This window comes from Pimephales promelas, chromosome 6 (genome assembly GCF_988280905.1).
Source record: "Pimephales promelas chromosome 6, fPimPro1.hap1.1, whole genome shotgun sequence".
NCBI classification, from domain to species: domain Eukaryota; kingdom Metazoa; phylum Chordata; class Actinopteri; order Cypriniformes; family Leuciscidae; genus Pimephales; species Pimephales promelas.
In genome coordinates this window covers 5,473,113-5,525,000 of record NC_142774.1, presented here as the reverse complement: position 1 = coordinate 5,525,000, position 51,888 = coordinate 5,473,113, and the positions used below count along the sequence as shown (strand labels likewise).

The 51,888-nt window shown below is 37.4% G+C and overlaps 3 protein-coding genes across 4 annotated transcripts in view; 2 read left to right on the top strand and 1 right to left on the bottom strand.

Moving 5' to 3' along the window:
- spred2a (sprouty related EVH1 domain containing 2a) overlaps window positions 1-7,454 on the bottom strand; it is a 13,203-nt gene extending 5,749 nt beyond the window's left edge. The window contains exon 1 of the mRNA XM_039686600.2: window positions 7,100-7,454. Coding sequence (XP_039542534.2) covers window positions 7,100-7,125 — 26 coding nt within the window. The 5' untranslated portion in view covers window positions 7,126-7,454. The remainder of the gene's footprint in view (window positions 1-7,099) is intronic.
- A 2,532-nt stretch (window positions 7,455-9,986) lies between these two features.
- Window positions 9,987-35,292, top strand: meis1a (Meis homeobox 1 a). Of its 2 annotated transcripts, none has more exons than XM_039686622.2 (13): window positions 9,987-10,374; window positions 11,562-11,767; window positions 12,237-12,375; window positions 12,544-12,594; window positions 12,719-12,769; window positions 13,230-13,376; window positions 15,734-15,839; window positions 17,460-17,605; window positions 24,374-24,450; window positions 30,546-30,604; window positions 31,413-31,499; window positions 33,807-33,907; window positions 34,540-35,292. In XM_039686622.2, the coding sequence occupies exons 1-12, from the start codon at window positions 10,363-10,365 to the stop codon at window positions 33,866-33,868; spliced, it is 1,143 nt and encodes a 380-aa protein (XP_039542556.1). In that variant the 5' UTR covers window positions 9,987-10,362; the 3' UTR covers window positions 33,869-33,907; window positions 34,540-35,292. The 2 variants fall into 2 exon arrangements, with proteins under 2 accessions (XP_039542556.1, XP_039542548.1); XM_039686614.2 differs by having other exon boundaries at window positions 9,988-10,374; window positions 31,410-31,499.
- Window positions 35,293-41,348: 6,056 nt separating this feature from the next.
- On the top strand, window positions 41,349-47,644 carry etaa1a (ETAA1 activator of ATR kinase a). The gene is made up of 6 exons (XM_039686587.2): window positions 41,349-41,674; window positions 42,054-42,188; window positions 42,258-42,331; window positions 42,426-42,535; window positions 45,195-46,660; window positions 46,924-47,644. The coding sequence occupies exons 1-6, from the start codon at window positions 41,536-41,538 to the stop codon at window positions 47,043-47,045; spliced, it is 2,046 nt and encodes a 681-aa protein (XP_039542521.2). The 5' UTR covers window positions 41,349-41,535; the 3' UTR covers window positions 47,046-47,644.
- The last annotated feature ends 4,244 nt before the right edge of the window (window positions 47,645-51,888 follow it).

The following is a 51,888-nucleotide window of genomic DNA, read 5'->3' as shown; positions in this document are numbered from 1 at the left end:
TTTCAAACTTTTAGCATACATCATTGAAGTGGACAATGATATTTTTCCTATTTAAAATTTGACTCTTCTGTACTTACATCGTGTACTAAGACTGAGGGAAAATGTTGCGATTTTCTAGGCCGATATGGCTATACTCTCATTCCTGCGTAATAATCAAGAAACTTTACTGTCGCACCATGAGCGCAGCAGGCGTAATATGACGCAGCGCACAATGTAACTACAGAAGAGTCAAGTTTTATGACCCGACCGATATGGATTTTTGGGGGCCGATGCCGATACTGATATAAAAAAAAAAACCAGATACCGATATATCAGCCGATATTATTTATGTGTACATTAATAAAGGGTAGGCGTGTGAACTGCAACTCGTCTCATAAATGAACCGAAACTCAGTGTATAGACCTGAGAAATACTGTATATCTTTATTAAAATGTCTACTTTTAAACAGAACAATTCAAAACGAAAGACAGACTGCTGTAATCCGTATGAAATGCGCATTTCTCTCTAGCGTGTTCAACTTTGCAGCGACACTGACTGAAAACACTTGTTTATTAATAAACAAATCAAATGTCTCCTTGCTATTTTGGATGATATTTGATGTATTCACAATCATTACTTTTGCCAGTTCTTTATGACAGCTTTTATGTGCTTTATTGGCATCGCCACCCTTACATGAATCACCGCACCCACATTTTTCTGTTTTAAATATTCATTTATTGGCCATTAAATGCAGATTAGGAAAATGCCTTATATTGGCCGATAATATCGGCCCGCCGATATATCGGTCATACTCTAATTTGATTATTCAGTTTCTGTTGTTATATGTAACTACAGAAGAGTCAAGTTTAAAATAGGAAAAATATCGAAACACTTTGGTAATTTTTTTTCTTGTCCACTTCAATGATGTATGCTAAGCTATGCTAAAAGTGGTACCGCCAGAACCAGAGATCGGCTGAATGGATCCAAAAACGGTAAAACTCACTCAACACTTTAACTCTGGGGGAGTTGTAAAATGAGCCTATTTCCCAAAAAAAAAGTGGAGTGTCCCTTTAACACACAGAAATGCACTCTCTGTATTCATGTTGGTTTGGTTACACACGTTTTCATTTCCAATAAAAATTTTGATGGTGTAACAAACAAGAAATAAAAACATTTTCCTTACATCTTTAAAGTGTAATTATTATACATTTGAACTTTCTTAACATGAGAAAAATGGTAAAGAAAAAAATTAATCATGAACAAATTTGTTTTTTGGTGTTTTTGCATTTGAAACCATTTGACTTGACTTGTCCAAAAGATACTACATACTTAAAATAATCTTGTAAATATTTTAAATATTTACTAACATGCTGAGTTTTGGAGCTTATTGAGCTTATGGTAAAATATCTGCATCTAACCTAAGCAGCCTGATTGGGCCCAGACTTGACTCATAGTGATGACATCATAATCCGTTCGGGAAGATGCAAATGACAGCTCTGCATGGCAAATGAGGTGTACAGAAATCTTGAAGAGGATGATGTTCGTTATGCTAATGAGATTTTCGGTCGTTGTTTAAAGACAGTGATACGCCTTATGCAGAGATATGATAGTAGCATCCGAAATTCTGAACCACAAAAATGACAGACGGTTTAACAAATGCAAAACTTGGGATCAGGATTTCTCAGAATGTAATTTACATACTGACTGCGGTAGAGCATGGGAACTTCGATTACAGCCTCATCTTTACCTCGTATTAATGGTGGGATTAACCCGCCAGAACAGCTGATATATACAACCTCAACTTTCATTCACAGCTCATGTCTAAAGGTTAATTTTAACGGTGGAGCCATTGAACATTTGATGAGAAATCAATGTAAACGGCAAGAACATGAGTTCATTTCCTCCTTACCCGAGCCGGAGGTTTTTCTGGAGTCTGTAAAATTACTTTCAGACTTATCAGGGATTTATTATTAACAATCTGATCTTTAGGTTTGTGTCCACATAAACAGAATTGAATTCTTAAAATATTGCAATATATCAACTTTCACAATTAGGACTGCACAATATATGGAAATATCGTAAATGTATAGAGGCTATATCGCGATATGCATATCGCAACGGCTCATGAACAAAAAGACAAAGAGAAAATCACTCACTTCTCTTGGCTGAATAACTTTTGTGGCTTTGATAAGAATCAGTCATTCGAACAGTAAAAACATACCGATAAAAAAAGCCAGATACCGATATATCGGCCGATATTATTTAAGTGTATATATTATAATACAGTAGCAATATTATGTATGTGTATTATAGTACAGTACCAGTCAAAAGTTTGGACGCACATTCCTATTGGTGTGTACAAACTTTTGAGGGGTAGGCACGTGAACTGCAACTCGTCTCATAAATGAACCGAAACTCAGCGGATAGACCTGAGAAATATATCTATATTGAAATGTCTATTTTTAGACTTCTTTCTGCTGTAATCCGTATGAAATGTGCATTTCCCTCTGGCATTTTCAACTTTGCAGCGACACTGACTGAAAACACTTGTTTATTAATAAACAAATCGAATGTCTCCTTGCTATATTTGATGTATTCACAATCATTACTTTTGCCAGTTCTTTGTGACGGCTTTTATGTGTTTTATTGGCATCGCCACCCTTACATGAATCACCACACCCACATTTTTCTGTTTTAAATATTCATTTATCGGCCATTATAAATGCTGATACCGATAGTTAGGAAAATGGCTAATATCGGAGCCGATATATCGGTCGGGCTCTAATTTGATTATTCAGTTTCTGTTGGCCTTCCTGAAACCCTAAACCCTGTGATTTACACTGATGTTAAAATAACACTTCTTATGCTACAGTAAAACACTGGTGTTCACTTTCAGAAGTTGTAGGGATGTTTTCATGTCGCAAAAAGAACATGAAACACGTATGTAGGTTATATCATTTATTTTACACACATTAAGCATTATTGTATTGGATATCGAATATCGCATTAATTAACGAGTTATCGCATTTTTCTTCAATATCATGCAGCCCTAATAATATATATCATTTTGTAACCGCAGTATCGTATCGGCAACAATAAACAACAATACAATGACACATGCAGCTGCCAAAGCAACCATTGTCTCCCACACACTGAACAACATACAAAGGAAAAATGTTTCATTCCGATCTTCTCTTTAAAACTCAATTCCCGTCGCTTCTTTCTGTATTTCACCACCCTAACACTTCCTGGCTTGCAAATCAATCCTTATCCTTACCATAAATCCCTCAGGACAGTTCAGCAGGACTGACTTTACCTCAAAGTCACTCTCTCTTCCCCTCTCAGATACTATTGACCCATAATGGTGCTGCATATAGGTCATGCTGGGTTGATCAATATAGATTGCATTCCTCCCCTCCCAAACGGCCCAGAGGCTGGAGAGGGCATCCGGGTCTGAGGTCTGGGCGCCAGCCAGTTCACGTGAGAACGTACACACACCTTCAGGCTACAGTCATTACCAATGGGGAGCCACTGGTTTGCTCAACACGTTTTTGAGGAACTCGCATTCCACTCCAAAAAAAAAAGACAAACAAACACCAGCATTCCAGAGTTTTTTAGAAAACTCTAAAGTGTTTAACATTCTAACGGAATACTTCCACCAAAACAGAAATCTTACCATCATTTCCTCACCCTCATGTCATTCTAAAGTAGGAATAATGTAATGACATGAGTAAATGATGATAAAATTCTCATTTTTTAAGTCCTTTTCAGCTCCCTATGATATTTATACATTTTCGGTCACAGTGAACCTGAATTATACAGTTAATTTTGAAAAATGGAGCTTGTGTGACAGCGAGAGCAGACATGCAGATATTGTGGTGACACAAGGCCTAATGGCTAAGAGGTCATTTGCAATAACACACAGGAAGTAGTGAGAACAGCACTACAGTACTAAGGACAGTGACCTATTTAGTCAATATCAGTCAGGCAAACTCAAAATACATAAAGCAGGCAAAGGTCATCAATGGTTTCGAGTAAAAATGATGCACAATGTAGATTTTTTTATAATAAAACTGCTTATAAAATTAAAATGTTAAATAAATTGGCATACAATTTTACACCAAATATTTGGTATGTTGTAGGGCTGTCAAACGATTAATCGCGATTAATCGCATCCAAAATAAAAGTTTGTGTTTACATAATATTTGTGGGTACACTGTGTATATAATTATATATATATATATATATATAAAAATACACACACATGCATGTATATTTAAGAAAAAATACTATTTATATATAATATAAATTATATATAAATCTATATACATGAAAATATTTCTTAAATATATACAAGCATGTGTGTGTATTTATATATATAAAATAACTATACACAGTGCACCCATATATTATGTAAACACAAACTTTTATTTTGGATGCGATTAATTGTTTGACAGCCCTAGTATGTTGAAACGGTGGCTCCGGAAAAGACCCGATCAATACAAATACAAATCACACTGTACAACATGGAACTAATAAACTTGGGTACAACATGCATTGTGTTTTTATGTGACGAGGAAGCGAAAGGAGAATATGGACACAGTCATGGCTTGGGAAAAGAGGCCGATTTGGCATGCCAATTTTGCAAATGGAGCTTGAGGTATAGTAGTTTTAAGTTTTAGTGTTTATTGGCTAGTCAGTAGACATTAGTCATAGTAGCACACACACTGTGAGATGATTATCATGCTAAATATCTGACACTGTCAGAAAATTATCACAGGCTATATTTGGTTGCAAGACCGCCGTCTTTGAATCTCTTTGAACCACAACCACAGAAATCGCCACAGTTAGTCATCTTTCGTCTGGGACAGGCCCAAAATCATACAATGTGTACCAGGCATAAGTCACAAATAAACAATGCATGAGATAACAATATATCAAAACAACCAAGAAAAGAAAGATACACTTTTCACATTTAACAAAAAAAAAATTTGATACATAAAAAGCACTGGACACATTGTGGGGTCAGTCAAGTCAGCGAAGTGAGCTCCGTTTTTTTGTTTAAGTGCCCATGTAGACTATATAACCTCGCAAGACATGAAACTCCAATCTGTGATACCTGGTGCCATAACGGTTTAGACTAGGCTACACAAAAAGAGAGATATGCCTATTAGGTAAAGCAGAAAGATTTCCTTGCAGTTAAATGAATTGTGCAGAGTAATCCATTCATTATTGGCACGTCATTGAGAATCAAACAATTGAGGGGCGTGACAGCAAAGTTACGCTTCACCGCTTCACTTCCGCCGGATCTTTCTTTAATCCTCTCACCATTGTTTCCCTTCACAATCATTCCGGGAGCGCCTTCTCAGAAACCTCCTCCCATTTTGGAGTAGCCATAGCCCTCCCCTCCGCCGATAAAAGTCAACATTTCACAACCCCGGGCTATTATATGGGCCTTTACATCCCAGTGTGACACACGTATTTACTCAAACGGGTGTGAGTGTGCCATAAATTAAAATAAGAGAAATTCCCCACCAGCTTCGGGGTTACGCTCTTGCGTGATCTCCAGGAGAGGAAATACAACTAGAGTTTAAGCAATTAAAGTGATAAATGTAACTTTTATCCTAACCAATTCCTACTTGGGATGGTCATAAATTGATGTTTTTAGCGATGTTTTAGCGCTAGATCGCGAACAAAAATCGCCTTATAAAAAAGGTAACCATAAGATAGCTACTAAACACACACACAAAATAAATAAATAAATTTGGAGTTACTTTTAAAAGGTCTTTAAATATTTGACGGTTAACTGTGTGACCTGGGGCAAAGAAAAGAGTAAATGTTTTTAACCTATTTAAACATTCACACGTAGCTTAGCTACGTCAATTTGATTATCAAAATGAATTCAAGAACAAAATGTTACGTCCATGTTTTCAAATTGGAGTTACAACGCCAGGAGTAGGAAAATTATAACAAAAGCACTCTTTGACATTAATAGTCACAGGTTAAGGAAAAGTAATAGATGTAGGCCTACTTTAAATTCAAGGAATATTAAATTCTGAGTTGAATACAGACGTTGAAACAATGTTATACACCGACCTCAGTCTCCTAAATAGGGAGTTATTTAAACTACGACTCTCATTACACAAGACTGAACGATAAACGTTCACATAGTCGTTAAATAAAATAAACATCGCCTAGTAGTTAATACAGATTTAGTGTACGTTACAGAAGTTTTTAAGCCCCTAAAGAGCTCACGGAGTTAACGAGCCATTTAACACGGCCCTAATGCTATTAACAAGACTTTGATCGTCCGAGTCAAACTACCGTGAAGGAAAGATACGAGTGTTTATATGTTGTGCAGAAGAATGTGGCAAAAGAAATCCCAAACTAACTAAAATATAGCCTCTCCTTGCTAAACAGTCAATGCGCGACATTCACGACGTGCTTATTCGCGTTTGTTTGTTTCTTGCGAATGGAAAACACGGCCTGATTAAATTCAACATTTAAAAAGCACATATAGGCCTATATATGCCATATAGGGCCTGTTTTAACATCAGGACAGCTCTGAGGCAGCGCTCTCTGTTGCGCGCGCCCCCGCCTGTATTTTTATGAATGAAGGACAGTATGCAAATGAGAGCGATTCACGAAAAAGAAATGGCGGATATAGCATGTCAGACCACCACAAAGAAAGACACCAAGAACGGCCGCTCTGAGCGCTTATACGCGCTCATTGCTCTAGCATGGTGTGTTTATAAAACTTCTCAGGCGTCAGTTTGTTTCCTCGGAGCGGAAATTCGCATTTAGAGTCGAGGTGATATAAGGAATTCAGTAAAGGATCCCTCCACAAAATGTTTCCGCTCGAGCTCCTCCTCCTCCACCCCCCCTGTTCTCGGTTTGAGACCAGAGCCCTGCAGCAGGGGCCCAGCACTCAAAATCTCTTTGACACAGCATTGTTTCTTAGTAATAACATCTCCAACGTCCCTCTCAGAAGCGCATGCACGAGTTCCCTGCATTTGACTGACCCCTCGTTCAGCTCGGGAACGCATTCTTGGACACAGGATAAGATTTCCATTCGTGTCCACATGCGTCGTTTTCTTAAAAAAGTGAATAGGCTACTCACTCGTCTGGGTGCGATTCCTCAGTCATTTTCCCCCTCGTTTCACCTACAATAATAATAATATCCCGCCGCGGGCGCGCAGCGTTCGGGCTTCATGTTGTCTCGATTTTCCACCTCGCCTCTTTTTTTTTTAAAGTCCAGTGCATCAACGAGTTTCCCCCAAATCCGCTTCAGCGTTCCTTATTTTCGTTCTTCCTCCGCGCAATGCACTCTCTATCCGTCAAGGTTTGCAATGCATCTGCTAAAAGATCCAGGAATCCTCGCGTTATGCAACATCCCGATGGCTGTATCGATGATTGTTCGCCTCGCGTCGCGTTCTGCCGTGGCTGAAGCCTGCGCGCTTGTCTCGAAGAGGAGCCCCCATCTCTCACTACTCCATGTTGGATTGTGTAGTCAGCAGCAGCAGGCGAGCGCCGCCGACACTGGGGGGGTGGGGGGGTGGGGGCTTGCGGAAGCAATGACGTCACACAGGAACGACTGCAGCCCGTTTTGGACTGAGGGATCTCCAGTGTGACGGGCTCTGCCAACGTCCCGCCACCTAGTGCATCCTCTCACCTTAATCTGTCTGCTCGGGGACGGGGTTATTATTAAAGTTCACGAGAACACAAATTTTTTTTTTGTGTTGTGTCACTGTTGAAGTCCAGTTTAAGCACGGCAGCTGGTTTCTAACACTTAAAAATAAAGGTTAGAAAAGGCAGCGGAAGAAGTGCCATTTTTGGTTCCCCAAAACTCCCGTAGACTTTCGGTAACGCTTTATTTGACGGTATCGTTGTTACACACGATACGTTACTAACGTTACAACCAACCCCTTTTCCTAACTCTAACCCTATAAGTAAGTAGCCTAGATAGTTATTATTTACTCAGTAGGCCTACCTAAATTTATAGTTCCACTGTGTCACAGACATCTTAAATAATGGGTTACACTTTATTTTAAGGTTGTATTACATTGTAATTATACATTTAAGTGGGCCTATATTAAGTAACTACATGTACATGGGTTAGGGCTGGGGTTAGTTGCACGTAATTATGAATAATTGATAGTTTTTATTAGTAACTGCATGTAACATATGTAACACGGACACTGTAATTTAAAGTGTTACCAAATTAAGTGTAACCAAACTAAATAATTTGTGTTTTCCTAGTGTGAAGAACATATTATTGAATAAAGAAACCTTTTCCATTGTAAAGAACTGTTGAAATGGTTCTTTATGGAACAATGTCAATAATATTGCATTACTTGACATTGTTGATCTAGGCATCTCTTGAGAAATTGTATTGGCTATAGCCTATATAATTTAAATTGGACCTAGTCTCAATAACAAACTGGTTGTTGAACTTGAATCCAGTTTTTCAGTTGCCTATATGCTTTCTGAAACTTCTCCATACAAGTATGCAAAATTCCTTGTGCTTTCTTCAAGTCTTTAACAATCTACTTATGTCTTAGAGTGTTCGATACAAACCCATAGAAATCTCTAGAAATGTAAATTACACTATGGTCGGAATAGTGAGGCTGTTTTTTAATTGAATTGTGTGCCAAATTCTGTCCATTCGCCACGCGTTGCGTCTAATCCGATTATGTGCTGCCACCTCGAGGTAAAAGAAGGCGGTTGCTTTCATAACTTTTTTTTGCTGATGGAACTAAACTCACAGATATGCAAAAAAAAAAAGAAAAGAAAAAAAGAATGTGCATCAGCATTTTTAGAAACGAGAAAAAAAAACACTGTAAAAAAAGTTGCTGCCTTAAACTTTTGAGGACTTTTAACTTGGATGTTTAAGTCATTTCAACTTAAATTGCATTAAGTTGACTTTAATAAAAAGTTGAACCTTGTATAACTTATAAAAAAGTTATAAAATTGCTTAACGACGTATGTTGATGGGTTAAAGCAATGTAAAAACACATGATCTTTTTTTAGATCCAGTCTTAAGATGATAAAACATCTTACATAGATAAACTGCAGTAATTGCCCGTTAAAGATTAAACAATAAAGTGCAAGAGTTAAAGTGAAAGTTATTTAGTCTTCAACTAAGTCCCTGTGACGTGGGAATCCTTTCAACATGAATAATGCCAGTAGAGGGCGCCAAGAGCACAGTTAAAACACAGTCCATTTCCGTCTTTTCCTCCCCTCACTTAAGATTTATTTAGTAAATAAACAGTGTTAAATCCATTGTGTACGCCAGTAAAATGTTACTCAGATTACACGAAATAATAAATTTGAATTTGTGGCATATTTGCCCGGTTTCCCACGGGGCTTGTTTTAAAGGGATAGTTCACCCCAAAAAAATATGTTTTTTCTTTTTCATCATTTACTCACCCTCGTGTTGTTAGAAACCTGTATACGTTTCTTTCGTCTGCCGAACACAAAATATGATGCATTGAAGAATGTTGGTAACCAGTTAATGGCACTCATAACATGGTGAGCACCTTGAGAAAACAATGTCACTGCCATATTTTAAGATAAGTCACCTTCAGTTAAAACAGCTCAAACATGCATTTTAGTCTGGGGTTAGCTTAAGCCTGGTCTGTGAAACCGTGTTATTATATTGTAGGCCTACATTTCCGTTTCTTTCTAAATAAAACCACTTAGAACTGTCCGTTATGGGTGACTTACTCATTGTAGTATTTGGACACAAACTGTTTTTTAGCTGGTCACTGGCAAATCTAATCTGGACATCCGCTAATTTGCTGGTCTAATATGGTCCTCTAATTATTATTTTAATTAATATGCGACTAGTTGTCAGCTTTCTTGAAAACTTCATTGGTTTCTAAAAGGCATTTTCCCAGTGTCCAGCTGCTCCGTGTAGAGTTGTGCGCACTTTACGCACGGGTTCGCTTTGGTCCCCCTTTTTACGTCTCCTTTAAGAAGTCCAAATGCCCTCTTCTACTCCTCCTCCTCCTCCCTCTCCGCGCTCCTCACATCTCATAGAGCTGTTATTGCATTAGGAATAAACCAGCCAAACGATCAAAGCACCGAATGGAGTTTGCTTTTTCACCTTTTGGCTACAAATCTTCGACTGGAAATAGAAAAACAAGGCAGACGTCAGACGCGCGCTTCGGCTGTTTCGGAGCGTCGAGAACTGGAATTCTAACTTACTGATATCCAGCTTTGCGTTTGTTGCTTTCCAGCTGAGTGTTTGGGGTGGATTACAATGTTATTGTTCAGCACGGGAACTTCGGGAGAGTTGTGAGTGCGGTGAGGGGCTCCCCGGGCTCGCGGCACTGAGGTCTGGACGTGTTGAGAACAGGGAGTCGGTGACGCGCAGTCCTCATGGCGCAACGGGTGCGTAAAAACCCTCAAACGTGGCCGTCAAGACTAATTCTGCTCAGACGCTGATAAAACATAGGACATGATTACAGTCAGATGTCCTTTAATTCCTTCAATGAATCGTGTGTGTGTGTGCGTTTTTACGCATAGGTTGTTTTGGAATACGAAGCAACAAGTGAAACCACCAAAAAAAAAAAAAAAAAAAGACAAAAAAAGAAAAAGAAATGACCTTTTATTTATTTTCTTTTTTGTGCCATGATATTTTTCATGCAGCCATACTTTTAAAAATCATTCTTTATTTTATTCTTGATTAAATTCAAATATATATATTTTTTTATTTTGTATAGTAGCTATTATCCTAAAATTCCATATTTAGCTGACAGCCGAAAGAGTAACTTGATGCTTACAGCCGATTCATAACTCATATTGCTGTCGATGGGTACGACGTGTACGAGACCGATTTGATGCTACAAAACATCGATATTAATTTCATTAATTATTTTTATACGCAGTTAAATCATTGCTACATTTCTGTTACACTATAGCCTACTTTTTGTGCATTTTGAAATTCAGCAATCGTAAACAAGAAAACTGAGTTGAAATAGCCTGTAGCCTAAATAATAATAACAATAAATAAAAAAAATATTTTGACACGATAATTTAAGATAACATGTTTAAATTTTACATCACACGTGAATTAAAACGTTTCGCGTGTTTAAAATGTAAAAACAGCTCCAAAAATGTTTTCAAGCAGTAATGACAATGATTTATATTTTCCGCTGTACGATCTTTAAGTCACAAAGGGCCTGAAAATGAAAACTAATGCCTGGTTAATTTATTTGTTTTAAGTATGAAACTACTGACGTGTAATTTGTTTTAATTGGGGTTTGATGCTCAATTAAAACAAATAAGTGCCTGCTGTTAAAATCAAGGTTAGCCTATTTATTGGTGTCGATTTAGTTCAATAAAGAACCTTTAAAATCCATGGAACCTTTATTAGGTTCTTTATAGTGGAAAAGCCATGGTTCTTTAGATTAATAAAACATTTTCCACAACTCTGTAGCTACTTTTGGAAATCCCATCTAATTCTAGGCTACTATCGCTGCGAAACCTAATTTTAAGAGTGTAGCCATGTGTAAAGGTGTGTGTGTGCAACAAAATCTCAATCTAAGTTTTAACTTCCACATTGTGAATTTCCTCAGTACGAGGATCTGGTGCATTACGGCATGGATGCGGTCGGGATCCCGTCTCCGATGTACGGGGATCCTCACGCGGCCAGAGCGATGCAGGCGGTTCACGTGAGTCACGGCCCGCCGCTTCACCAGTACCCGCACGCGCACCCCGGGGCTCCCGGGGGCCCGGCGCCCGTTAACGACGCCCTAAAACGGGACAAAGACGCCATTTACGGGTAGGCTATGTGTGATTAATACCCCATGTTGCCTATTTTATTAAGTCGATGAGTTCAGCTGTTGGGCAGAATGTCTTGCCTAACTAAAATATTTTTCGATGTAGTCGCTTGTTATTTTGTGCTAAACATTTTTTTACGATGTAGGTTATTCTGAAATTAATTTTGGAAATATGTACGTGTCTGACAGTGTTTTTCCCCCTTAAATTGAAGACTACAAATTCATTTTTATATAGGCTACGTGTGTTTTCAATGATATTGAATTTATGCTGTTGGCCTGCTGTCACAACCATAATTTTTGTGTAAATTTTGAAATAAAAAGTAGCTACAGTTCACATAAAAATCACGTCATTTCTCCATTATTTGAAAAGGTGTGGAGAGGGTGGGAAAAGAGACAGGGCCTTGAAGCCGAATGTCTTGAGGCAGAACAGATAGTCTATATAAACTCCAGTGAATGTGTTTTGTTTTCCAGGCACCCCCTCTTCCCTCTGCTTGCACTAGTTTTCGAGAAATGTGAATTAGCGACGTGCACGCCGCGCGAGAGCGGGGTGACCGGCGACGTCTGCTCGTCAGAGTCATTTGACGAAGATATTACAGTATTTTCAAAACAGGTCAGGCCCTCGTTTGTCTTCTCAACCGGTTATTACAACATAAAAAAAAAAAACCTTTAATAACAACCAACAACATAGCCCAGTTTAATTTTGTGTGACAATTGTGGGCTATATCGATATTCCGATACGATCGCCATTGTTTGTTTTGTTTTGTGTTCTTAATTTCAGATAAGAGCGGAAAAACCTTTCTTCTCGTCGAATCCAGATTTGGATAATTTGGTAGGTCGACCTGTAGTTTGAGGCAAATTGCCAAAAATGTTTTACTTTGCACCAATTTAATTCCTTTAGAACTGTATAAAATCACAAAGCCATTTTGTGACATGATATGTCGTTTCATTTTTAGATGATTCAAGCCATACAAGTGTTACGATTTCATCTGCTCGAATTAGAGAAGGTTTGGCTTTCAATTATTATTTTAATTTATATATTTTATGGTAACAACTTACAATAAGGTTTCTAGTTAACATGAATAGCCTAACGAACTAGCATAGCCTACTTGCATTTATTAATCTTAGTTACGTTAATTTTATTTTCAACATTTAGTCCTACTAGGCTACATTACTAAAATCAAATGTTGTATAACTTAGCCGTTTTGTTAACGTTATAGTTAATTCACTTTGATGAACAAACAATGAGCAGTAGGATTTTTATTAGGCTAACTAACATTAACAAAGATTAATAAGTAGTCTGTAACAAATTAATTGCTCGTTCGTTGTTAGGTAATGCATTATGTTAATAAATGAGACCTTATGGTTAAGTGTTACTATAATTTCGTTATGACGTGCGTCAACACGTAAATAACACATAGGCCTATTATTAATGTGAATATTGTCCTTTCTCATTTCTCATCGTAGGTGCATGAGCTGTGTGACAACTTCTGTCACCGCTACATCAGCTGTCTGAAGGGCAAGATGCCCATCGATCTGGTGGTGGATGATAAAGAGGGGGGATCCAGGTCTGACGGAGAGGAATTTACACGCACCCCGGGAGGGACAGACCAGGCAAGCCTTCAGATAAACTCCTTCTGCATTGGGGTGCTTTAAAACGGGCAGTGCTGAATAGTTTTGCTTTGAACAAGTGACCAGTTGACTTAACTTTAAAAAAAAATTAATAATTAAAAAATAAAGCCTTGCCTAAAAATTATTACACAACTTGTCAAATTTCTCTGCTGGGCCATGTGGTGAGAAAACATTTAGCATTTTTCATCATGTATAATGCATTATATATTTCATAAATAAGTTAAAATGCATTATAATATTTGCATATTCCTTGTTGCATGTGAACTTGGTGATTTGTAATGCTCTTAATGCACTTTAGATACGTATTATGATTTATTATAACTGTGGTATTCACGAGATGCATTACAATGCATTAAAAATACTTTTAAAAATGCATCATACATAAAGGCTTTAAGTAAAGTGTTACCCTTTTTTCAGCAAATGCACGGTTGACATGAAACCTGTTTATATATTTTTGTAATTCTTCAATATATTTATTATGCATGCATCTTTTATGACCATGCAATAATTGAGACATTAAAAAAAAAACACAATAAAACCACAAACTTAAAAGCACCCAAACTATATCCTTTCCATAATGTTGAATAGATTGGTCACCTGCTCAAATACAGTAGCGAAGGGAACTTGAAACACTAGCCTGGAGAGATTGTTTTTGTGGGGAGGCCAGAAACTCCTGTTTCATGAGATACAATACGGCCGCAGACTATCCGTCCCCGTCGTCTATATTAAATAACGGCAGAGAATCACTCTTCTGTCATATTACAATGAGTCAGTTTTGCTCTTTTGAGGTTAAATGAAAACCGAGTCTTCACATTATAGTGTACATGTGCATAATTAACTATACACAACGTCCCACGAAATTATTACAGATCACATGATAATACAAATTACATGTATGTTGTCCATTCCTACACTGACCAATCAAAAATAAAAAAATATGTTGTTATTTCAGAATATATCTATATACACACACACACACACAGCAAACTTGGCATTGTTAATTATTTAGTGTGTAAACAATCCATCAGAGTTCATTAGTGCTGTGTATGTCTTGAATACCTATCACTGAAGCATTGTGGACTGTCTTTACTGTTTACTGCATTATGTGCATGGATGCTTGTGAGTTTTGTGTCATGTGATGATGACTGTGTATTTCCCTTAATGATGTGGGTTTTTAGAGAGTCATCGTCATTGCATTCGGAATGTTAAGGATTATGTTTGCTTGGTTGAAAATCTTGATTTATTATATGTTTCGCAAGACACCGTCGAGATGCTCACTTTAAAACAGCTCCTTATTTGTACAAGGAAAAAGACCAAACTGCGTTACTATTGTGTGCACAATCACAAAGAGTCTCAAAACTGTGTAAAATCCGTAGTCTGGTATGTAGATATTAGATACTTTAACAAATCTAAAATAACTATTTGCATAGGGGAGACCGGGGCAAATTGTCACATTGGGAAATGTGAGGTAAATATAATTACAAAATCCTCTTAAAATAGGCTCATTTTTTTGTATATCATCCAAGCTACAATTTCAATTTCATGTTTTTTAAGTGCATTTGTGTAAAAAGTGAACACAATAAACCATACTATTGTTTGAAGAATTTTGAGGAGATTATTTTTCCTAAATTTTTATATATGAACACACACACACACACAGAACTTGTATATACTATAAGGATATAGTCACTAATATAATATACAGGTTTGATATATCAATTAAATCTATGCAGTCACAAATAAATCCACTATATATATATAAAACTAACTGGGGCTAGTTGTCACATTGATTATTTACTCCATATATTTATTTACACATTTACGTCATATATGTGTGTGTGTATGTAAATAGCCCCGGTCTCTCCTAATGTAATCCTTCTTACTCTAAATGGTTTCTGAGACATTTCTCTATATGTTTAGTGTCAGTTAATTGCAACACACTGATCGGATTGCATCTTTAAAACATAAAAAATTGAAGTCACTGACATGTAAACGTTCTCAGTTGGGCGCTGTGCAGTGATATACACACTGACCAGATGAACAGGTGTTTCACGTCATAGCTGTTATTATATTATGTATTTTAGCACAGTTCGACCGCTCAGTCGACCAATCAGCATCCAGAACCGTATCCGTCCGATCAAGATGGATCCCGTGCGTCTATGTTTGTTTGTCTTGTAATTGACGTGCAGATGTTTGTGCGTGTGTTTATACGCAGCGTTTTGCTCTTGCAGCATGTGTTCTGCATTACTCCTTACAGCACGCCTCTGGTATGCGCCGCTATACTGTACTCAACCAATAATATATTACGCTTATTACTCTGTCTACCTGTCTCTCTCTAGGTGTTCTGGAGAGAGGACGACGCGGCATCTGTTCATTCCTCTGAAGCTCCGGCGGCCTGCAGCAGACGCGCCGGCTCACACAATGGAGACAACAGCAGCGAGCACGGTAACACACTTGCACGCTATGCCACAGATACACACGCAAGAGCTCGCTGTGTGCCAAGTGAAACAGATCTGCTGCAGGTTTGTCATCTCTAGCATACATTTACACTTTAGCACCACCACGGGGGTCTCCGACTGCACGCACACACACTCACGCACACGCAAGTACACACATCGGTAGACTGCTCCTAAATAACTGCAGCCTCTCGGTGTGTGTGTGTGTGTTTGTGTGTGGATGTGTGTTGGACAGGAAATGGTGCATGATGGATATAAAGACTCTTCTCTGGGCTCCTCTGCTCTGAGCACCAACCATGGCCAATAAAAACCAGAGTACATACTTCCCCGAGCACCGCATCTGTGTGTGTGTGTGTGTGTGTGTGTGTGTGTTTTGTTCGCTCTGCCTCAGCGCAGCAGCTGTGAGTCTGGCTCGGACAGAATATCTCACTACCTGAAAAAGAGAAACAACAGACAGACAAACACACGGATCACAATGAGTCTGTCCTAGAGCATTATTTATACTGTAAACATTTGTTTCAGCTTTTAGGTCTGTTTTTATTTTTTTATGTGAAGTTTGTTGACATTTTTTGACTTTTTTTTTCTTTGCATGTGAAATTAGAGAAAAATGATAACCTAAAAATAGTAAATCCAAAATGAACTGGTTCTTTTCAAGTCAAAAAATATTGTTTATTGTTACATACCAGCAAAACTAATTGTATGGGTTTATTAAGCAGGTAGAATCAGCTCTTTTCAGCTGCTATTTATAACATATGCAGGTCCCGGCAGGTTTTATTCTTTATAGATGGTTATTTTTTCAATGAAGAAGGACTTTTTTAGCTTTGAAAGTTGCAGTTTTTACAGTACAGATGTTGGCTCCTAATGAGTAGGGGTGTAGCAATATAATAATTTTGTGTTATTTGATCTCATTTCTGTTATTAAAAATAAAAAAGAAGCAAATTACAAACAATAGGACAAATAAAAAATATGATTTAAACAAATTAGGGGTGGGTTTTTCAGTACAGAAATGTTATAATCAAATGTGAAAATGAAATATGTATAAAATAAAGCTAAAAAAAGTGATGCAGTCAAGACCAGAAAGTTATTTTCTCTTTAGTTTGATTCACATTAATGACACTTTTATCATCGCGCACGTCCCAAATTAGCGAACTTTGGCAGTGTGCCAGTCAACACACGCTCATTTTCAAGATAGATTGCACTTATAACTCTTTTAAACATCAAGCACGTCCACTCTATCTTCTCATTCATGCTTTTCATCCCTCTGAATATATTTACACACCACGATATAATAAAACCTCTAACGATATGCGATATATATATCGTCATACCACCAAGCCTACAAATGAGCCATGATATTACCCCTTTAAAAAAGGATAACCGCTAAATTAAAACATACTGAACAGAGGGTTAAATAATTAGTTGGAATGATGAATTTTGAGTATAATGTGTTTGAAATGATTTTAAGTACTATCGGTGTACATTAACGGTGGAAATACATCACACTAAATGTGGATTTGCATTGAAAATCTTTTAAAATGTATGAAAAATGTATGCAAATACAACAAAAAAAAAAAACTTTAGTTCACTGTGACTGGTTTCTTTTTCTCAGGTGACTTTCTGGATCAGAGTGTCGCCTCTCCAAGCACAGGAGAGGAGGAAGACCCCGACAGAGAGAGGAAGAACAACAAGAAAAGAGGCATTTTTCCCAAAGTGGCAACCAACATCATGAGGGCATGGCTGTTCCAGCACCTCACGGTAAAACATGTCTCTGCTTTCCCAATAATATTCCAAATCACCCTCTTACGATCATAATTATGTGTTATTTTGTAATGAGTAAAACCAAACCAGCACGTGCTGAACAAAAGTTATTCAATGCAATTCCATATAAATGACATAATTGTGGCTTTCAGAAACGATAATGCTCAACTAACAGCCCAAGATAAATGCATGTTATGTGATTATAAGGATCATTATAAGGTGCTCAGTAGTTATCATGAAACCAAAAGTTGTGCCTCTACATTTTGAAAGTTCATCAAAACACATATAGGCATATAAAACAGCTTACAGATGCACAGAACATGATAAGAAGCTCGTGCCGGCGTGTCTGTACCTGCGCGCCTGCATTATTTCAAGCTCAGTGACGCTCCCACATTGCCTAGAGGCTTATTGGACACACACACACACACACACACACACACACACACACACACACACACACACACTAATGACTGGTGTAACAATATATTGGGATGAAACACAGGCAGGGTTTCCTTACTGTTGTCATGTGTACGGTGTGATAACGGTTTCCATGGTAAAGTGGGCGGGCACAGCTCATAGCCCCTCCCCCTCGCTCTGTCTTTGAATATATAATACATTAAGCCTTTGTTTCTGCATCCTTATTTTCCTCCTCTCTCATTCGGAAACTTGTTGAATCTCTTTCCAAACAAATAGGCGCTCACACTACCTCATAAACACTAGCTCATATGCATCCCACATAAAGGCTGTGATTTGGACCGGGTAATTAGTGGGTAGTTTGTTCCCTTCTTGACAGCAGATGTGAAGCAGCCGAACACACGGCTGCCCGAGCAATCAACGTTATGGAAGGATTTTTTTATGATTTACATAAGAGTCACAAGAGGACAGGAAAAAGCCGAACATGTGCTAACCAGTCACTGCGGCTATGCATAATATTCGAGATTTTTAATTGAAAGCTACAAATAACGGCGTTAGCAAATTAGCTCAAACACAATGGCTGCGATTCAAAGCAACATTTTCAGATACGCTAAGCATCAAATCATCATATTAGAATGATTTCTGAAGGATCAGTGATTTCAGCGTGAAGTAAATATTGTAGAGATATGAGCACATAAACAACTGAACATCCATCAGTGTGATTCGGAGGTAAACATGCGGATTCTAGACGCGAGGGCTTTCCTTCAGGCGCCGATTAAGGTGGTGTGCATGCAGATAGATGACATTACAACATTCCCTGAGATCATTAGGGGGGTCAAAGGTCGTGTGTGTGAAAGAACGCACCCCCTTACCTTTATTCCAGTACAGTTTCCCTGATCCGTTCAGCTCCGGCAAGCACACAAACACCTCAGACATTACTGCATCCTTCTGTTTGAAGTTTAGAAATATGAGAAGTGCATGCGAAGCATAATTCATATGATTTCCACCCCGCCTGTTCCCAGGCTCTGATCAATGTAAATCACCATATTGATGTTTGTCAGTTGTAAATGTGATTTCGCAGACCTCCGCTCGCTGATTACCCCTAATTCAGCTGCAGAGCAGACCAAAGGCATCGTGTTTAAAGATTTAGCTCATTATTTTTTCACTCTTATTGTTCAAAACCATATGCTGTTATTTTTCATGATGCGTGAGTCATTTTGTCTACTTTAATGGTGGGTTGTTGTTTTTTTGAGCTTGATAGTTTCCTTGTTGCATGAAAAAGAACTGAATTGAGTTTTGCCCCCCCAAAAAAACATGCAGGTTTGGAACAATGTAAAGGTTACTAAATAATAATCCCATAATTTTCATTCTTGGGTGAGCAATCAGTCAATGTTCACCTGTGATAGACGTTTTCAGAACAATGTTATGAATGAATGTTTTTTCAGTAAAATTAAAGTTATCAGAATGTTAGCACAAAAATATTATTTATACACACTTAGAAAATATATGAAGCATGGGTTCTTTACTCAACTCCAAAGAACCTTTTATGCTAAAAAAGGTTCTATAATGACAAGAAGGATCCCTTTTGTCACAAAGGTTCTTTATAGGCTATTATTCATTTATATATTACATTATTCTGCAACATTTTGTAGTTGTAATTAAATTATTGTTGTAGTAACTTAATATCACATTTTAATCTGGCTGATTTTTGAAGGAGAAAACCTGAAACGGCACTCTTCGTGTGATATTGATTAACTACATAAACTGATATAAATACATTTTCTAACCCCCATATCTTGAAATCTTTCATGCATTCATAAATACATTTTAGGGTCTTGATGTTTGTCAATAATATGAAATATTTAATCTGGAAAGGACAAAACAAATGATAATGAATGAACCCAAAAGGTTCCATATTCCTCTTATTATTGAACCCTTAAAAAGGGTTCTGTATAGAACCTTTTAGGGGTTCCAAATACATGATACCTTTTAAGGTTCTATATAGAACCTTTTCTTCTAAGAGTGTACCGTATTCATGGAACGTTTGGTTGGACATTCATTCAATGTTTTTTTTTTTAAATGGAACTTATTTTAGAACATTTTAAATGTAACATTCCCATAACGTTTGCAGAATCATCAAATGGAATGTTCCGTTAACCAAAAATCCAAACTTTTGAGACTTTTTTGAACGTTTCAGAATGGAAGCTTAATGGCGACGTTACCAAAACGTTCTTAGACCATATTTTTGTTAGCTGGGGTGCCTTTTGTTTGGGGCTTTATTTATACTTTCTAGGCTTTCATGCTACTGTTTTAGCCGGTTTCTCCACAGGCGTACTTTTCCTTTGAAGCGGTCGAGCATTTGGTTGTAATGAGGGAGCCGCAATTAGCGTCAGTCTCAAAAAATGAGGAGCGGAGGGCTTTGTTGGGGGCGGGGTGGGCGCGATGGAGTTCATTTAGCCTAACTGCACGGGCATGTTGTGTGAGGATGGATCTGCTGGGGTTCCTACTCCCCCCCCAGGGTCTCTCCAGGGTCGAACTCGCTGTTATCAAAACACCATCCATTACGGCTCTGACAGCTCCTCCTGGGGACCTGGGTTCTGCTAGACCTACAGGGAATTTCCGTCCTTGCCCATGAAAAGAAAGGGATGCGGAAAAGAAAAATGTTGGAGAGAATGAAAGAGAAGGAGAGGTGATTCATCACGGCCAGACTCTTTTTTTTTTCTTCGTAAAAGCAGAGGGGAGGGGGGCGACGCGGAGACACAGAGATGAAACGGAGAACCGTCGGACTGAGAAGTCATGCCTCACTTTGGGATTCACTCAAGACTGTAGCTGCAAAGTTAATGAAAATCACAATCGGCCTGCTGGGTCTTTGTGGGAACATCTTTTTAGAAATGAAAATCTGTTTTATGCAGTGTTGGAGAAGCTACTTTAAAACTAGCTTGCCAAGTAACAAGCTACTCATAATTCAAAGTATACTCAACATACCGTAATGCTACTCATTTGAGAAAGTACTACTTCAAATCTATTAAGGTATATTGACAGTACTGTGCAGAAGTCTTAGGCTCATTAGTATTTTCACCAAAAACTGGTTTTAATCCAGTGATGTATATCTTTTGCAGTAGTGTGTCTGAATATATCAGTTTACATTGCCAAACATTCATTTTACCATTAATTGTAATAATCCAATACAGCAAAAGATATAAATAACTGGCTTAAAACCATTTTTCTGGAAAATACTAACAAACTTTTGCACAGTACTATTTACACATAAAATATGTTGTTTTATGTGTGTGTGTATATATGTATTATATTACAATATTCAATTAATAAAACATATATAACTCATCATTATATATATACATATATACACATATACATGCTTAATCTTGTATACTTTATCAAACACACACACATATACACTCACCGGCCACTTTATTAGGTACACCTGTCCAACTGCTCGTTAACACTTAATTTCTAAGCAGCCAATCACATGGCGGCAACTCAGTGCATTTAGGCATGTAGACATGGTCAAGACAATCTCCTGCAGTTCAAACCGAGCATCAGTATGGGGAAGAAAGGTGATTTGAGTGACTTTGAACGTGGCATGATTGTTGGTGCCAGAAGGGCTGGTCTGAGTATTTCAGAAACTGCTAATCTACTGGGATTTTCACGCACAACCATCTCTAGGGTTTACAGAGAATGGTCCGAAAAAGAAAAAACATCCAGTGAGCGGCAGTTCTGTGGGCGGAAATGCCTTGTTGATGCCAGAGGTCAGAGGAGAATGGCCAGACTGGTTCGAGCTGATAGAAGGGCAACAGTGACTCAAATAACCACCCGTTATAACCAAGGTGGGCAGAAGAGCATCTCTGAACGCACAGTACGTCGAACTTTGAGGCAGATGGGCTACAGCAGCAGAAGACCACACCGGGTGCCACTCCTTTCAGCTAAGAACAGGAAACTGAGGCTACAATTTGCACAAGCTTATCGAAATTGGACAATAGAAGATTGGAAAAACGTTGCCTGGTCTGATGAGTCTCGATTTCTGCTGCGACGTTCGGATAGTAGGGTCAGAATTTGGCGTCTACAACATGAAAGCATGGATCCATCCTGCCTTGTATCAACGGTTCAGGCTGGTGGTGGTGGTGTCATGGTGTGGGGAATATTTTCTTGGCACTCTTTGGGCCCCTTGGTACCAATTGAGCATCGTTGCAACGCCACAGCCTACCTGAGTATTGTTGCTGACCATGTCCATCCCTTTATGACCACAATGTACCCAACTTCTGATGGCTACTTTCAGCAGGATAATGCGCCATGTCATAAAGCTGGAATCATCTCAGACTGGTTTCTTGAACATGACAATGAGTTCGCTGTACTCAAATGGCCTCCACAGTCACCAGATCTCAATCCAATAGAGCATCTTTGGGATGTGGTGGAACGGGAGATTCGCATCATGGATGTGCAGCCGACAAATCTGCGGCAACTGTGTGATGCCATCATGTCAATATGGACCAGACTCCCTGAGGAATGCTTCCAGCACCTTGTTGAATCTATGCCACGAAGAATTGAGGCAGTTCTGAAGGCAAAAGGGGGTCCAACCCGTTACTAGCATGGGGTACCTAATAAAGTGGCCGGTGAGTGTATATATATATGTGTGTGTGTGTGTGTGTGTGTGTGTGTGTGTGTGTGTGTTTACATAATATATGTGGGTGCACTGTGTATAATTATTATATATATATATATATATGTACACACACACACACATGCTTGTATATATTAAAGAAATATTTTCATGTATATACTGTATATAGATTTATATATAATTTATATTATTTAAAATATTAATATTTTATATATAAATAATATTTTTTTCATAAATATACATGTATCTGTGTGTATTTATATATATATATATAAAAAATAATTATACACAGTACACACACATGTATTATGTAAACACAAACTTTTATTTTGGATGCGATTAATCGCGATTAATCGTTTGACAGCCCTAATAAATATTAAATAAAAATAAAATAATAAATATATTATAATTAAAAAAAATATATTTTAATACTTGTATCTGTCTTTATTATTATACTTTATATATATACACAAGTTAAACATTTATATATTATTTAACAGTTGAAAACAAAAATGTATATTTAACAAAATAAGGATATATTAAATAAAAATAAAATAATTTGACAGATGTATTTTATTCTAGTATAATTATTATAATACATTACACAAACATGCATGTATCAAATCAATTAAATATTTGTATTTTATTTCAAATATATAAATTATATTGTAATTTAATATTACCATTACTGAACCAAAAATATGCAAAAGTTTTGTCATGAAATAACCAACTTTTCCCTCCTTTTGGTTAGATTTAGTACTTGGATCTCATGTTATTTTTCATCCCTTCTTACTGTGATTTTTGGGTTGTGACCCACCAGTTGGAAACCTCTGATATAGTAGAGTTTAAGAAGAATAGTCTAAAGTCTAGACTCAGTGTTTGAGTACAATAGAGGGACCATCACACACACACACACACACACACACACACACACACACACACACACACACAGCTGCAGCGGCGGGTGAGGCTGGGTGTGTTTTAGAAGCTTTTTAAGTACCGTTCACCCTGAATTACCGATCATTAGAGCCCTAACAGTTTTACTGCCTCTGTAAACAGGATAATGACCCCACACACACCTTTAACTCTTCATTGAGTTTCACAGGACTCGCACACACACACACCTCCAGCCAGCATGGCTCACTCGGTCGTAAAGTTACCCACCATTTGCTACCAGAGCTCTCGGCGTGCAACAGGTGTTAAGAGAGAGTCATTCATGGGTGAGGTGTTTATAGTCGCTGCTGTAAAACTCCTGCTCCAGGATCAGTTTAATGCTCACTCCTCTTTATTTATAGATCTCGTTGAGGTTTAGACGGCTGACCCGGGATCAGTTGTTGTCTAATTACAGGTTGAGACCTCCCCTGTCACTGTGTGCGTATCCTCTGGGTTTAGAGAAAGGCTTTGGTGCTTGCTAGAGCCGTCACCCTTGGTTACAGGATAGCAATTTGTAATGACTTTGTGGCTTGGCGTCTAAATCCCAGCTGGCAACTCTCCGATTAGCGCATGGGGTTTCCTTTAGAGTTTAGGGCTTCATTTGCCAAGATATACAAGGAATTTGTTTGGCTGCAAATGCAAACACCCTACAGCCACATAACACAGTTCAACTGAAGAACAAATGCAACTGAAACCTTTGTGTCCTGTTTTGTTTTGTTTTTTCTGTTGCTGCTCTTCTGTTTGCTAGCGTTGTAATTGTCGATGTTTGCGGCCCGTAGCACCCGTACCCCTCTGAGGAGCAGAAGAGGCAGCTGTCCCAGGACACGGGACTGACCATCCTGCAGGTCAACAACTGGTAAGGGCTGATCACATCACAAACACAGCAACAAGTTGAATACAGATGTGAAAGTATTATTTCTATTGAGGAAAAGGGGTTCTGCTTTCTGACACCAAAGGAGAAGCTTCTCAAGTTCTCTCTCTCTGTGTGTGTGTGTTGTTTGGGGGTTTTGCGAAAGGTTTCTGCATTTCATTGATTACAAATATAGTAAAAACAATGAAAGATATATTACAATGAATGACAACTGTTTTCTATTTAAATATATTGTAAAATGTAATTTATTCTTGTGATCAAAGCTGAAGTTTCAGCATCATTACTCCAGTCTTCAGTGTTACATGATCCTGAGACATCATTATGATGATTAGAGGATCAAGAAACATTTCTAATTATTGTATTATCAATGTTGAAAACAGTTGTGATGCTTCATATTTTTGTGGAAACCAGATACATTGGATGGATGGATGGATGGTTGGTTGGTTGGTTGGTTGGTTGGTTGGTAGGTAGGTAGGTAGGTAGATAGATAGATAGAAAGAGAGATAGATAGATAGATAGATAGATAGATAGATAGATAGATAGATAGATAGATAGATAGATAGATAGATAGATAGATAGATAGATAGGCAGGCAGATAGATAGATTGGTTGATAGATAGATAGACAGACAGACAGATGGATAGATAGATAGATAGATAGATAGATAGACAGACAGATAGACAGAAAGAAAGATAGACGACAGACAGATAGATAGATAGATAGATAGATAGATAGATAGATAGATAGATAGATAGATAGATAGATAGATAGATAGATAGATAGATAGATAGATAGATAGGCAGGCAGATAGATAGATTGGTTGATAGATAGATAGATAGACAGACAGATAAATAGATAGATAGACAGACCGATAGACAGAAAGAAAGATAGACGACAGATAGATAGATAGATAGTTAGATAGATAGATAGATAGATGGACGGACGGACGGACGGACGGACGGACGGACGGACGGACGGACGGACGGACGGACAGATAGATAGATAGATAGATAGATAGACAGACAGATAGACAGACAGAAAGAAAGATAGACGACAGACAGACAGATGGATAGATAGATAGATAGGCAGGCAGATAGATAGATTGGTTGATAGATAGATAGATAGACAGACAGATAGACAGAAAGAAAGATAGACGACAGATAGATAGATAGATAGATAGATAGATAGATAGATAGATAGATAGATAGATAGATAGATAGATAGATAGATAGATAGATAGATAGATAGATAGATAGATAGATAGATAGATAGATAGATAGATAGATAGATAGATAGATAGATAGATGCTTGCGTATCTCTGTCCATGTTTGCATCTGTCTACTTTAGATTCATTAGTTGTTTTGATTGAACTCACAGCTTTGGACGTCAGCAGTAATAGATACAGGAAGGGTTTCTCCTCCCTATCAACTTCACACTGATAACCGTATCGGTTGTGCTATCCTAACTGTGCACGATTACACGGTTAGTTTAAGCATTTAGCATTTTTTCCCCCATGCAGACATTCCTTTAATATTTTGCACACTCCTTGTGACCTACCAGTTGAGAACCGCTAGTCGACTCAAGAACCCTATAGAGTGGAAAACGGCTCTCGATAACCAATGGAGAAGACTTTTTAAGAGTGTGTGTTCTGATCCAGGAAATGACCTGGGGTGTCCCGGCACCAGTCGTGATTCATGAGAAACATTTCTACAAGGACATAAACTCCTGCTTCTGCCATAGTAACTGACAAGTAGAGTTAAACAATGTTGGAGATCTGGACTGGTTTCATTACAGTCCTTTAATTTGCTGAGCTCTAGTTGTGTACTTTAACACCATATGTGGAATATTCCTTAAGCAACCAAAACAAATATATGAGAATTATTATTTTTATTTATTTATTTTTTTTTTTTTTGAGAAAGGTTTTCATCTTGTGCTATTTACTTATATATTTAATATATATTATATTCCACTGGAATATATTTAAAATATAGATTTTTTTTAATAAAAAATAATACAAAATACAATTTAATTGCTTGTAGAAAATATTTCTTAATATTTTAAAATATTATATTTTGGACTGTGTGTGTCGTCAGGTCGATTCAGTCATGTCAAATCATTTCTGTGACTATTTTTTATTTTTTTTTGCATTTTAATTGCTGAAACATTTTCTCGTGTTTGGCTTTTGCTCATCAGTGTAAACAGTATTTAGACCCCTCAAGAGCCCTTCATAATCAAAACAACTAATTAGTATTTTAATAACCGGAGTGAAAATACATTAGGTGCTCTTCAAAGCCCAACACAAACAAGAGCGCAGAAAGCGGTGTGTGTGTGTGTGTGTGTGTGTGTGTGCAGCTCGGGTGCGCAGAGGAAACAGGTGAGGGAACGCGAGGGGCGAAAACGAGCTGCTGTCAAATTAAACAGAAATTATCACAGGGAACAGCTGGACTGGTTTATTTAAACATGGAGACGCACAGACACACACTCGTAAAGAGGAACACTGTCCTCCGAATGACCTCACAATACAGTGGGTCTGAGAGAAGTACACTTTATGTCTATGCTTTCCAGACAGGAACATTTGCTGTTGAGGTTTAGGTTCAATAGGCTACAAGTATCACAGGGTGAATTAATATAAACTGGGAGGCCTGGGAATGTACGGTGGGGTCCAAAAAGAGAGCACATTGAAAATCTACGGGGGGGTTTTTTTTCAAGCCATGGAAATTAAGTTTTGAGAATTAAAAATAAATAAATAATTAAAACAAAGAAAGCAATGACATAAAATAAAGAAATATGTACATTTAGATTTTAAATGCATTTATTTCTGACAATGAGCATGAAAATTGAGCTTTAACTGAAATTCTTGTTACATTTTATTTCAGTTTTTTTTCACTCAAATTATGCTGATAATATTATTTGCAAATAAATATTTTGTATTAAATATTTAAAAAACAAGTAACCCCCATATATATATATATATATATATATATAAAATGCTGAATTATTTATAAATGTTTTATTCATTTACTATTGTTACACACACACAATATTAAATATATATGGTGATAATATAATTTGCAAATAAATATTTTTTATTAAATATAAAAAAAACAAGTAACCCCCATATTTTAAATAGATGCTATATATATATAAAATGCTGAATTATTTATAAATGTTTTATTAATTTAATATTGTTACCCACACACAATATTAAATATATACTGATAACATTATTTGCAAAAAAATATTTTGTATTAAATATTAAAAAAAACAAGTAATCCCCATATTTTATATAGATGCTATATATATATATATAATATATATATATATATATATATATATATATATATATAAAATGCTGAATTATTTATAAATGTTTTATTAATTTAATATTGTTACACACAATTTGGGCACGTTAGTATTTTCACCCCAAAAAATGGGTCTAAGCCAGTTGTTTATATATTTTGCAGGAGTGTATTATTCGATTATTACAACTAATGCCAAAACCTCAAAATGTAAACTGATATTTCCCACTTTATTAACTTTATTAATTCATTTCGGACAACGAGCATGAAAATCGAGCATTAACTAAAATTCTTTTCACTCAAATTATTCTGATAATATAATTAGCAAATACAATTTTTGTATTAAATTGCAAAAAAAAAAAAAAATCTTGCATTTGCAATATAATTTGCAAGTAAATATTTTGTATTAAAATTCAGAATAGAAGTATTTTCAGTAGTGGACTCTCTGTATAGATTGAATGTGAGCATTTAACCCCCACAGACCAGCTCTTCCTATATAAATGAGCGTATATGGCACAGCAGGTTTGTTCTGTGTGGATTGTGCAGTAAAGGTACTATGTGTTTCTTTGCTCCCTTGTGCACAAGAAAGGGCCCCCAAATATTTCACTTGCTGCGTAGTGTTGTTATGTGTTATGTGTGTGTGTGTTTGGAGTGAACAGGCCGAGGCATGAAGCTCGTAAACTTGGTCTCGTGGTGAGAAGAGGGGTTCAGTGAGGGGTCAGCTTTTAACCCCCTTAAAGAGTGGGACGGGCCCTTCTCCGCTGGGGAAACGGCTCTCATCTCTGATTGGTCGCCTAACGGGCGGAGTTGAGAAAGATGCTAGCGCTCAACAACCTGAAAAAAGCGTTTATCGTACCTGGACCCGTCACGCTGCTCTTCCTGTTTATCTCTGTTTTTACTGCTTCTTAACATGAATATGCCATCAGTGCTTCTCAAGCTGTGGTATGCAATTCTACATGGAAAATGTATTAATCTTACAAAATATAGACATTTTAATTGGTACATTCTCACTTCTGCGATGGGAATAATAATGCTTGGCTGGATTTATCTGATTAAAAATACAGGAAAAACAGTAACATTGTGAAATATTTCTACAATTTAAAAGAACTGTTTTTTTGTGTGAATATATTGGGAAATGTAATTTATTTCTGTGATCAAAGCCAGTCTTCAGTGTCACATGATCCTTCAGAAATCACTCTAATATGATGATTTGATGCTCAAGAAACATTTCTGATTAATATCAATGTTGAAAACAGAATCGTCGCAGCACGACTGTTTCATATTTTTGTGGAAACCAGGATACTTTTTTGACGATTCTTTGATAAATAGAAAGTTTATAATGTCTTGATCAGTTGAATGCATATTTGTCAAATAAAAATATTAATTTCTTTAAAAAAAAAAAACAACAACTTCTGAACAGGTGTAAATGATTTTTTTTTCTAAATCTGTATTTTTGTCCTGTTTTCCAGTATGAATTTAGTAGTTCACTTTTAAAAAAACTTTTGCTGATAATTTACTCCATAAATGTCATGGAGTAAATTGCCATCGAAGATGTCCATGTCTTTCTTTCTTCAGTCGAAAAAAAATGAAGGTTTTTGATGAAAACATTCCAGGATTTTTCTCCATATAATGGACTTCAATGGGAACCAAACGGTTCAAGGTCTAAAAGACAGTTTCAGTGCAAACTACAAACTGTTCAAAGGGCTTTAAACGATTCCAGGCGATGAATAAGGGTCTTATCAAGCGAAACGATCGCTCAAGTACTAAATAAATAACAAAGTTTAAGTTTTATAAGCTCAAATGCTCGCCTTGCTCTGTTCTGTGATGCGCGTTCATGACTCTCCTGTTCGAACTCGTTCATCAAAATGAACGAATCTTTTTTCGTCTCATTTGGTTCATTCAACGAACGAAATGAACAAAATGGCTCGGAAAAAGATTTGTTCATTTTGATGAACAGGAGAATCACGAACATGCATCTTGTCATCTTGGATGACATGGTCAGCAAAAGTTTTTTTTAAAAGTGAACTACTCCTTTAATAAAAAAGATAAATTCATCCATTCTCTGAAAATGAGGTCATATTTCAGTGAATGCATCTTTGTTGCAATATTGTTGTGAATGTCCAGATTTGGTCAAAGTTGTCCTGAAAACTGGATGTGAAGGCAGGCTTCCCCTCGAATGGAAAGATCGCTCATATGCTCAGTGTGTGTAACTCACTTCCTATGAATTAAAAGTAGAACTTCCCCTCGTTTGTGAAGGTTCGACTGCAAGCGAAGCACCTGGGCTGACGCAGAGGGGTCATTAATCATGTGTGGACTTGTGCCCTGGCACTCCAAGGTCAGAGGTCACGGGGAATTTTTCAGGCTGAGAAAGAGCAGAGCTGGGCTGCTGCCCGGGGTGTGAGGTCACCGAGTCAGGGGGTCAAAGGTCAAGCATAGCATGGGAATAAATGCGGAAAGCATTGAAGTTCTGTGTTAATTTATGTTCTGTGTTAAAATAAACTCATTTTTTTTAGTGTTCTGTAAACGTCGGCCGTGTTTGTGTATGCAGAATTCGCCGACATGACAATGATTTTCACCCGTTTTCACCTCTTTAGACTTAATCATTCGTGTCTGTGGCACAAACTGTGCACCAAAGTTTAGTACTCTGGGTTTGTTCAAATCCAGAACCATAAATTTTATTGATGCTTGCGTTTGAAAGGAGCCAGCACGTTAATAAAACAAATAAATGTCCTTTTATGCTCATTTCAACAGTTTTCACCCGTTCTTTGCTTTGCTCCATCAGGTTCATCAATGCCAGGAGAAGGATCGTCCAGCCGATGATCGACCAGTCCAACCGCGCAGGCGAGTGCCTTGTAAAACTGACTGATTTGTGTTTCACTTCTCAGAGCTGAACTGTATAAAATGCTCTTTCATCCAGGAAATCTGCACTATGTTTTAATTATTGGTGACACATTGCTGTTGCATTGCTGTTTCTCTGTTTATTTCACTAGTATCAGGCTTTTGAAGGAGTCAAATCAACACGTTTTAATGCGCAATCATTTGTCTCCAAACATGCTGAAAATTCAGCTTCGCATCACAGGAATAAACTAGCATGTAAAGTATATACAAATATAAAACAGTTATTTTACATTGTAATATTTCACAATATTACTGTACTGATTTTTTTAATCAAATAAATTAGCAGAAGAGGCTTCTTACATATAAAGGGAATAAAAAATGTAATGTTTATAAAGTAATTGTCGGTCCACCTGCAATATATGGTTTATATACAGTATATATTTATGTTTGTGTAGCAAATTGGATGTATGCAAAATCAAAAAACACGTTTTTAATGTGCATCAGTTTTAAAACAATGGACCTGTCGTGTATTTCCAGACATGCTTTTGGTCTAATTCTGTTGTGCTATTTTTAAACTCAAGAACATGTCCTGAACTGCCCCTAAAATGGTTTTCAGGATGAATTAGTTGAACTCAGGCTTATCCATCTCACACACACACAGCTTGGTTTCAGTAAATGTCTGGGTGGATCGGAAAGGAAGTGTTCTTCCCATTGTGACAGTTTACACGTTTCCTTTGGGAAGCTGTTATTGTGGATATGTCTGACCTTCTAAACTGTCTCGTGTGTGTGTGTGTGTGTGTGTGCGCAGTAGGTCATAGTGGCCCATACACCCCTGATGGTCAGCCAATGGGAGGCTTCGTAATGGACGGTCAGTCGCACATGGGCATCAGACCACCAGGTACATCAAGCCTGCATGTTCAAATGTTTGAGGGTGAAAATGAACATGAAAATGCGTTCACTGCACAACATGAAAATGACTGAATTTATAAAACGCTCTATAAAAGGATGATTTACACCATAATCAAAATATAAGAAATTATAGTTAGCTTAAAGAAAATGAAGCCATCGTTGCATTGTTGTTTTAAGGAAACTTTCCCATTTCTATAACACAGAAAAATCCCAATTTTTAGATATTTATATTTATATTATATTTAAAGATATTAATGATTTTATACCGCAAGGTCAGATTTTGAACAAATTGATCAGAATTGACAGTCAAGGTATTTATAATGTTATAACGGATATCTATTCCAAATAAATGCTGTTCTGTGACCATTTCATCAAAGAATCCTGAAAAAAAAAGTTTCCACACGAATATGAAGCAGCACAACTGTTTTTTAACATTGATAATAATAATAAATGTTTCTTCAGAGGTGTAAAGTCCAGGGGTCAGGAAGTTAAAGTCCTGCCATATGTTTATTCCACCCATGAAAAACCGTGTTAATCAGCAAATCCAGGTGACAAAATACTGAGGAGGACTTTTACTTTCTGAACCTGGACTATACATCTCTGTGTTTGTTGAGCACCAAATCATCATATTAGAGTAATTTCTGAAGGATCATGTGACACGGAAGACTGGAGTAATGATGCTGAGAATTCAGCTTTGCCAACCATTTACATTTTACAATATATTCAAATTGAAAACACTTAATATGTGTATATAAATATAAATGTGTGTATATATATATATATAGCACCAAATTACTGTTTTTACTATATTTCTGTAAATGATTATTATTTTTATTAAATTATGCATTACAAAAAAACTGCTTAACTGTCATAAAAATGTTAGTCCACCTGCAATATATGGTTTGTATACAGTGTATATATGCATAAACATTCATTTATTTTAGTGAATTAGATGATAATTCAGCAAAATTATTGAAATGAAATAACTGAAGTCGCAATTGCGAGATATAAAGTCAGAATTGTGAGATAAAGTCAGAATTTTGTAAAGTCAGACTTTATATCACGCAACTGCGACTTTATATCTCGCAATTCTGACTTTATATCTCGCAATTCTGACTTTATATCTCGCAATTCTGACTTTATATCTCGCAATTCTGACTTTATAACACACAATTCTGACTTTTTATCTCACAATTCTGACTTTATATCTCGCAATTTTGACTTTATATCACACAATTCTGACTTTTTATCTCACAATTCTGACTTTATATCTCACAATTCTGACTTTTTATCTCACAATTCTGACTTTATATCTCACAATTCTGACTTTATATCTCACAATTCTGACTTTATATCTCACAATTCTGACTTTATATCTCGCAATTCTGACTTTATATCTCGCAATTCTGACTTTATATCTCGCAATTCTGACTTTATATCTCGCAATTCTGACTTTATATCTCGCAATTCTGACTTTAAATCAATCAATTCTGACTTTATATCTCGCAATTCTGACTTAATATCTCACAATTCTGACTTTATATCTCGCAATTCTGACTTTATAACACACAATTCTGACTTTTTATCTCACAATTCTGACTTTATATCTCGCAATTCTGACTTTTTATCTCGCAATTCTGACTTTATATCTCGCAATTCTGACTTTATATCTCGCAATTCTGACTTTATATCTCACAATTCTGACTTTATATCTCACAATTCTGACTTTATATCTCACAATTCTTACTTTATATCTCGCAATTCTGACTTTATATCTCGCAATTCTGACTTTATATCTCGCAATTCTGACTTTAAATCAATCAATTCTGACTTTATATCTCACAATTCTGACTTTATATCTCGCAATTCTGACTTTATATCTCACAATTCTGACTTTATATCTCACAATTCTGACTTTATATCTTGCAATTCTGACTTTAAATCAATCAATTCTGTCTTTATATCTTGCAATTCTGAATTTATATCAATCAATTCTGACTTTATATCAATCAATTCTGACTTTATATCTTGCAATTCTGACTTTATTTCTCAGAATTGCGAGATATAAAGTATCTCGCAACGTGTAAACTCCCAAATGTGAGAAAAAAAAGTCTGAATTGTGACATAAAAAGTCACAATTACTTTTGTAATTTTTCATTCTGTGACTCCTATTTTTCATAGGTTAGAGTTTTTTTGTGTTTTATAAAATGTAGAATGATTTAATGAAATAATGTTTTATTTTTGATTGCAATAAAATGTGTTTTTAAATTTAAAAAGTTCTCTCTCTCTCTCTCAGCGGCTCTGGGTGGTCTTGGGGGAGTGAATATGGGTCTGGAGAGCCAGTGGCACTACATGTAAACAAACCCCTGCCACCCTGCTGAACACAGCAGACGAGAGGTACGCTTCTGCACCAGGGATTCCCCTGTGTGAAAACATCCCTCACGGCGGTGCGACCCAGCTAATAGCCGTAATTCTCTCCAGCTTTCGTGTCTGTTCACCTTTTCAGTTTTCTTCATGCTCTCTTAAAAATAAAGGTTCCTTACTGCCATCGATGAAAATCCTTTAAAATCCAAACTTTTAAACTCCAATCTTTGGCGTGGAAAAAAGGTTCTTTCGATTATTAACACGTTCTTCACGCTAAAAATAAGGTTATCTTAAGAGCCGTTGACTCAAATGTTCTTATGTTTCTGAAAAAGGTCCTTGCAAAAAACAACCTTTATTTTTAAGAGTGCGTTTAATATGCAAGAGCAGTTCGCATTTCTAACTCACAGCAACTGTACAGCAAAATCACCATCCCATATTTCCACCGTCACATGGTACAAACCGCCCAGTCCAATTAATTAGTCACTCAATTACTCAGTGGAGACAGTTTATGACATTGGAATCAGTTAATGTCTCAACCCACAGGAAAAGATAAAGATGAAAGCAGGGGTTTTGACAGAAACGTCAGCTGAATTGATTTGTGACTGTGCTGTCGCCAGTAGTGTTTCCTCATAAATGATTTCAACTCTTTTTCATTACACACTCAGGCTTTTTGGCGAGAGGATCGATCCTTTGCTCACGTAAACCCGGAGTTTTCGGGCAGATTCGGAAATTGGATTTTGACTTGCATCACAATAAACGGCCTTTATTCAACGGTACAGAAACCCTAAAGAAACCCCTACAGCTTTACTCTCGGAGCGAGGCGGCAGACGGATTCAAGATGGCCGCCGGGACTCGTGTTCCCTGTGATGGGCAGATTAAACAATACAGAAAAAAAGAAATGCCTCGAGACCTGGACGTACTCGCTCTGGGCCGGGAGATTCTTTCATGTGACCTCTCACCTGGAACCAGGTGAATCTTCAAGTGGCCTGAAAGGTCAAAACAAAGTCTCGTGTTTCAACTCAAGTGCCACCCGAAATCAAGAGTCATTATTCTGCTGACAAAAGTCCGGGAGCGATAGTCGCCTACATCACACCACCAGATGCCTACGTCACACTGACGGAAGTTTGCGATCTAATCTAATCCAATACAAAGCCCGTATCTGTATATAATGCTGCTGGATGTGTCAAATATGACAGAAAAGGTTCATAAACGCCCGATGAATGCAACTGAAGGTTTCTCATGCACCATTTACTGCGGTATAAATGCGCTTAGATGCATCTGGACAGATGCTCTGGATTCGACTGAAGTGAGCTGAGCTGTATATTCACACTATGTGTGTGTGTGTGTGTGTGTTTCTGTGTGTGTTTGGTTGGTTTTCAGTGAGTGTGGGTTTATTCACATAAAAATTCATACCTCAACACGTGTGTTATATCATTATTATTGCACATGCTTCGATTCCTCGGCTGTGTTTGGCATGGACTACTAGTGTACTGCTACAGTACATAGTTTAAAAAGTACGCTATTGTTCAGAAGTTGTTTTTTTTTTTTAAAGAAATGAACTCTTTTATTTAGCAAGGGTGCACTAAATTGATCAAAAGTGACAGTAAAGACATTTATTTTACACTAGATATCTATTTCAAATAAATTTTTTTCTGAGATGATTTCTGAGGGGGCATGTGACACTGAAGACTGGAGTAATAATGCCGAAAATACAGCTTTGATCACAGGAATAAATTACATTTTACTATATATTCAAAAAGAAAACAGTTCTTTTAAATATCAATAATATTTCACAATATTACTGTTTTTACTGTATTTTTGATCAAGTAAATGCAGCCTTGGTGAGCAAAAGACTTCTTTCACAAACATTAAATGGACACCCAACTTGAACAGTATAGTGAATGCAAAACAATTAGCACTGATAAATGTTTCAAACAACTACATTTACCTCAGTATGTTGCATGTTTATTTCTATAATCTCAAAAATATGAGTTTCAAATTCTGCCTTTAAGTCTTAAAAATGTCTTAATTAGACAATTGTCACAGTGACCATGGAAGATGAATTGGAGCACAATGCATTGTGGGATACAGGAATCCATTTTTTGTATTCTATGCACTTACACATACTATATACTGCAGGAATAGTCCCCTTGCACAGCCTTTGCTGTGTTGGTAAGCGGGTTGCACAATGGAGGTGGTGTGTATCGCCCCCAGTAGGGCATGAGAGGTACTGCTTTCTCCTGTGGTTTCTTTTGGAGTCCAAAAACTTAAACTGGAAATTTCATCATGAAATGTAAATGAATGTCTGGTCAACACACCTGTCTGTAATGATCAAGACATTCATGAGCGGCTTCAGTTGTGTTTGATCAGGATCTCCAGGAACAGGATTGGACACCCCTGGTCTAGTCCACGACTCCACGTCCAAACAAAAATGAACTAAAAACCATTATCGCAACTGACTTCTATAGAAAAAGGAGGAGGATTGACTGAGAGAAAGCGGCTTGCGAACATGGGTTGCGGTTGTAACGAAACCATCTGTGGTATGAAGGTGAGTGATGGGCAGTGTAATTAAAGTGTCTGGGTTGGATTTTAATGCTTGATCTCTCTCTCTTCTTCCACTTTCCTGTTTAAACTCACTACCAAAACAAGCCCACCATCATCTCAACAGAGGAGAATCTTGAAGCTAATCCAAAACCATGTTTACAATTCTGGCAAACTGTTTCACGTTGACATATTTTACTCTGAAGCATGCTTTCCTGTTTGCATTATGAGTGTATGTTTCAGATCAGTTATTCTGGAGGGTTTTACAGTCCCTATACAGACCTTCAGCCCAAATCTGCAGTGTTTTAGGATCATTGAGTGTTTTTTTGTGTGTGTGCAAAAATTGCAGTTACAAAAATGAATCCAGAAATGTTACTTTTTAAGAGCAAACACTACTTTATATATATATATATATATATTAGAAGTATATTATATATATTTAGAAGTATTTTAGAATATAAACTTCTAAAATACATATATATATATATATATATATATATATATATATATATTATATTTTTTTGTTTATTAGTTAAAGAAGTTATTCATATTAGAAATTATATATAGGCTGTATATAATTTTTTTTTCAACAGAATATATGAGACAAACTATAACATAGACACTGATAGATAGATAGATAGATAGATAGATAGATAGATAGATAGATAGATAGATAGATAGATAGATAGATAGATAGATTGATAGATAGATAGATAGATAGATAGATAGATAGATAGATAGATAGATAGATAGATAGATAGATAGATAGATAGATAGATAGATAGATAGATAGATAGATAGATAGATGGATAGATAGATAGATAGATAGATGTCAGTCATGCCTGATTAACACACCACATTTAAATGATGCACATAATAAGGGGTGCCCACAGTCAACAGGAAACGAGGCGATTGAGTGTCTCTGGATCTGTTTCAGTTCAAGGGTAAAGAGAGAAACGAGGAGAGCGAGAGACAAACAGAGGAGTGTCAGGTTGTCCTGTGAAAGCTTGTACCGGGACAGGAAGTTGACCTCGTTTGAAGAAGCAACCGGCTTCATTTAACAAAGACATGGACATACTGTGCTCATGAAATCAAACTTAACCCTATTTAAACTCAGCACACATTTATTTATCAAAGGTCCGTCTGTGGTTCCATTAAAAATCTTTAACATCCATGGGATCTTATATAGTGGGGAAAATGATCTTCAGATTATTGAAATGTTCTTCACATTAAGAAGCGGTTCACTGAAGTACACATAGAAGTTTCCAGGAAGACTCCCATTGGTTAATGAATGTGAATAACAATAAAGCTACAAATCAGAATGTCAAACAACAAGAAAGGAGCCTCCCAAAATCACACAGACTGAGATGTGAACTGTTTGATGGGTCAGTGTACATACAGTACAGTTCCCATCATCCAACCCCTGTGTGACCCTCTCCCAAACCACACCAAACACAGGCCTGTGAGTGATTATCACACACACACACACACATTCAATCAGCTCTTCTAATCAAGATCTAACCACAAAAAGGCCAACCAGGGGTCGTTAGGTACCTTTTCTGATGACATCATCAGCCTCCTGTGGGTAACCGGAGCTGGACCGGCACTGGCGGCCGTATATCACAGAGTTTCCCAATAACCCACTGTTCGTGGAGCAGCCATTTATCAAGTGAAAGGCCTAGCTGTGTGTGTGTGTGTGTGTGTGTGTGTGTGTGTGTGGACTCTGATATAAACATAAGTAATCTATAGAGGTAGCTTTAGCAGTGACAGGGCAGTCAATCAGGCCTCCGTCTACATGTCAGCCCGACAGTTTAACAGTTCACGGGAGATTTATTAGCCACGGGTCAGATCAAATAATATATCCCCAGTCTGCTCTTGTTTAGAATGACTTAGCTCTATTGATTAGACTGACATGGGCTGAACTCACAGGAAACTGAGCTAAATTGCCAAACCAAAACATATCATGCTTTGATAATTCGATGAGATGTTCTTCATCTATCATACAGTGATCGGCGACAGCGAATCTGGATCTTAAAGATGTCTCAAAGGAATTGTTTAGGAAGAAATTCTGCCGTGACTTTCACTCTCATGACGTTTCAAACCAGACTGTGATCAAACAGCTCATTTGCATCCAAAAATATAAGTCTGTCAAGCTCTGGAAAGGACCCATAAAACCATAATACAACTTTAAAAGTGGTCAATTTTAAGTGTTTTTTTTTACATGTCAAAAATGTTAATAATCATGAAAAAGAAAAAGAATGACACGAGTGTAAGTAAATGCTGACAGAACGTAAAATTAACATAAAATTATGGATAAGTAAGTAAATTAATTAAATTTAACTAATTAATTCAAATAAATAATACATCTAAAGTAGTAGTGAGTAACAAAACTTAATTGCCCATTACTTAATAGAAATTAAATATTTTCCAAATAATAATATTTTCAATTGTGTTAAAATTAGTTTAAATTAGACCGTTTTGCTTGATAAGACCCTTATTCATCGTCTGGAATTGTTTGCACTGAAACTGAAACTGTCTTTTGGACCTTGAACTGTTTGGTTCCCATTGAAGTCCATTATATGGAGAAAAATCCTGGAATGTTTTCATCAAAAACCTTCATTTCTTTTCGATTGAAGAAAGAAAGACATGGATATCTTGGATGACATGGGGGTGAGTAAATTATCAGCAAAAGTTTTTTTTTAAAGTGAACTACTCCTTTAAGAATCCCTTTCAGGCGCAAGGCGAATCATTTTGACTAAGTATGAACAGTAATTTGTTTAATGTTATGAATTGTCCGACGATATAGTTTGGTATGACATCAAACGGATGTACATTTCCACTTAACCTCCGCGAGGTCGATCACGTGCAGCCTTTAAATTTATGTTGAGCTCCTGCAGCTATTTCCTGTTACATTACCCTGAAATAACACTGAAGCTTCGCAGTGGTGCTGTCGACAAGCAAAAGCGTTGCACGAAACCAAAACATTAACATTTAAATACATCACTGAGGAGACACATTCTGTATTATGACGTTTAGACAATGTAATCACTCCATGTACAATAGGAAAACGGTTCTGACAAGCTAAGATCACTATCAGCCATTATTTGGACACAGCTCATTTCAGAAAAGCAAACACATTGTGTGTGGAACTTTCCATAGATAACATAATGGTTTTATACTGTACAAAATGTAGGCTATTTTCAATCACCTTACATTAACCACCCATCATAGAAAATATTCAGCATTTTTACATTTTCAACAAAAAAAACTTAGTATTTATGAGCTGTTTTCCTCATGGGGACCCAAAAATGCACCCACAAGGACAAGGATTTCGGATATTACCATCTTTGTGGAGACATTTTACCTCCAAGATAGAATATCTGAAACACACACACACACACACACACACACACACACTATGAACTAAGAATACAGACACTTTTCTACAGTTACTGACCTGCAGTGACACAGATGGACAGTCAAATGCAGTCTCCAGGCTTTTGTTAGTTTGGTGATGAATAGGCTACTCACAACAAGAGATTAGACAATAGAGTAGGCTAGTTAAGTTGTCACTGGTGTAAAAACATATCAATAATAAATGAATAGCCAAGGATCTCCCCCTCAAGAAAAGTAGTTTTCTAAATATTTTTGATGATAGTAGTTTTCAACAGATTAGTAAAGCAGCTTTATTGCAGAGTATACTATTTAGCTGGTTACCATAGAGTGAAAATTCAGCATGGTGAAGATCTTGAACTCCATCGAAAAATCAAACTGTTTGATGGTTTATCGTAAACTTTCATAAACTGTCTGTTAAACATTATAAATGTGTAGCCTATATTACTTGTCTTGAGCCAAATTATTTGAAGGAAAATGTATTTATTTTCCCTATTATCATGTTGTTGCAGCGTCATGTCTAGAAAACCCCCCTTGAAAAATCACTTTAAAACCCTGATATCTAGGCTCAGTACTTGAATTACTCATTTTATTTGACATTGTTTTGTGTTAAGAAAACGAAATGTAGCCTACATTTATAGCCAAAACACTTGACGTGAAACAATTGATCATACGCTCGCTCAATCAGACTTATTATACCATTTATTAAACTATTACAGTTTTATAAAAACTATAACGTCTTTAAAGTTTTTTCAGATATTTTATTATTTCATTACCTACAGCTATGCCATTCTTAGGCCTTCGTGTTTTTAAAATGATTTATTTAGCCTATTAATTTAGGTAGCCAGTCACATTACAAACAATAGCCTAAACATGTTTTTCGTTTGTTTGTTTTTTATTATCATCTAAATTTGTACAAACATTTGTGTATACATTGACATTACATAAACATTTGTGTAGATGTTATACAGACTTTCACACTAGGGGGGGTATTGTTAACTATATGAAGATACTTGTACATTTTCAATGTTTTAATAGCTTTTTGCTTCATAGAAAATCGGAGTGAATCAATATAAAGCTCAATTTCTTTCCTAAATGAAGTAAAATACGTTTTTTTTTTACAGGAGAATTTGCATATATGAACATAACATTTTGTCATTAAAAGAATATTAATCTGAATATAATTCTACTGTTCTCCCAAATAAAATATGTTTCCAAAACAACATAAATTGGTCATCAATGTTTCTTGTGATAAAATCACACACATTTTGCCAAAATTGTCTTTTTATTTATTTTTTTATTGAGAAAACAGTAAAGGGGAATACAGAGAGACAATGGTCTTATAAATGGGCGCTGCCAAAATAAAGGAGTTTCAGTTTCACAGTTTCAGGGCAACTGTCACAAAAGGTACAATTAACATCAATATCACTTTTAAATTTTATAAAGTAATGTTTTACAGGATGTTCTGTGTATCATCAAACAATAAACATGTCTTATCGGTTGTTATTTGTTGTATGTGTCGCTGCGTTGCGTAGCAGCTGCGCACAACGGATGTCCTCGAGCACATTTCCGCAATGAATCCTGGGAGGAACTGCGTATTTGGCGGAATATTTGAACAATTTACACAAATCATCAATCCAGGCTCACGATGGGAGCGAAAAGCAGAAATAATATAACACCAATTCGGTGAATTATTGCGCTGTATACATTCCGAATAATCCATCAACATGGAGGGCAGACGCAGTCAGGATTCACAAAGCGAGCGAACTGACATCGCCAAACTGACGCAGATGAAGTCGAAAGTAAACAGATTGAAACGGAGCCCGAAAGCAGCGACACTGAATCCCGGGCAGATCCGTAACACGGGTAAGTCACCAAAAGACCCGAAAAACACTCATTATTCTGCTTTTCTGTCGCATCTAACTCATGCGAGAAAGCACCTTTCACCACAAACACCAGGAAAGTTCCCGTTGTGTACTTTAGTCATTTTGTATTTTAATAAACATTTTAGTGAAACGGTGGACCAAACTTTAAGCAAAAAACTTTATGATTTCCATTTTCAGTGTTTTAGTGATTTACAATAGTGTTATGACATTTTGTGTGCATGAAACAATGTAACGTTAGGAAAGTCCCACATATAAACTCACTAGTATGACGTTTTTAGTTTCTGCATTAGGTGATTAATATGCATTGCAAAACCATCAGATACTAAAGCATGTGTTTTTGCAATGCCTGTGTTTTATAGCAGAGTTCAAAACACCTACACGTCCAGCAAGAGGCCAGTTCAGAAGACTGATCCCTGACGACTCCCCCAGCAATGATCCTGACTCTCATCAAGATATTATATGGGATACGACATCCCCATCACCCATTCGACATGGTAATAAATGTCTGTTGGAATTGTGCATTTTGAAATTCCTCTATAAACATGCGGTGTATTTATTTTCAGGTCGTGGACAAAGGAGAACTGCAAATGTTGGAGCGGTGGATATATCGGACATTGCCAATCGGATCGCTCCAAAGGTTTGCTCGAGGAGCGTGAACTAATACGGTGCTTGTGTTTTCAGTTCAAAATATCAAAGTGTGACTGTGTGTGTTGTCATTTCTTTGAATATAGAATGGAAGACTAGAAGAAGTGGACTCCTCTTTACTTCAGTGGATTGGAGACAGTGCCATTCCCTGCACACCGGAAGTACGACAACCCAAAGCCAAGCCTGTGTCGACAAAGTAAGCCACTGTAGAGGGGGAATCTTTAGGCTAAGTACTTAAAAAAAACCAAAACAAGCAAATAGTCAGCAATAAAATCAAAGAAGTATGACAAGCAATAAACCAAATGTGTTTTCAGTCACTGTATGATTTTGGCCGTGTTAGATGTTGAGAAACATGTGTTCGCCAACAGCCGGTGCGATCAAATTTTTTCTTGGCAGTGCTAGAAATTCGGACACGTAGTCCTGCAGTGTGACTTCTCCTAAGACAACTGTCAAATCAAAAACCAATATGGGTGCAGAACCTGATTACAAAACAAGTGAGAGAGCAACAAACCCATTTTTTTTTTCTTTTCAAGAGCATGATCAAATTTAACACTAGCGATTGTTTTTGTTTGCTAGCCACCATTTCAATCCCACATTTGTATTTAGCTCACATCACTTAACTTTTCACGGATTGATTATGTAAAACTCTGGACGACTCTTTTTGTGTGTCCATGTTTAACGTGTCTTGATCGCCGTACAGTCTGACATTAATGACAAATGAGATCCCACAGTGTGACATGGCCTACAGCGAGGATCATGTTCCTACATCTGATAAACAAACAATCATAAAGGACTATGAAGTCATATTCCAAAGTTCCCAAGTTCAGTAGTCATGGCACTGATCAGGGAGTCATAAATCCCACAATGCACTGCAAAAATGCTCAATCCACTTTTTTCCTATGCCCCATGACGCTTTGCATGAATTAAGGGTGTAACTTCCGTTAACTAAACAATTATTGAAGTGTTTAAACTCTATGAACACAATATTATGCTTCTTTTTTAAAAACTGGTCACAATGAGATGACATTATCCTACTCATCGTTCAACCATCGAACATTAAAAGGAAATTTAAAAGTGTAAAAGCATCAACAAAGTACATCCAACAGACCCTGATTAACCCTAAATGCTTGATTCTTTACGCTTGGGTTAAAAATCACTGTTAATATATATTTGTTTTATGTAACATGCGTTTAAAAATGTTAATAATTTAATTATATTTATTTATTGTATTATTTTCTCTTTTTTTTGGTACTTAAATATAGGCTGCAATCCGAAAGACATATTTCAATTATTTGTGACAGGCACAAACAGCTTCACATTGTCAAATACTATAATGCCTTAAGGTGCGATGATGCATTTCACATTTCATGCATCAAGTACACATTTACAGTCAACGGTACAGAAAAGTGCAAATGTATATCATATTAAAGGTGAAATACCATTAAAATATCCCAAAATCACAAGGCCAGTGTTGTATATTTAGTTAAGATGATAACTTACAATATTCCAAATGTTTCAAACAATGTTTAAATCGCGAGAAAATTGAGATTTTAACCAAGGAACTGGGAGTCGCGTCATATCCGCGTTATCTCGGTTTCCGCTCGTACTGCGTGTAGTCCTGGACAAATGCGTTAGCGTCTATCAAGCAACGAACGTCAGCTTGTTTCGCGCATTTGTTATGGAATGGAGCACAATTATTCTTTAGCGATTGCACCTGTTTCTGTCGAAAAAAGACAAGTCTCATAAACGCAAACGTCAACGAACGGGTCAACCAAACGACCCAAGAAGAATTTGGGATAAGAGAAATAAAACCAGCTCAACATCGGTGTGGCATTGGAGAGAACTTCGTGAAAAACTCGAACTAGAAAGAGACGCCGATGTGTGTTTTACTTGACAGGCGAGTAACACCGTGTTCTGTATTCAAATTTCATGTCAGTAAACCATGCAAAACAATTAGAGCCAGACCGATATATCGGCAGGCCGATATTAGGCATTTTCCAAACCATCGGTATCGGCAGTTATAATGGCCGATAAATGAATATTTCAAAAATAAAATAAAAACGGACTAAACACGCTTGAACCATGTCATGGGGAGTGTTGGGGTTGTATAGTTTGTCCACCAGAGGGCACTCTACACCGTTCCTGTTGGCAACACTCGTTGAGTTGGTCACGAGACATACATTGCTTGAATAACAATTAAAAGAACATCCCCATCAGTTCTCTTAACTCAAATAAGCATGACAAAATTTGTGACTAATCATGTCCAATTTAAAAAATAAATAAAATATCGGCCGATATATCGGAATATCGGATATTAAAACCCAAAAATATTTGTATCGGTATCGGCCTTAAATCCTTTATCGGTCGGGCTCTAAAAACAATTAGTATTATTGTTAGAATGTCCTGTTGTCTATGCTTATGATGTGAAAAATCGTAAGGTCACATTCACCGCGAATACTTCTCGGGCTGTATCTTAGAAAACGACGTTTATTTGAAAAGTGTTTCAACCGTCCCGGCTCTCCCCTAACATCTGTGATAACTAATTTACTTTTAAACCGTACTATTCTTGCGGTTATTTCAGTTTAATGAAAAACAAGCATGTCATTAAACGCAACAGTTACAGAAATCGAACTTTACCTCAACTAATTTTCGATTCCCGTCTGACTGATTTATCCACGGTGGAGTTGAAAACAACAGTTCCCATCATTCCGCGTTCCTCCGTGGCGTCATCAAGCAAAGCCGTTGTTGTTTTGAATGTAGCGCCCTCTAGTGGCATAAAATCATAGGTATTGTAGCTTTAATGCATTTAGTTATTGTCCATATTCATCTGAATTCCGCTGTTTTGAATATCGCAGACAGAGCACCGTAGAAGACCTAATGCGGCTGGCGAAGCGGTTTGACTTCAACATGAGGCAAGATGAAGCTCAAGAACAGACCTCGGATGAACTAGCTTCAAAAGAGCCGCCACATGGTGACCGATACACCGCAGCTCACACCGGTTCGGTCATGAAGAGTTCTGCTCTCGAACCCAACGACAAGAAGCCTGTTGATGAAAGCGGGCTTAATCAGGAGATGGAGGATGATCTCGATTTCCTTTTTGATGGGCCGACTCAGCAGCTCAGCGGGCGTCTCAGTCAGGCGTCGAGTTTTCATACTCAGGTTGTCCCTGAGGGACATGTCGTGAAAGCCTGTGATTCACGAAAAGGTTCTTCGTTCTGTACGACAGCAAACAGTGACAGTAAGCAAGTTAATAATGCTGATGATTTTGATGACGATTGGAGCAGTGACGGTTTACTTGATGACTCGTTGCTATTGGAGATAGATCTGTTTGCTGCACCGCAGCACAGTTCAACGCAAAAACAAACGCACAAGAATCAAACTGCCTTAAGTGTAATGGCAAACAAATCGCAAGAAGCTAAAAAGGATGTTAAATGTGGCACATTTCAAGGGCAAAAGGCGAAAAGCGAACAAACTTTTCAGCTTGACTCTCGGATAGAGGCGAAGCCTTGTGGAGGGTTGCCTAGAATTGGAAATCACATTGAGAATAATCGCACAAATCAGGTTTTTCTCATGAGTAAAGCTACTCCAAGCTGCTTTAATGCCAATCAGAACCAGCAATATCAGCACAAAACGCAAGTACGACAGCATCCGGTTATTCAGAATTCATCTGAACTCAACAATGTTTCCTCAACACGAGAGATGCTGCCGTCCACCGGCCTCAGTGCTGTAAAACCCCTTCATTCAAAGCCACCCAGCACGCACCAAAATCCAAACTCTGGAGGTATTGAACAAAGAGAGGATGCCGTTCCAAGCCAAGTTGGCTTCAGTGATGTCTTAGATGAAGATTTGGACTCCTTTTTTGCATCTGATGACATCTGGGATGACGGCGCCGAGGACGATGATCTGTTTTGTGAGGCGTGTGATAATCTTGAGGAGTTACCTGGCAAGTCTGAAACCCAAGACACAAACGGCCAACACAACACCACAAAAGCAGCGCAAAACAAACCGTGTGAAACGGCTAGTCGGCAAACTGTATTTGCTCATCCTTGTCCACCCAAAAGGCCGGCTGTTAATGTTTCCATGTCCAGTGCAAACACATCAGTGTACGGACAGAAAGCTCATGCTGTGAATTCTGGGCCTAAAGGACTCGGCTCTAATGTGTCATGTGACACAATGAGACCATCTGGCCCCTTAAGTAATGGGCCGTATAAATTTAAACAGGTGAGCAGCTCCTCACAGCAGGGTCACGAGCGGGGCGTGTTGGCCGTCCTCCAATCAGATGCGAGAATATCGTTCAGGTCTGCGCCGGGCCTCGCCAAAGGTACAACATACTCTTGTTTTATTGTGGTTTCTAGCGGTATGATATCTCTAAATGTCTACAGGACTAAAATACGGTAAAATCTAGGTAGACTCGAGCACATGAGCACATTGGCCGATATAATTATTTATATTTGAAAGTCAATAACTATTGGCTGATTGTTCTTTTTAAAATGGCTGTTAAATAGTTGAACAGAAATGTAATATTTATTTAATCAAATAAATTGCTTGTGTTGCTTATTTTGTGTGTGTGTGTATTTTCTGTAGACGTGTGTAAGTCTGAAGCCGTGAGGTGCAGTGATGCTGAGATCGAGAGGAAGAAGAAGCAGGCTATGGAAAGGCGGAGACTCAAGATGCTGGCCAATCAGAACCTCAGAGCTCATGTCTGAGACAGCGTTACCATGGAGATGTACAACAAAACAGGCCTGCAGAGGTCGGTCTATATAAAGAGTTACACTGTTTCTACATCACAACTAAAGCTGTTCCCATTATGTGCAGTTTCATAGATCTAATTGTCCTGCATCATGCCACTTTGTTTGTGGGCAAAATGTTACTAAAACTGTTGGAACAATGGCTTTTGTTGCTCTAAAGGCCATCCTTATGTGTTGAACATTAAAATGCTGATCTAAGGTCATATGGTTTGCCATCAACGTTTCTGTTTGGGCATGGAAGCATGTATGATGACGTTCTCAATGGATCCCCATTGGTTTCTAGAAGATCAGGAGGAGCTGCCCTTTTCACTTCAGTCACTTTTATGCGAATTTGATGCATTTCTAAGCAAATTGTATAATAAATATTGCCTTCAATCTTTATTTTAAAATTTTAATTTTCACAATGTTTAAAGTAAATCACTCTTGTTCAGTTTATAATGAAGAAGAAATTTTAAAAATGGTTGGTTGGTTTGACTGTTTTTGTCAGTGTATGAGTCTTTGTGCTAAAATAAGAAGCCCAGAATAATAAAGTGACTTCAAGTAAGTGATGAACAGTATGTGTTGTGTTGCAACTGTCATTAATTAAGAGAATATGAAATAATTTACAAATTTCCTGTATTTCATCATAATTCATCTATTTCAGTCATTTTGAAGCTTTGGTTTCCAGGCCTGTGACTGGTTGCATAAACTGCTAAGACTAGTTTTTTATTTTTTTGTTCTTTAAGACTGTTCATAATTAAGTTCCTTACATAAACACGAAGATTGGTCTAATTTGATACTGAAATGTAGACCGATTAGCCCTAACCAATTGCTTATTGGTCATACTAGCTTTTAAAGGGATACTCCACTTTTTTTGGGGGAAATAGGCTAATTTTAACACTCCCCCAGAGTTAAACGGTTGGGTTTTACTGTTTTCGAATATATTCAGCCGATTTTCTGATCTTTAGAAGAATATAAATAAAATATCAACGGACTTTTATATTGAAAACGGTAAAAGTCAACTGTTTAACTCTGGGGGAGTTGTAAAATGAGCCTATTTCCAAAAAAAAAAAAAAGTGGAGTATCCTGCCTGGTTCAGATTACACGTTTTTTTTTTTGTTACGATAGTAACTGTGTCAGATTACGCGATTTTGGCTCCAAAAATCTTGTCGTGTCTTGGACAAGACACATCGCCAGTCGCATGTCGTGTTTAACGGCGCGCGTGATGTCATCGAGAAGGCGAAACTCGTAGCGAGTGACTTTCTGGATTGCTCGGCATTGCCTTTTCAGCGTGGGAAATACACGGTGTGGCGTGTGAGTGTGTGAACTGGTTGAATTGCGTGTGGCTGACTTGAGAACCCTGCTCGAAGAGGACAGTATGGGCTGTCAATCCTCCAAAGAGAACTTGAGGTAAAATATTGTTTTCTTATATATTTTTACTTCTAGTTTTAATGTTAGCACCATTCCCCCCCTTTGTTTTTTCTTTTTTGAAAGTTGTATAAGGAAAAGTTTGTGCTCCTATTGGTCAAACTCATACATGTGACCGAACTCGTGGACGACCGTTAAAAAAATTAAACATGCTAGCTAACGTTAGTCTTTTTGTCGTGATGTCGTGAAGCATCGCAGACGCGACGTAGGTTGTCGCCCACTATCGACACACTACACGAGATGGGCGAATCTTGCGTCCTGTCGTTTACGAATCCCCAGGACACCCTACGTCAAACGAATCGTGCCAAAATCGGGCTAAAATCGTGTAATCTGAACCAGGCGCAGTTGTAACATGATGGCTCTTTATGAAACTGGTCTCCGGTCAAGTCATAGAAATAAAGTCGTCTGAACGATTCATTCAGCTAATGTTAATTACATGATTTTTAAACACCCTCATCCTTTTATTTTCATTTTCAGATTTCTTATCTGACCCACACCTTAATTAAAGGTAGGTAGGCAGTTTGGGAGACGCTAGCAATAGCAAGCTAGCTTTGAGAGCATGATATCCCACCCTCCCTTGAGCGTCTCCAAAGCCACGCCACCTTCAAAACACAAACCATAAACGCGCAGAGTCTGCAGTGTTAAACTACCTCAAGTCTCAAAGCAAATAACATTACAAAAATAAAGAACGTAAACAACTTGCAGGCCTCAGTTGTACCACCTGACAGCTGCAGATTCAGATTGACATTGAAACGCTTAAACCCGAGTCTGAGGATGTGAACAGCTCCAGGTAGAAAGTCACGGGTGCCATCTCTTAATCACGGTAACAAAATGGCTTGAAACGCATTAGTTTTGTTTCAGGAGGAGCAATACAGAACGCTCTGATGAAGTGTGTAAACACATGTTGACAGGCAGGTAGGACATTGTATAGTAATGATGGATGAACATTTTGGTGCCCTGAGACTTCCACTTTAATATTTAGACCTCTTTTATTATTGATTGTGTGAAGAGTGTTTCGACCAGCATAACAAAAAGTGTTTATAAAACAAGTCGCCTACCCTGCCTTTAAGCACAATTGTGCAGGCAAAGGGGTGTAAGAGTGTGTAAGGCCTCACAGGAGGGCTGTTTCTCATCATTAGCTGTCCTCGGGCACCTGCGGCACACTTGAGTGCTCCTGAAAGTCGAGTCTTGTTATCAGCCTGCCGGTGTGTAACTGTAGCTAGCGCACAGAACTATGAAAAGCCCCCGCGGCCCGGGATGCGGTTTCACCTGACCAGCCGAGCGTCCAGGCACTTACCTGGACCGTGTGTTGACTGAACTCTGATGAGGACAGCATGAATGGGGCCTTCTGGTGAGCTTCGTGTTGTACATGCGGAGATTAGTGTGTGTTTTGATATGGGGCTGACCTGAAGATTACATGGCTGAAGTCAAAGGTCTACATCTGTGCTTCATTAACCACTAGTTCCCTAACAAGTACACACAACACATTAGGTTGATGTGACTGCTATTAAAGCTGAAAACTGTCTCAATTTACACCAGTTTGATAGCTTGACACATTTCTGAGGCAGAACGTGTCTGGTGTAAAGTTGGCTTTAGAATTAGACCTACATCGTCATAGTGTCGTCAGAACAATTATGATTCCCGAGCCTGAGAGAAATCAACAGGGATTTACATCTTTTGTCTGACTGGAGAATTTTGATTTGGGAGAGTAAGCTTTAAAGGGATAGTTCACTTTGAAATTAATTTTTGATATGCTTTAGCTTACCTCAAGTGCATCCAAGATGCAGATGTCTTTGTTTCCGCAGTAGTATATTTTTAGGTCAAACCGTTCATGTCTGTCAGTCATATAATGGAGGTCTATGGTCACCACCTCAAAGAGCATGCACAGAGAAGTCCAAATTAAACATGATTCAATGACTTGTAAATGTAAGTACACATTGATGGCTTAAGACACGGTTTGTGTGAGAAAACAACAGTATTTATATCGTTTTTACCTCTTGTAACCACAGCCACAAAGCGCCCGCGCCCTCAGATCACTCGGACATGGCTGTGGTTACAAGAGGTAAAAACGATATAAATACTGTTCGTTTTCTCACACAAACCGCTCGTTTCGTGTCTTAGGCCATCAATGTGTACTTACATTTACGAGTCATTAAATCATGTTTAATTTGGACTTCTCTGTGCATGCTCTTTGAGGTGGTGACCATAGACCTCCATTATATGACTGACAGACAAGAACGGTTTGACCTAAAAATATCAAAATTGAAAATACTGCGGAAACAAAGACACCTACATCTAGGATGCCCTTGAGGTAAGCTAAAGCATAACAACAATTAATTTCAAAGGGAACTATCCCTTTAATCAATAATACATTTTTGGGAGAAGTCGTGGAAATGTATTGGTCAGAAAGTCTGGGAACTTTGATGACAGAGTTTTCTTTCTGTTTGTAATTTATTTATAAGTCTATTGTCTAACTACTAACAACTTTATATATATATTTTTTGCTATATATTTTTTTGGATATATTCTTAAATTAATACCATAACTTATGTTATATGTTTAACATTAGAGAAATTAAATTCTTTTTTTGATTTATCATGCTAATTATAAAATAGGATATGAATTCAAATTCTAATATATATATATATATATATATATATATATATATATATATATATATGTCATACATCTTTCCAGCATAGGAAAGGAAATAAAGTGTGAATAACACATTTATTTTTCTTATATCTCATAATTTGCTTGAATGTCATTGTAATGTCTGGTTAGTTAGTGAATCAGTTTTATGAGTAGGTTCATTTCAAAGCATCTATATCAACGCTTAGTGTTCACAAAATCAGACCCTGAATGGTTTACAGTGAATCGGTATGAATTTGAATTGTTTTCAAAAACCCTTATCATAAATGTCTTAAAACACATGGAAATTCACTGGTCAAATGTGTGGGAGCCCACAGGAATACATGCAAATTCTGTGTAAGAGACGGCACCATTTATCCCCGTATTGCATTTTGTTGCTCCACTTAGAGCCTGTCTGGCCTTCCACCGCCAGCACATGGAGACGCAGAGCAGGTTTAAACTGAAGCAACAGGATCCTCACTGTCCTTTTGTCTGCTCGATAAACATGCTTATCAGCAGCCTGTGTTCAGGAATAAAGTCACCCGAGAATACACCTGAACTCCAGATGAACCCGCTCTCCTCTCTGCTTTACTCCGATTCTCTCAGTTTCATCAATTATTCTCCTTCCCAATCAGTACGGACACCGATACAAAAATATCCCTCGCTGTCCCAGTCGCCGGGCCTGATAAATGCCAACCTGTGAGGAAAAGACTATTGTCCTACTGGGACACAGGTTCTGGAAGTGGATCAGTGTTCACTGGTG

Excerpts from the sequence above, each read along its gene's own strand:
- meis1a (XM_039686614.2), top strand. Across the intron at positions 11,768-12,236 it reads GACAAAGACGCCATTTACGG|GCACCCCCTCTTCCCTCTGC; the intron begins GTAGGCTATGTG and ends TTTGTTTTCCAG. Across the intron at positions 13,377-15,733 it reads CCCCGGGAGGGACAGACCAG|GTGTTCTGGAGAGAGGACGA; the intron begins GCAAGCCTTCAG and ends GTCTCTCTCTAG.
- etaa1a (XM_039686587.2), top strand. The coding sequence starts at position 41,536 with ATGGAGGGCAGACGCAGTCAGGATTCACAAAGCGAGCGAACTGACATC. Across the intron at positions 41,675-42,053 it reads CGGGCAGATCCGTAACACGG|CAGAGTTCAAAACACCTACA; the intron begins GTAAGTCACCAA and ends TGTGTTTTATAG. Across the intron at positions 42,189-42,257 it reads CCCATCACCCATTCGACATG|GTCGTGGACAAAGGAGAACT; the intron begins GTAATAAATGTC and ends ATTTATTTTCAG.